Below are 72089 nucleotides of genomic sequence, written 5' to 3' on the forward strand. Positions count from 1 at the left end.
CATACTATGACAATCAAGCAGCGATTGTAAGGACACAAAATATGATATATAACGATAAGTCTAGACACATTCGTCATAAACATAATATCGTAAGGCAGTTGCTCTCGAATGGAAAATTTCTTTAAAGAAATCAAAGGAAAATATTTCGTATCCACTGACAAAAAGTTTGTCAAGAGAACATGTAAACTGTGTATCTAGGGGAATGGAGTTAAAGGCCTTAACTCAATAAAGAGGTTCCAATATGGAAAGCTAACCTAGCGATTGGAGATCCCATGGACTAGGTTCAATAGGACAACACAAAATTCGAAAACTCTAGTGTGAGCACTGTCTCCTATTCTATGATGCAACAATGCTTGCTACATCATTTTAAGGGTACACTATGTGTTTAATGATTCATATAGTTTGGAATACAATATCCTAGTAAGGTATGGTAGGATACCTTTGATAGGAATGCACTTATATGCGTGGAGCTGGGGAAAAGTGCCAAAAAAGTCATAAACCTTTTGCATTAGTGCCAATTTAGTCCTAAACCTTTTTTTGGTGCCAATTCAGTCCTAAACCCTTTGCATTAGTGCCAATTTAGTCCTAAACCTTTTTTTGGTGCCAATTAAGTCCTAAACCTTTTAAATTGGTGCCAATTCAGTCCTAAACCTTTTGTTTTTGTGCCAATTTAGTCCTTCCGGTCAATTTTGAACGGAATTTGCTGACGTGGACGCCTGCCGGCCGGTGGCCGGTCATCGGCGCCGACGTGGACAAATTAAATAATATTTTAATATTTTTTTGAATTTTTAATTTTTTCCTTTTTTTTCTTTTTTTTTCCACTTTTTTTTTTTGGTTTCTTCTTCATCTGGCCGGTAGCCGGTCCGGCGACCGGCCAGAGGCCAGTGGCCGGCGAGCTCGACCTCGCCGGCCACTGGGGAGGACGGCCTCGCCAGATCCGGCGAGGTCGGGCCTGGCTCGACCATGGCGAGGCTCGCCCTCGCCGCGGCCTCCGGCGAGGGCTCGAGCCTCGCCATGGTCGGGCGAGGCGACCTCGCCGGATCCGGCGAGGTCGGCCTCGCCGGCGGCTGGGCGAGGCTCGCCCTCACCGCGGCCTCCGGCGAGGGCTCGAGCCTCGCCATGGTCGGGCGAGGCCCGACCTCGCCGGATCCGGCGAGGTCGGGCCTCGCCGGCGGCGGGCGAGGCTCGACCTCGCCCAGATTCGGCGAGGTCGGGCCTCGCCCGACCATGGCGAGGCTCGCCCTCGCCGGAGGCTGCGGCGAGGCGAGCCTCGCCATGGTCGGGCGAGGCCCGACCTCGCCGGATCCGCGAGGTCGAGCCTCGCCCGACGGAGGCGAGGCCGCCCTCCCCAGTGGCTGGCGAGGTCGAGCTCGCCGGCCACTGGCCTCTGGCCGGTCGCCGGACCGGCGACCGGCCAGATGAAGAAGAAACCAAAAAAAAAAAGTGGAAAAAAAAGGAAAAAAATAAAAATTCAAAAAAATATTAAAATATTATTTAATTTGTCCACGTTAGCGCCACGTCGGCGCCGGTGACCGGCCGCCGGCCGGCAGGCGTCCACGTCAACAAATTCAGGTCAAAATTGACCGGAAGGACTAAATTGGCACAAAAACAAAAGGTTTAGGACTGAATTGGCACCAATTTAAAAGGTTTAGGACTTAATTGGCACCAAAAAAAGGTTTAGGACTAAATTGGCACCAATGCAAAAGGTTTAGGACTGAATTGGCATCAAAAAAAGGTTTAGGACTTTTTTGGCACTTTTCCCCGTGGAGCTGGTTGACTCTATGAAAATCTTTAAAGGCTAGATTTTCTAAAGCATGTATGAATCCTGAGAGGTTTATGGCTGAAAGACTGAACACAACCGAGAACCAATCTTGAATTGGAGATGCTCTGTGTGAGGTCAACTTGCGATTCAAGGCTTAGCCATCGATTGGTTAAGTAAGTCCGATAGGCTTTCACTAAAAAAGGTTCAAAGTGAAAGCTACCTATCTCGATGTTGTGTATTTCCACAAGCACGTTTTGAATTCTTCAAGTCAAAATGTTTGTTGATCCATCAATGAGGGTTGAGGGATTGTTGTAATTATGGATTATTAATGGTTCCACAAAAGTGACCAAAACGAGACATGTCTCTTTAGTTCGCATGTCCCTTTAATTCAAGTATCTCTTTAGTTCATGGATCTCCTCAATACATGACTTCTTAAACTCTATAAATTAATTTGAACTATTCTTCATTTCATAGAGGAAGAAAAAATAACGCATCTCTTCACTTCAATCTAAATGTGCCTAATTCAAGAAGTTCGACCGCGTCATATTTGCATAGTGCTAATATAAACGGGTTTGATGTGTTGTATCTTGAGAGGTATAGTTTGTAAATCTGCATGGCACCGTTGGCAGGAACTAATCGCTTTAAGAAGATTTGGTAATCCGTACCTCACCTCTTGTTTAATTCTATTACAATTGTATAGCAATTGTGTAGGTTCAAATTTGGTTTGTAATTATGTCCTCTTTATTTTTTAAGAATAGATATTCAATATATTTACTCCTTGACTTGGTCATTATTAAAGTTGTTATCGCTTTCTCAAAGTTATTATTTTTGGTTATTTTTATAAGTTACAACAAACAATATCGTGTTACGTTCTTTCCTACATTATAAACAAGAAATCTTTGAATAAATTTATGCACCAACAATCACAAACAAGATAGAACCATAAATTCAAATTCCCCGTAAAGAGTGAAGCCACGACAATAGCAACCATCATAAACATCTAAAGAATGAATCTTTGCAGAAGAACAACTCCGCCATGAAATATCGAAGGGGTGCCTTTTGAAAAGAATGAGACACGCACCAAAGTTTAAAAAGAGATAGAAATACTATAGGCACAAGTGACCCTTTAGCATTTATCGGAAGTTCCACCAATTTATTCTGGAATAGGACCATTTTTATTAACGCCTATGTTTCTATCAACTTAAAAACCATCTGTTGTCTAACACGAATCATGCAACTTGGCAGAACTAAAACTAACGCACCAATCGTCAGAAAGATGAGCCACATTAAACAAGGGTAATTGATGTCGATCTTGCCTTAGTTTGGGTTGCTGAAGTTACCGATTAGGCGAGCGTTGAAAGCTAGAGCACCGTCTTGAAAAAGATAGGCGTGCGGGACACCAAAGAAAGAGAGAGATCGCTGGGGCGGTGCTCTCCGTGGAGAGGCACTTCGTGTGGTTGGGAGCGTTGGGCAGCGAAGCGCGGTGAGCGGCAACCACGATGCGACGGGGTAGAGGGCAAGAGTTTGTGGTAGCAACGATCTTGGAAGGAGCCTCGTCGCTATGCGTAGTATCTCCGAGCGCGTCTTTTTTGTGCCCAGAACTTTGGTCAACCGAGCTTCTCCTTTTCTTTTCTCTGAACCCCCCTAGGTGTGTGAAGGTGTTCGTTATTTGCGGAAGCGTGTGTGCAAGTGTGTGTGTGAAATATGGCAAGGGATTCACGAAGGAACAATGAACAAAGACCAGATGAAAGTGGCGAAAAGGTGCAAAAGGGAACAAGCAAGAAAGGCAATTATTATCAGTTGGTGTTACAAGGTAAGGAGTGATTTTTTTGTCAGTCTACTACAAAATGGACGGCCACTCACCTCTATTTATAGGCGCACCTCACCGACTACTCCACCGCTACTTCTTGACCGACTTAGACTGCTGGACAACAGCTGGACAATCGATAACTTTTCTTTACCGAAGACTTCTACAGCTGGCTCTTCTTGCTTCCCACGTGTAGGACTAGAGACTTCTACACAAAATTAGTGACTTACTTTTGCCGCCAAGTATCAGATTTTATTGTAGAATTTTTCCAGACCTCTAGAAATTGGATCAGCATTTTAACACTCCTCCTTGATCCAATTTCGTGATACTCCAAGCATGCTTCGTAACATCTCGAACTTGACTTGTGGCAGTGCTTTAGTGAATATGTCCGCGACTTGATCTTCGGTCTTGCAATATTTGAGCTCGATCTCTCCATTATTTTGCACTTCACGGATGAAGTGATATTTGATGTCTATATGTTTGGTTCTTCCATGGAAGACAGGATTTTTTGATATGGCGATCGCAGACTTCTTGTCGCAAAATATCGGAGTCAATTTCGTCTGTGCTTCTCCAATGTCTTCTAGAATTCTTCGAAGCCATATTGCTTGACTGGTGGTTGTAGCAGCCGCGACGTATTCAGCTTCCGCAGTAGATTGTGCCACTGAGTCTTGTTTTCTAGATGCCCAAGAGAATATTCCAGAATCCAGTGTGAAAGCATAGCCAGTGGTGCTTCTCTTGTTGTCAGCTGATCCTGCCGAGTCATTGTTGGTGTAGCCAATAAGCTTAGTCGTTGCACTTGGCCAATACCAAATGCCATAATCTGTTGTTCCTCGTAAGTATCTTAAAATTCTCTTGGCAGCTCCAAGGTGAATTTGACTCGGACTCTGCATGTATCATGATAGTAGACTTGTCACGTATATGATGTCTGGTCGTGTAGCAATGAGATATATTAAACTACAAATCAGACTTCTGTAAAGGGAGGCGTCAACTTTTTCTGCTCCATCTTCCTTTAATAGTTTCTCGTTTGTCACAAGCGGTGTCGCAACTGTTTTGCAATTATTCATCTTGAATTTTTGAAGGAGGTTCTTGGCATATTTCTTCTGTGAGATAAAAACTCCTTCATTTTGGTTGATCTCGATGCCAAGGAAGTAGTGCATCAAGCCCAAGTCTGTCATCTCGAATGTCTTCATCATTTCTTCTTTGAATTCTTGAATCATCTTTTCATTGTTCGCAGTATATATAAGATCATCCACATACAAAGAGACGATGAGAGTGTTAGACTTATCTTGGGTCTTGCTATAGAGCATTGGCTTGCTCATGCTCCTCCTGAATCCTTGCTTGGAGAAGTATTCATCAATTCTACTATACCACGCTTGTGGTGCTTGCTTTAACCCATAGAGGGCCTTCTTATGCTTGAGGACTTTTTCTTCTTGGCCTTTGATGGTAAAGCCTTGTGGTTGTTCCACATATATTTCTTCTTGAAGATATCCATTAAGGAATGCGGACTTTACATCTAGTTGATGAATCTTCCATTCTTTTTGTGTTGCTAGGGTTATGAGTGCCCGAATAGTATTAAGACGAGCAATAGGAGCAAAAGTTTCAGTATAGTCAATACCTAGTTGTTGTAGATATCCTTTCGCTACTAGTCTTGTCTTATGCTTTTGAATAGATCCATCTGCATTGAGCTTCGTCTTGTAGACCCACTTAACGCCAATGATTTCTTTGTCGTCGGGGCAGTCAACGAGCTCCCATGTTTCATTCTTTTCTATCATCTTGATTTCTTCCTTCATGGCTTCAATCCAAACTTCTTCTTTGGTAGCCTCTTCATAGTTCTCTAGTTCTAAAGCTGCAAAGTTGCATGTTTCATAAACTTTTCTAAGAGATTTTACCCTTCGAATAAGAGATTCTGGAGTAGATTCTTCCCGCGTCACTCTTGGAGAGGATGGTGGTGTTACATCATGAATGGTGGGATCTGGCACTTCACCTTCTTCTTGTGATGTTGACTCCTTACATGTTGGTGGTATGTCTGGTAAGGTGACATACATCTTCTCAATCTTTTCTTCCTCCCAGTTCCAAGCAACATTTTTGTCAAACTCGACGTCTCGACTAATCATCACCTTCTTAGTTTTTATGTTGTAAACTCGATAGCCTTTTGATTGGTTGCTGTAGCCGAGGAAGATTCATTTTTCCGTCTTCTCATCGAGCTTGCTCCTTTTTTGAGCGGGAATGTGGACGTAGCATATACAGCCAAAGACATTGAGATGCTTTGCCGAAGGCATCCGTCCGCTCCATGCTTCGACTGGAGTTTTATTTTGAACTGCTCTAGTTGGACACCTATTTAAGAGGTACACAGTTGTGTAGACTGCTTCTGCCCAGAACGAATTGGGAATGCCTTTCTCCTTTAGCATAGACCTTGCCATCTCCATGATGGTTATATTATTCCTCTTTGCTACTCCAATTTGCTCCAGGTCGTTGCCAACAATTAGTTGATGATGGACTCCTCCATCTTCACAGAATTTATTGAACTCTCTTGAATTGTATTCCGTGGCTCTGTCGCTCCTTAGGACTTTGATTTTGTGGCCACTTTGATTTTCAACAAGGTTCTTGAATTTTCTGAAAATAGAGAAGACCTCCGATCTTACTCGAAGAAAGTAGACCCACGTCATTCTTGTGTAGTCGTCAATGAATAGGATGAAATGTTTATTCTGACTGAGTGTGGGGGTCCTCATTGGACCACACACATCCGTATGCACTAGTTCCATTGGCTTCTTAACTCTCTATGCACCAGATGGGATGGACTGTCTTTGTTGTTTTCCAAGCAGACAGCCTTCACAAACATCTGACATTTCTGAAATAGTTGGAAAATCTCTCATCATATTTTTTCTAATGGAGAACTTTTAACCCAGCGAAGTTGAAGTGGCCAAATCTTCGATGCCATAGCCATGAATCATCAAGTTAAGCTTTCATGGCTATATTTCTGACATATTTCCATCGAATAGTAAAATTCCTATTCTCCATCTTAACAGAGGCAATGATATTTTTTATATTTATCATAAATAATGCAGGCATCTTCTAAAAAATATAGAGAATATCCATTTTGTATCATTTGGCCAACGCTGAGTAGATTTTGTGCAAGACTGGGGACAAGGTACACATTATGTATATTTTGGGCCTTTATTTGTTTCAACGGTGATAGTGCCTTTTCCTTTCACTTCGACCAAGACACCGTTGCCCAATTTTACTTGGGATTTCACCGACGTATCAATATCGGTGAATATAGATTCATCCCCCGTCATATGATTGCTACACCCACTATCAATGTACCACGTATCATATTACTTATCATTTGCCACTTGGTTTGCGTAGAATTTGTTGTATTCACTTTCTTTTTCTTCAACATAATTGGCTCGATTATTTGTTTTCGAGTGACAATACTTTTCTACGTGGTCATATCTTTTACAAAAGCGGCATTGTGGTTTATTTTTAAACCAGCAATCTTTCTCCAAATGGTTAGTGTTCTTGCAAATTCGACAAGGTGGCTATTTTTCCTTTTGGGTTGTTTCTCCTCCTCTTCTATTTTTCCATGAGCCCCTTCCACCATTTTTAGATTGATGAGACTGTATGTTATTTTTAGACTGAAACGCACTTTCAACTGAATCTTCATCTTGTGCCATCATTCTTTTCTCATGTGCTTCTAGAGAGCCAATTAATTCACTTACTGACAGAGTCATTAAATCTTTAGTTCCTTCTATAGTTGTCACAATAGGATTGTACTTTCTAGTAAGTGACACTAGTATTTTTTCTACAACCCTTTGATCAGTGATTTTATCTCCATAGGCGCTCATTTGATTAACTAGTTCTTTTAGTTTTCTACAATATTCTTAAACGGTCTCATTTACTTTCATTTTAGAATTCTCAAATTCTCTTCTCAGAGTTTGAAGCTGAACAGTACATACCTTTTCTGATCCTTGGAATTCTTCTTGTAATATTTCCCAAGCCTTCTTCGCCGTCTTTGCTCCAATTATCCTCGGAAATACCGTTTCCGAGAGTGCTTGCTGAATAGCACATAATGCCCTTGCATCCCTTTGTAGTTGATCTTTCAGAACACTTGTACCTTCGTGCGAAGCTTCGTATCCTTTTTCCACGATGTCATGCAAATCTTGGGCCATCAAGAAAGTAGTCATTTTAATGCTCCAGTAATCGTAGTTATTCCCATGGAAAATAGGAATGGGAAATGAGGATGACGTGGAGTTAGCCATAGTTTAATTGTTGGGTAGTTGGATGGGTAGTTTTAGGAACTGGTGGTTCGGACAAACACCCAACACCAATCAAAGATGTGGCTCTGATATCACTGTTGGTTATTTGCGGAAGCGTGTGTGCAAGTGTGTGTGTGAAATATGGCAAGGGATTCACGAAGGAACAATGAACAAAGACTAGATGAAAGTGGCGAAAAGGTGCAAAAGGGAACAAGCAAGAAAGGCTATTATTATCAGTTGGTGTTACAAGGGAAGGAGAGATTTTTTTGTCAGTCTACTACAAAATAGACGGCCACTCACCTCTATATATAGGCGCACCTCACCGACTACTCCACCGCTACTTCTTGACCGACTTAGACAGCTGGACAACAACTAGACAATCAGTAACTTTTCTTTAGCTAAGACTTCTACAGCTGGCTTTTCTTGCTTCCCACGTGCAGGACTGGACACTTCTACACAAAATTTTGATCAGACTTTTGCCGCCAAGTATCAGATTTTATTGTAGAATTTTTCTAGACCTCTAGAAATTGGATCAGCATTTTAACAGAAGGCATTTGGAAAATTCTCAATGGACGTGCCCCCCGTTATTTTCCTCTCTTTTACTATCCACACCCCTTTTATTCTCTTGACTGAACATTGCTTTTCTCATGAAAGGCTCAACCCACAGAATGCTCAGAATATTTTCTTGACCGTTAATCTATCTCCGCTTTGAGCATAGCCAAGGCCTCTTTACTTTATTTCTTTCATCACACGCCCCCACCACCCTTTCTTGTCGAGAACCGAAGATATCGATCCTGTGTTGTTTTCCTTTGTTGTAGCATCACATGATTGTTTAGATGCTTTCGTTTTTAGGAGAATATGGCAGTGAAAAGTCTATTTATGGAAGCAAACAATTTGCTAAATACAAGTTCTCTCTCGCGTCCATTCAAACGTTGTAAGAGTACTCTAAATATTATTCTTTGGGTGACTAATTATTACAACTTATATAAGAGATTCACTCGAGAAACATGCAGTATGAATTCTTCCGAAGAGCAAATCATGGAAGCCTGCGACTTGCACGCACTACATCTGTAAATTGTTTCATGGACTCTGTGACATTCTGAATTTTGATCCACTTTTGGGATAAATGAAATGTGTATATTCTTCAATGCACTTGTAGTTAAATCTCGCTTGGAACTGATCATTCTCGGGATACTAACCTTTAGGGAATGGCTACCTAGGGAAATGTACGCGGACTTAAGAACTCGACCATGAGTTGACCTTCGGTGACGATCGAGGTCGCCATGACTTGAGTAATCATAGGTCGATACGCGTAAACCCTAAAAAGCCGCCCGTTAGTCAGAGCTACACTAAAGTCGCATTTGAGTGAAATTGACCGTCATTTGAATCCAAATTTGGATGGCGAATTTCTCGAAGTGTCACGACTAATTTATTTGGACGACGTCACATAAGCGTGGCCAACCTCGAGCTAGCCCGAATTTGTCGGAAAGTGAAATTTGGACCGGGTGCGGATTTAGATCAGTATACCTCCCTCTTGGTTTATTTTATTTAGTGTTTATTTAGTCTTTCTTTGATTTTGAAATTCGGAATTTTCGTGGCCCTTGGATCTAGCTTGCCCAACAAGACCAATTGTGAGCCCTTGGATTGCACTTGATTGGTATGTTGGCTTTGGTCTCTCTCTCCCCTCCTTCTTTTCCGCTGCCCCACATTGCCCCCACGTTGCTTCTGACTTCTGCCTTGCTGCTGCTGACTTCCTCTGCTCCCCCACGTTCCTGCTTCTGTTCTACTGCTGCTTCTGTTCTGCTGCTGACTTCTGCTTTCCGCTGACCTCCACCATGCTGCTTTGCTGACCGCTGGTTTCCTCTGCTCCCCACGTTTCTGCCCTGCTGTTGACTGCTGACCATATTGTTCTGCTGACTTCTGCTGCTGACTTCTTCACGTGCTGCAGCTTCTGCTTTGCCCCATGCTGCCTCACGTGCTGCTTCTTCTTCTTCATTTCTGCTTCTATTTCTGCTGCAACTTCTCCATTCCAGCACCACGCCAGCCCATTTTCCGCTAGAACCAGCCACCATCCCGTCCCCGTTCAGCCCCCATCTCCGCCCAACTCCGCCGTGAGCCGCCGCCTGTCCGCTGAGGCTGCTGCTGCTGCTTTGCTGCTTCTTGCTTCTTGGCTTCTTCTTGCTGCACGCCCGACCAGCAGCTTCTTCCGCCTCCACCAGCCAACCACCTCAGCCGTCCGGCAACCGCTCGCCGTCGTCCAGGTCGCCGGAAATCACCGAGCCACCCGTCCGACCGCCGGAGCAGCTGCTGCTTGCTTGGCTTGGCTTTGTTCGGTTTCTTGCTTAGACATTTTTAGTAAGTGACTTCCTAACCCTTGACTAGGCTAAGGGGTGACTAATGGACATGTTAGGGATGGTTTAAGGGCTGTGGATAGTTAGTTTAGTGGCTGGTTGTGCTTGGTTTGCTTGGTGGTGCATGTTGGTTGATTTTCCGGTAAGGTTGCTGCTGCATCGCTGGATTTTTCTATTTTTAATGTGACTTGTGTGGGCCGAATTTGAGGAAGTGTTTTTCATGAAAGTTGTTCATAACATCTTGAAGTTTGATATAATTTAATTTGGGAATTTTTGGAAGTCATTTGAGGCCACTCGGAAGTCTATCTTTGGACCGAAATAAGTCTGCTGGAAATACTGTTCCTCCGACCTTCGGGTCTGTTCGAATTTTTATAAATTTTTCCAGACCTATTTTCAAAATACTTTATTCACAAAACTTGTTGGGGACATTTGTGGGTATAACATATAAAAATTTCAAATCTTTCTAAGGAGATTTGGTTACTGCTTGAAATGCATTTTTAAAGCCGGATGGCTAGTCCGAATGAAATATTTTATATCCGACTTTGGATGACAAAAAGAGGTGGTTCTAGACAGAACTGGATTTTGTGTTCTCATGAAAAATATTCATCAAGATGTTTTGTTCAACATATTCAAATTTCATAATTTTTGGAATTGGTTTGCTATTTATTTCAAATGGATTTCTGTCACTGCGCAACTGCCCAGTTTGGACCCGATTTTGTATATTTTCGATTTTTCTCTCTCTCGAGAATTATTCGGTATTATCGTGGCATTTTGATGGCTTTAGTTGACATTGGGCTAATTTACAAAGATAAGAATTGGTAATGATTGCTGAGGTGTGTGCATGGTCACGACACGTTCCGTCTAAGCGGGGGTTCTAGACGATGCCCGACGGGGGTTCGGATGCCGTCTAGGCGAGGGTTCTAGACGTTGCCGATCGCGGTGAAGGCCGGATCGATGCTCCTTTGTGGAATGCCGTCTGGACGGGGGTTTCGGACGTTGCCGTCGCCGGAGTAGTGGGACGATGCCTGGTTACGCCAGAAGACAGGCGGGAGTTCGGTGGCCCGAGGGGTCGTTAATAATCTGGACTTAATGAGTGCGATTTGCATTGGGGAATGCTTTGCCTGAGTTAATTGATGAGCACGTCTGAATTATTAACCATGTTATGCTTGATCATGCCATGAATTGCTTTGCGCGTGCTTGATGGGCAATTGGCCATGTTATGACGATATTCTAACGTGTAGGGCTTGTGTATGCGCCAAGGCGAGGTAAGAACGCATGTGATTGTTTATGGCACGTCGATTCAATTGTTCGGAAGTACGCTTTGGCCTAAGCGAGGCTTAGATAGTTGCTTATTGAGAAGTGTTCTCATGGTTGTATAACCAAACCATTTCATACCCGCGACCGTGATTGATCCGGAGACGCTGCCAGGATACTATGGGGATTGATGATAGGTCAAGTTACCCCGTCTTTTGAGTGCCCATTTTGTAGAGGAGTTAAGCTTACCAGCCATTCGATCCTTTTTGTTGTGCGTGGTTCGTAGATAGTGGCCTCGTAGAAGGCTTGCAAATGTATGTGTTGTAATCGATGTTATGTTTATAAAAGTATCTTGTTAATGTGTATTTGTCTCTCCACTATCCTGTTGTTTATATGTTGTATGGAGAGTTCGAGGTTGCTTCCTCATGCGTTGCTCGTTAGTGTTTCGATTGGGTCGGTGACACTTGACGACCCCAGAGGGATGTTGCGTACTTGTTCGGGTTCGGGGCGTGATAGACTCCATTGGATAATATAGAACCACTACTAGCTATTCTAGAAGAAGATGAACGCAGGGAGATATCTGATGCAAATCTCCTTCCTGGTCATAATCGATTTTCCCCTTACAATTACATCCTTCTCGCGTGAAATTTGTACTTGATTTTTCTGTCCTTTATATGTACATTTATCTTACTTGATGTATAATCGAAGAAGAGTATAGCATGAAATAGCATGAAAAGAAATTCAAGAAATCCATTGGGTTTTATATTCAATACGACATAGCAATATTTTATTTCAAACAAGATCGTTAAAAAGTGTCACGGGACTATGGATTGAACTGAAAGATGGGATCCGCTTTCTTTAACATTTATGGTAAGGTTCAAAAAGTGAGCAATCTGCGTTTTCATCAGGCTAAATTATAAGAGAATCTACCAAATCGCGGAACTTCAAACTTCAAAGGAAAGTCATGTCCGAACAAATACCTTCTGTTTTTTGGGAGATGGTGGAGATGCGGAGGCCACATGATTTTGACGGTCTTAACTTGTTAGTTTCCCACAATAGATGCATTTTTGTGTAAGGTCGCGAGTGGCGTCTTCAACCTCACCAATATCTTTATTAGAAGCCACTCGCAGCAGCAGAGTAGAGCGGTGGATGCGATCAATCTGCTAAGTTTCTTGTTATTACATACGAGTCCAAGTAGAGCCTTCCTGAGACCCATTATCATGCCAGTAGAGATAAGTCTGCAAGAGAGTTCTCTCTGGAGACTCAGGCTGCAGAGATTGGAAGCGATGTTGACGCAAGACTCCGTCTCATGCGATCAGACAACGACCCAGGAACTATTCACTGCTGTAAAACAAGGCGATGTGGACGAATTCATCAGAGTCGTAGAACGTTACTGTTCCGAAGGCAACCAACGTCTGTGTCTGTGGGTCATTCTAAGACCCTCCCAAAATTCGTTGCTCCATGTCGCCGTGGGCCTCGAGGGAGACCAGATCATGAGAATCATCGTCAACCACTTCACTGACCAGCGCATGGCTTAGAAAAATTGCAGGGGAGACACCGCGCTTCACTTGGCCGCCAGGGCAGGAAGGGCCCCCTCGGCCCGAGTACGCATTGGCCGAGCATTGGTCATCCGGGAGGGTGACATGCGGCGGGCTCTTGTGCAGGCGAGGAATGGCAGGGGAAACACCCCACTGCATGAGGCCGTTATGAACGGCCACCCGGAAGTGGTTCGGATCTTGATAGGTGCGGACTTGCAACCCATGTATTGGGAGAACAAGGAACGTAAATGTCCTGTGTCTCTGGCCGTCGAGTGGCAACTTGGAGGTTATTAGGCTTTTGTTGGCAGAACCTCTTGACCTATCAAGGATTCGAGGCGTGTCGCCAATTCATGCTGCTGTCTTACACGGCAAACTAGGTAACTTTTACTCTTTTCACAATTCTCAACATCATTCGTTTGCATAACACGAGACAACAAGTAATTAATTATGATTTGACATAAATTTATTCTTGTCAACCCGCTCATGACATGATAAAAATCGTGTCTTACACAGTTGACTTACTTACCTGTTCATACACAAACATACATGTTTTGTCACGCCTCGACTGATACATAAATAGGGGTAATGAGATCCTCCTACCCAAAGAATGTAGCTTCAAACATAATCAATACTAACATGTTATAAAAAAATCAAGAAAAATCATCAATAAAACAGACGTAATATTTATAACTAGAAAGAAAGGCTATGAGGGACAGATCCCAAACATCAAAATAAACCAACTGAAGAGGGGAAGTAGCCCTAGTTTGGTTGGAGGGTTGGGATGGTGATGGCGATGGCTTTTACTAATAGCATATGCAGTACATATGGAAGAGGGAGAACGGGAAAAAAATGATTTTTTTGTGGAATTCAAAAGACAAGCTACAATATCCTAGAAGGCATGTCCCAAATGGTGATGTCAGGTCATATAAGTAGATGGAGAAGTTGCCGAGCTAGACGGCACAATATAGTAGAGGCCATAATCAAGGTTGCCTCGAAGAAGGATCTGGCCGATATGTAAGCATACCGTGAGAAATTAAGTAGGGTAAAATAAGAAAACACGGTTATTATTGAAGGAAAATTGAGAAACAGATAAGAAATTCTAGGTGATAATAGGAATGACTAAAGAATTCTTAAAGATAAAGGAATGAGACGTTGAAGACACAAAAGTACCCGCGTAAGTGTTGGGAAGAGAAATGCCATCACCCACGGTGAGTTTTTGCGAGCCTATATAATGAGTGACATTGGTAAGGCCGACTATACTATTAGTGACATGATGGGTAGCAATGGAGTCAGTGACCCAGCTGGGAGTAGCATGGGCACAGGGACGTTGAGGCAGAGGAACTGAGAGGTATTGGACTATAGGTGGTGGTAAGGAGCTATAACATGCCCGTGGAGATGGAGAAAGGGCACAATATTGGGGTGGGTAAGTAGGAGTTTGATAATGGTTAGGTGAAGCATGTGTATCATAATGAACTTGAGGAGGAGGTGTGGCTACAAATTGAGAATTATATCGTTCACTGTAAGTTGTATTATTGTGACCCCGACGACGACAAATTTGACAAAAGTGAGCTCCCCGGCGATAACCCTGTCACCCGGCTACTGATATGTCACTAGCAATGGCGGGGTGGGTAGAAGACTAGCAGATGACGAGCCATAGGTGGTTGCTGATTGGCACAGTTGTGAACCCAAAAGTTACTGCTTTTGCCTCGAAGGTACAAAAGTTGGTGATGTACTATGGACAGCAAATGCAATTGGTGGTGGCTGACCAACATCCGAGATTGAAAGCTCTAAATGGCCCTTGTGAGCCAGTAATAAACTGTGTAGCTCATTTATGGAGAGAGTGAAGGACTGGATATGAACCGAAATGGCCGAGAGGGTAGTGGAAAAAGTGGAGTATTCCGAACCTAGACCATAGAAGAGATGAGTCTGGTATACTCTAGCAAAAATAGTTTCCTTAATAGCTAGCAATTCATAGGCAATCTGGGTGGCATCATGCATATATTCAATCACACTCATATTTCCTTTTCTCATGGATTGGAGTTGCATCCAGAGGGAAGAGGAGCGAGCACTGGAGTGAGAAGAGTATGCGTCGGCTAGGTAGGATCAAATTGATGCAAAAGTTTTGTAGCTATTGAGTTGTGTTACAATAGGAGTTTTGTGTTGTATTTAGGATCTGGCCAAGGGTTGATTGATCTCGAATGCACCAGATTTTGTAAGCGGGGTTGGGAGAAAGTATGGTTTGGCAAGATTTTGTGGGTCTGATGGAGAAATATGAATAGGTGTTGCTTGTTCGGTGCCATCTGCTACATAACTTAGTTCAGAGGCTAGAAAATATGATAGGATCCGTGTGTGCCAAATCACATGATTTGTTCCGGGCGTTCTCCGAAGGATGGAAAAGAGAGAAGACCAGAAATAGTAGTTGCAGGAGTTGTGGGTATGGTGGTGTTTATAGTGGGAGGCTGGTGTTGTTTTTGTTCGACAGAGGAGGAATTTGAGTCACTCAAATTGGATTGTTGGGTTTTTGCCTTTTTTTGCTTTGATACCAAGATAGAAATGGGATTATTGTCAGTGAGAGAAGAGATTGGAGAAAAGAGGAGGGTAGTGACAGTGAATAATATGCAGAAAATAGAGAGAACATATAAGAATTGTATGTTTTGATTTACGAATTATACATTTTACAATTAGTGATGACTTCATATATATATATATATACTTTAGAAAGAATTTCAAGTAAAGAACATTGACAACAAATTTGGTAATCACCAATGGAGATATTGAATCAATCTCGAATTGCTTATCATGCAGATATTCTAATTCTGGTGTGAGCTGGAGATAACGTTTAATTTTGGTGCGAGATGGAATAGCTAGCAAGAGACTAGGTCAACAAACACTTACCTGTTATCATATATATATATATATATATATATATATATATATATATATATATAATATCTCTGTCAAACGGTAATCTGATTACATGAATATAGTTCTAAAATGCATAGAATATATACTTTCTCAATCTAAAAAACTTACTCTCAAGGAATACCATTTCATAGATATATCCAACTATCTAAGGTCATACCCAAGATTCAATTACCAAAATTCTCCTTTGATATTGCTCATCCTACTTGTCTCCATATGAGGAACCTGAAAAACATTTAGGAAGAATAGTATGAGCAACCACACCTAGTGAGTAGTAACTCTCTTTTAAGCAAATCAAACATTTACTATGCATCTTTATAAAACAATAACATACAATCCCAAATCTAGTATATGATATATGTAAAATATCAAAAGAAATGGGTTATATCTTTTCACAACAGAATTTTATACATATGAGATCAATCGTAATAAATCAATCATCAATGGTTTATTCCATTTATTAATCTCTATCAAGCCAAACGACAATGGTTCATTCCATCGACTAATCTAATGCTCAGTATCTAACTATGCTCACGATTAATGCCAATGACAAAGGCGACCAAGTTTCCTTCTCTTGGCTAAGTCTCCACTTATATTAGCCGGTGGTTCAGCCTAGAAGGACCTCCAGATACCGATATGCATATTTACCTCTCTATGGGTTCTAATCATAGCGACATGAGCATAATCCACTAAGGCCCCGTTTGGTTCAGCATTCCCAATGCTCATTTGGCCTCTAAAGTCCCTTGGCCAAATGCAAATGGCGTTTGGCAATTTTTTTTACTCACTTTGGGGAAATGCAATTGCATTTGGAATGCTGGCCAAGGGACCTTTGGCCAATGCACCTCTGAAGGTGCTTTGGGAAGTTGCATTTTCGGAATGCAACTTGCACTATTCATCAACACTGTTCATCTTTTCCAAACCGACGTCCGACGGCCGGCGGCCGCCGCCTGAGGCCTAGCCCGACTCCGGCGACCACCGCCCGGGGGTCGCGCGACCCCGGCGACCGCCGCCTGGGGTCGCCGGACCTCGGGCGGTCGCACTGGGTCGCGCGACCCAGCAACGCCGCTGGGTCGCGAGACCCGGTGCGACGCCCGAGGTCCCGGCGACCCCAGGCGGAGGTCGCCGGGTCGCGCGACCCCTGTGTGGTGGTCACCGGAGGGTCGCGCGACCCCGGCGACCGCCGCCTGGGGTCGCCGGACCTCGGGCGTCGCCCTGGGTCTCGCGACCAGTAACGCTCGCCTGGGTCGCGCGACCGTGCGACCGCCCGAGGTCCAACGACCCTGGGGGCGGTGGTCGCTGGGTCGCGCGACCCCAAGCGGCGGTCGCCGGGTCGCGCGACCCTGTGCGGTGGTCGCCGGTGGACTGACCCAGATCTGGCCGTCGGCGGTTGGCCGGCGACCAGATCTGGCCGGAGGTGGTGGCCGGCCGTGTAGCTCCACCGGAGGTTTTTTTAAAAAAAAAAAAAAATAGCAAAAGTCCTTTAGCCCAGGTTGATTTTATAAAACACTTACCAAACGCTACTTGCATTTCGGAAAATCCCTTTAGCCCAAAGGTATTTGCATTCCCCCAAATGCATTCCCCCAAAGCCGAACCAAACGGCCCTAACATCATTTTCTAAAAACCCACAAATCCACAATCCACAATCCAATCTCAAAAGTCAGGTTTACAACTCAAATCAAATAACTTTCCATAGTTCAGTTTATCAAGTAGTATACATTTCATAAAGCATTTCTCATATCAGTTTGAATAATCTTTCACAATTTCTCTCATAAACACATCTTAAACCATTTTTAATAACAAATAATGTAGCAAATGCCCGATACGAAGTTATGTATTAAATATACTAAAAAACATCAATTTTCCTTTTGAAAGAAATATCAAATATGTGATGCCTTTTTAACTCATAATATATCTTTCCATAATTTCAAGACACGGAATTTATAAAACCAAATAAGAGATAAATAACACTGGATTGGGAAAGCTGAAAACCAATTTATTAAGGTTACTTGAACTCAAGAACTCGTATTCCTATCAAATAATCAAAGAACGATATCAAAATCAAAGGGAACTCTACTTCAACTAATAACTCGATTAGATTGCGTTTATTTGTCGATAAAATGACTTCTACGCGTTAACACACAAACTCGTTTATAGCAAACATTCATCTTTGTTGGTTATGCGTATTGTCCGTTGTGCAAGCGAGTAATTCGCCCTTTAAAAATTCCGTTTTTATCAAACCATAATTTAGAATCGATTTTCGTCAAATTTTACGGCTCCACAATGGCCTAAACTATTATGTCCACATAATTTACAGCTTTACAACTCTTATATCAATCCCCGTAGTTTAAAATTCACATAACTTCGAACATATGGTCTAATGACGAAAATACTCCAATTAGATGAATAAAGGTTTCATGTACTTACCAAGTGCTGCAATTTGGAGTTAATTTAGCCTGTTGGGGCGTCCGAATACGTGCGAAAATTTCTCTCTTCTCCGCGATTTTTTTTTCCTATTCGCGGATGAGCTCACCTTCTCTTGTATTGTGGGTCGGTCCGCCCCTTTTTCTTTTGTATAATTTTTTCTTTAATTCTCAGGTGGATGAGGTAAAGCAAAGTTAGGTGTGCTTTGGGCTCAGGTCCATATTACACGTTTAAACTAATGTGCTATTTGTGTCGGTTTTTTTTTTAACACGACTAAGTTTCAGCACTTTATACTCATATCTAATGACTATTTTTTTAAGTTAATAAAAATAAAACCCATAATAAAAAGATAAAAGGAAATGATAAAAACACATTAGGGAGACAAAAGTGATAATTCAATAAATAATAAATTATAGGTTAATATGAAGTGAAATTATTAATATTGTCTGGAAACAAGTTAAACATGCTAACTTGGGTTATTGTGCATAAACATGTTTTATGTGTTTATCATTTACACAGTAGCACACATATTAATGTAAAACTATTACTATGTTAACATGTCGTATCGCGTCAACTATGATCTAGTGACACGTTTGGTAATTATGTTAGTTGTATCGTGTTGCATCATGTAACTTACTTTATTAGGTTTATCATATTCATATTGAGGTAGTTTGACATGGTTATTTAACCTGTCGTGTTTTGGTTAATTATCTTCTTGATATACCATTATTTTGACCTCACATGGTTAACACAACACAACTTGATTGTTGACCCTACTTTTTTACCCTTTTATTTTATTTTGAATTTTTTAATTTGTGCCACATCGAAATAAAATTTCCTCCAACAATCTTTCTAATTGACTAGTTATAAATACACACATTACCCACACATGGTACGAATGTGGAGATCTGGTTACCTAAATGTCCATGAAATGCCTTACAATTCCCATAAACCGGTGAAGTCCAAACTTTTGATCTCTGTAGGTGGTCTTGACATTGAAAAATTTTGCGGAATTTGAACGTGTGACCTCTAGTTTCTGGCTGAATATTCCCCAATGTCCCAACCTATTACACCAATCTTGAGGTTTTCCATATATCAATTTAATCAACAAATAAAACGATAAAGGAATATCTTTTACCAGCCACCCCTCTCTCTCTGTCTCCTTTGTTTGATTGTGTGTCCTGAGCTCTGTTAGTGCATGTTGCATCCACTAGCCGTGTTCACGGTGACTCCTCTCTCTCTCTCTCTCTACATCTGATCGCGCAACCCAAACTTAAACGGACTCAATTTAAGGTCGTTTAGAGAGAGAGAGAGAGAGAGAGAGAGAGAGAGAGAGAGAGAGAGAGAGAGAGAGAGAGAGAGAGAGAGAGAGAGAGAGAGAGAGAGAGAGAGAGAGAGAGATGGGGTGGGGCGGGGGGAGCGGTGTCGGGCATGCTAGAGAATGAGAATGCCCAATGACCAAAGTAGAGTGACAATGAAAATGATGGAGGGACATCAACAATGACGGCAACAAGTGGCGACCGAGCAGAAACAATGGCACCAGCGTAGTGGGTGGAGGGCTCTTGCTAAGTGAGATCAAGAGAGGGAGATATGGAAGAGGAGGAAGAAGAGGAAGAGGAAAAGGAGAGAGATAGGTCTTCTAGTACAAACCTTTTAGTTTTCACAAGAATGAAATCTGAAATTTTATGAGACAATTGTCGATTGTTATAAAAGTTTAAACTATGGGATAATGGTCAAATTGAATATTTAAGTGGTTTAATACTCCCCTTCACACGTAGGTTAGAGTTTGGTAAATAATAATCTTGAAAAGATTTTAACTCAAGACATCATAATCTCATCATGTTAGAATTTTCAACACAAAAATATAAGCTATACAAGGAGGAAGATTATATGAATATAAGACCCATTGAAACCCAATCAATCAATATGGGATACTTTTGACACTCTCACATCCTAACTGGACCGAGAACAACACGTGAAATTGACGACCAATAAGTCTCACATGCAAATTGAGGCAAAGCATGACTTTAAATTCCTTGTCCAATTTTGTGATACCACTTCCGATTGTTATGTAAACTTAAGTTATTAGATGAATGTGTAGTATAATATTAAATGGCTTAACACTTCTCTTCATGCGTAGACTGGACTTTGTCCTAAGATTAAAGTGTAGAATTTTGTGGGACCACTGCCGATTGCTTTATAAACTTTAGCTATTAGACGAAAGTGTAGCATAATATTTAGATGGTTTAACACTTTCCCTCATTTGTAAATTGGACTTTGACCTATGATTAAAGTGCGGAAATATATACATGGAGGCAACTAAGGGGTTTTAAAAGATTTGAATTCGAGATCTCTTACTTTGATATCATGTGAAATTTTATGGGCTCACTATTGTTTGTTTTGAAAGTTATAACTATTAGATGTATGCGTAGTTTGATATTTAAATGGTTTTATTTGGCACTTATTTAGACATGCTGAGGGAAATTTCAAAGAGAAATCCAGAATTGTTCAGACTCAAAGACGAAAGAGGTGGCACTCCGCTCCATTTGGCAGCATACATCAACTATTATGACGGTATCAAATTCGTGCTCAAAAAATTTTCCTCGAGCGCAGTCGAATATGATAGAGATGGGCATTTTCCAATTCACGTGGCTTGCAAACAGGGTCATGTTCAAGCAATTAAGGAGCTAATTTGGCAGTGGCCAGATCCAATGGAGTTGATCAATCAACATGGACAAAACATCCTTCACGTCTGCACCAAGCATGGAAGAATCCTGGCAATGAAGTACATACTCAGAGATCCCAATCTCGAGAAGCTCATAAACGAGAAAGACAACGACGGGAACACCCCTTTGCATTTGGCCACATTGCCGTGGCAACCGGTGGCTCTGCTTCATCTCTTGAAGGACAAAAGAGTTGATCTCAAGCTTGTCAACAACGAATGCTTGACGGCCCTTGACTTTGCGGTACAGCAAGCCAGTAGAACGGATTCTCCGCTTCAAAAGGTATGCACTCACTAGTAACTCCAAAATTAAGCAATCTTTTCTATCTTCGTGCAGTATGTACGACAACTTCCGATAACGGTGACCCTGTATTTTCTTGTTTGGCCCATGTCTAGAGATTACCATCAATTATTTTGAAATCTGCCCGGGCACCTACAAGTAAAGATTTGGCTATGTGCAAGCCAAGGGACAAAGAAATTTTGGCAGAAATGGCGATCCATGCTCTCCAAAAGGAAGGTATATTGAAGAATCTGGTGAAAATTCGTTTGGTCGTGGCCACTCTTGTGGCCACCGTGGCCTTTGCGGCTGGTTTTTCGGTTCCTGGTGGTCACAGCAACGGTCCTGGGGCAGACGCAGGAATGGCTCTAATGCTGAACAGAAGCATGTTTCATGCCTTTGTCATTTGCAACACCGTCGCAATGTACAGTGCCACTGGTGCGGTTCTTGTCTGGCCATGGACACAATTTGCTGACTCTTATGTTGCTCTAAGCGCCCATTTAGTTGCAACGTTGGCGCTGCTGGTATCTCTTGGAACAATGTCCGTAGCATTTATGGCCAGTTGCTATGTGCTCGTAAGCAAGCTTACTTGGCTTGCCTCTCTTGTCCTGCTGCTGGGAGCTGGCGCCCTAGTCTGCATCTGCCTTATTTGCATGGCATTGTACGTTCCTGTCTTGATGATTTGGCACTATCTCCTCTCGAGAGCCTTCTATATCATCTGCCTAGGAATCGCAATGGCGAAAAGTATACTTCGCTGCCCTGAAGTCATGGAAGATGAAGACTTTCGACCTGCAGGCATGAAGTGAACAAGGACGGCGGAGACATCGAAGTTGTATTGCCCGGGCACTTTGCCTCCGTTCAGTCGCTGTTAGCCTTGCCGATCGGTTCGAGGCAAAGTTTCATTAAATGTCGCCTATTTAGTACTTGGAGATATTGAGCTTCGTCAAGATTAATTGGCAAACAGGGTTACGTCATGTGATTAAGTTTCAAGAATCCAGTTGCAATTTATGGGTATTATCCGAATAATTGAACCTTGTTGACGTAACAGATCAACAAAAAAAAAACCTTGCTAACGTATAATGTGTAAGAGATATTTAAGAAATTTTCTACATATATTTAGAATATTTTTTGTGATGATGCATATATTTAGGAAATTCCATCAAGTCATATTATCCTATGTTACTTTTTCTTTTCTTATATTTATGAGGAAATCCCATCAAGTCATATTTTCCAATTTTAATTTTGTTAAGAATTAAACAAGTTAAGAAGTTTCTTTAAAAACGATTGAGGTGGAGAACTAATCATTTGGTTTTGGAATCTGACAGCACTGTCACCTCCTCTTTTTCCGCCTTGAAGTTGACGAAAGCTGGTCCCAGAAGAACAAAGAAAAAGAGAAGAAAGACGAAATCATGCTTTGCATGTTAACTCATGGCTCCGTTTGTATGGCAAAAAATGTGATATTTTTAAAAAATATTTTACGAAAAATTATTTTTAAGAAAAATGATAATATTTTTCGATATTTGACTAAAATTTAAAAGTGAATTGAAAAATATTTTTCGTTTTTTAATATAAAAAATCTCATTTTAATATAAAAAATCTCATTTAATATAAATTTAGGGGACGGGATCAAAGCCTAATAATTTTCTATGCACTAATTGACTCAATAGGTCGTCAAAATTTATGTGTCAACAAGAATAACTTAATTTGTCATTGCGGCAAGGTTAGGGTTTATCAATAGTATTCGATTTCTTTCGAGAAAATAAGAGGTTGTAAATCCTAGTGTGATGGGGAGTGCATAAGGGATCTCAAGTGCGAGTCCATTAACATATCCAATTGGACCCACTTTTACTCAAAACCTTAAGTCATTGAGTTCTGTGTCAACTAAGATATCTCAATTACTTCACACTACACCAATTATATATTATCACAACTCACATGTGTATTTCAGCAATCTCTCCCTCACTTTTGATCTCAGTGTTATGTTTTCTTCCCCTTAAATTAGGTATTCTTCTGCCTAAATATTTCTCAACTTGAGTCTCCATTAATGCTCACTTGCTAGACCAAACCCTGGAGGCTGCCCCAGAAACCGAGTTGGCTACGAGATTCATTTTTTGAGATATTCACCAAACACTAAAACGGATCAAAAGTGGAGCACCAATCAACTATCAACTCTCTTACCTAGGGAAATTACCAAGAGGGAGTCCAAATCTGAATCTGTCAATATATCTGATTGAACTTATCTTTACTCAAAAGTTAAAGTCAATGAGTCATGAGCCAATGGGAATATATTAATTATTCTACACCATACCAATTAAATACAACACACAATTGTATCTCAACATAGTGCTCTCTCCGCGTACACGAATATGTGCTTCTATTACTTAGCCAAAAGATTATGCTTGACTTTAACATAAGCAATGCCTTTCACAAGTCGATTTCATATCATAGTGGGTCATGTGATAATGTCAACTCATCTACTTGTTATTTAACCGTGTTATAAGAGTCATGTCGTGTCAAACTGATAATATTCTAGTCATATCGTGTTAACCCGTTAATTGTGTGAACTCTTGGATGTAAACTGGTTCTTTTCAGAATGATTTACGTAAGTAAACTCTTCTCGCGATCCAAATAAAATCGTAGCCCTTTCATCTTATGGGTATTTGTACCCTGTCTTGGCTTTTCAGACAGCAAAAGTATCGCGCCCCTTTTGACAGTCGACAAACATGGTCAAGCATCAACGCTTCTGTCTTTGCGAAAGGCCACGACATTGTAATATGAATTCTTCCAAAGAGCACATCATGAAAGCCTGTGACTTGCACGTACTCCATCTGTAAATTGTTCTATGGATTCCATAGGATAATATATAACCACTACTACCTATTCTAGAAGTAGATGAAGGCAGAGACGTATCTGATGCAAATCTCCATCCTGGTCATAATCGATTTACCTCTTAGAATTACAATCTTCTCACATGAAACTTGTTCATGATTTTTCTGTCATTTATATGTACATTTATCTTATATGATATATAATTGAAGAAGAGTATAGCATGAAATAGAATGAAAAGAAATTCAAGAAATCCATTGGGTTTATATTCAGTTGGACATAGCACTATTTTATTTCAAACAAGATCCTTCAAAAGCGTCACAGGACTGTAGATTGAACTGAAAGATGGGATCCGTTTTCTTTTTCATTTATGGTAAGGTCAAAAGGTGGCCAACCTGCGTTTTCATCAGGCTAAATTATTAAAGAATCTACCAAATCCAGGAGCTTCAAACTTCAAAGAAAAGTCATGTCCGAACAAATACCTTCTGTTTTTTGGGAGATGGAGGGGATGCGGAGCCCACACGATTTTGACTTAACTTGTTGGGGCCCCACAGCAGATGCATTTTTGTGTAAGGTCGCGAGTGGCGTCTGTAGGGACGTGCATGGTCCGGGTGGGCAGTTCTCACCCCAGAACCGTGGACCGCCCGTTATAGGACCGGTTCCAAAAATTGGAACCGAGAACCGCCCGTTGGTTCTGTGGACCCGCCCGAGAACCGGACCGCCGGTCCGGTCCGGTTCTTGGACGGGTCCATGGAACCGGTCTCAACAAGTTTTCCTAGACAAATAAAAAAAAAATTCTATGGACCAACATCGGATCAACAAAACAAAAGGAAAAAAACATAACTTTTCATACAATTCTTACACTATGATCGATTATATTAACTACATCATCCATAAATCAAATGGGTACCCATTAGTTATTGGGAAAAATGACCAAGGTATCCCAACTACACAAGAGCTTCAGACATGATAACAAATTTTTTTCTTTTTTTTTAAAATTTTTTTGGTCAGATTTTTTAATTAAAAAATAAAAAAAATAAAATATATTATTATTATATTACCGGTCCGGTCCGGGTGGGCAGGTGGTCGGTTCTACACCGGGAATCGGGAACTGGGAACCGGACCGGTTCCCTTGGGAACCACTGGTTCTGGTCCAGTTCCGGGCGGTTCTGGGTGGTCTGGGCGGGTCCCGGTTCTTTTGCACACCCCTAGGCGTCTGCAACCTCACCAATATCTTATTAGAAGCTACTCGCAGCGGCAGAGAAGAGCGGTCGATGCGATCAATCTGCTAAGTTTCTTGTTATTACATACGAGTCCAAGTAGAGCATTTCTTAGACCAATTATCATGGCAGTGGAGATAAGTATGCAAGACAGTGCTCTCTGGAGACCGATGCTGCAGAGATTGGAAGCTATGTTGACGCAAGACCCCGTCTCATGCGATGAGACGACGACCCAGGAGCTATTCACTGTTGTAAAACAAGGCGACGTGGACGGATTTATCAGAATCGTAGATCGTTACTGTTCCGGGTGCAATTTACGTCTGTGTCTGTGGGTCATTCCGAGCCCCTCACGAAATTCGTTGCTCCATGTCGCGGCAGGCCTTGAGAGAGACGAGATCCTGGGAGCCATCGTCAACCACTTCCCTGACCATCTCGTGGCCCAGGAAAATTGCAGGGGAGACACCGCGCTTCACTTGGCCGCAAGGGCCGGAAGGGCTCCCGCGGCACGAGTCCTCATCGGCCGAGCATCGGACGTTAGCGGGGGCGAGATGCGGCGTGCTCTCGTTCAAGTGAAGAATGACAGGGGAAACACCCCGCTACATGAGGCCGTTGTGAAAGGCCACCTTGAAGTGGTTCAGATCTTGATAGGTGAGGACTCGCAACTCATGTATTGGGTGAACAAGGAAGGTAAATGTCCTGTGTCTCTGGCCGTAGAGAGTGGCAACTTGGAGGTTATCAGGCTTTTGTTGGCAGAGCCAATTGATCTATCAAGGATGCAAGGCGTGTCGCCCGCTCATGTGGCTGTCTTACATGGCAAAACTAGGTAACTTTGACTCTTTTCACAATTCTCAACATCATCCGTTTGCAAGAAATGAGACGGCACGTAATTAATTATAGTTTGGCATAAATTTGTTCTTGTCAACCCGTTCGTGACATGATAAAAATCGTGTCTTATGCGGTTGGCTTACTTAACCCGTTCATACACGAACGGACACGTTTTGTCACGCCTCAACTCCTACATAAATAGGGATAACGAGATCCTCCTACCCGAAGGAAGCGGTCTTAAACATAACCAACATTAACATGTTATCAAAAAATCGAGAAAATTCATCAATAAAACAAATATAGTATTTATAACCAAAAAGAGAGGTCATAGGGGACAGATCTCAAACATCAACATGAACCAGTTGAAGAGGGGAAGTAGCCCTAGATTGGCTAGGAGAGTGGGGATAGCGATGACTTTTACTAACAGCGCATGCCGTACATATGGAAGAGGGAGAATCGAAAAGCTAGTTTTTTTTGGAATTCAAAGAATAACTATAATAGTGGAGGAGGTATGTCCCAGACGGTGGCATCAGGTAGTGAGTGAACTAATGAGGAAGACAAAAGCAGATGGAAAAGTTGCCTAGCTGGAGATATAGTAGAGGCCAAAATTAAGGCTGCCTCGAAGAAGGATTTGACGAGTATGTAAGCACACCGCGAAAAAATATGTAGGGTAAAATAAGAAAACACAATTTTTAGTGAAGAAATATTGAGAAACAGATGATAAATTCTTGGCGATATCATGAACAACTAAAACATTTTTAAGGATAAAGGAAGGAGCCGTTAAATACACAAAGTACCCGTGTGAGTGGTGGGAATAGAAATGCCATCACCAATAATGAGTTGTTGTGAGCTCGTATAATGAGTGACATTGGTAAGGCCAATGGTACTATCAGTGACAGGATGGGTAACATTGTAGTCAGGGAACTAGCTGGAAGTAGCATGGGCATAGGGAGGTTGAAGCAGATGAACTAAGGGGTATTGGGCTATAGGTGGTGGTAAGAGAAGGAGGTGTGGCCACAAATTGAGAATCATATCGTTCACTTCAAGTTGTAGCATAAGACCCGGCGACAGCAAATTTGACAAAAGAGAGCCCCCCAACGACAACCTCTGTTGCTCGGCGACCGATACATAACCGACGATCGCGAGGTGGGTCGAAGACTAGCAGATGGCAAGCCATAGGTGGGTGCTGGTTGGCGTGGCAGTGAGCTCGAAAATTATTGCTTTTGCGTCGAAGGTGCAAAAGTTGGTGATGTACTATGGATAGCAAATGCAACTGGTGGTGGCTGACCAACATCTAAGGCCGAAAGCTCTAAACGGCCCTCGTGAGACAATAATAAATTGTGTAGCTCATTTCTAGAGAGAGTAGAGGATTAAATATGAGCTGAAATGGCCGAGAGGACAATGGCCAAGTGGAGTATTCCGAACCTAGAACACAAAAGAGGTGGGTTCGGTATTCTCTGATAGAAATAGTTTCCCAAATAGTTAAAGATTAATTGGCAATTTGGGTAGCATCCTGTATATATTCAGGTTACACTCCTATTTCCTTTTCTCATGGATTGGAGTTGCATCTAGAGGGAAGAGGAGCAAGCACCGGACTGAGAAGCGTATGCGTTGGTTAGGTAGAGCCAAACTAATGCAAAAGTTTTGTGGCCGGTGAGTTGTGTTAAAATGGGAGTTGTCACTGTATTTAGAATCTAGTCAAGAGTTGTTTGATCTCGAATGTGCTAGGCTTCGTAGGCGGGATTGGCAGTGAGTATGGTTTGACCAAAATTTTGTGGGTCTGATTGGGAAAGGTGAATAGGTTGTGCCGGTTTGTTGCCATCTACTACAGAAATTAGTTCAGAGGGTAGAAAATATGGTAGGATTCGTGTGGACTAAATCACATAATTTCAAAGGATGGGTAAGAGAAAAGACCGGAAAGATCAGCTGCAGGAGTTATGGGTGTGGTGGTGTTTATAGTGGGAGGCTAGTGTTGTTTATTGGTAATTTGTTCGTAAGAGGAGGAATTTGAGTCACTCAAATTGGATCGATGGGCTTTTGCCTTTTTTTGGCTCTGATACCAAGATAGAAATGGGGATTATCATGAGAGAAGAGATGTGAAAAAAGAGAAGGAGGGCAGAGACGGTGAATAATATGTAGAAAACAAAGAGAACATATAAGAATTGTATATTTTGATTTTTGTATTTTACAATTAGTGATGACTTTATTATATATATATATATATATATATATATATATATATATAGATATATAACAAACAATAATCCGATTACATGAATAGAGTTCTAAAATCCATCGTAAGAATATATAATCTCTCAATCTAACAAACTAAATCTCAAGGAATATCATTTCGTAGATATATCAACTATCTAAGCACATATTTGAAATTCAACTATCAAAATTCTCGGTCCATGTAGCTCGCCCTGCTTGTCTCTGTATGAGGAACCTGAAAAACATTAAGGACGAATAGTATGCACAGCCCAATGAGTAGTACATCTCTTTTAAATAGATCAAACATTCAATATGCATGTTATAAAACAATAGCGTACAATCCCAAATCTAATATATGATATATGTAAAATATCAAAAGAAATGGGATATATCTGTTCACAACAAAACATTCTACATATGAGATTAATCATAACAAATCAATCATCAATGGTATATTATATTAATTAATCTATATCAAGTCAAACGTTTATAGTCTATTCCATTAATCAATCTAATCCTGTTTTTGGCTAAGTCTCCACTTATATTAGTTGATAGTTTGGCCTAGAAGGACGTCATGATAACAGTATGCATATTTATCCCTCCATGGTTCTAATCATAGCGACATGAGTGTAATCCACTAACATCATTTTCTAAAAACCCACAAATCCAAATTCATAATCCAACCTCATAAGCCAAGTTTACAATCCAAATCAAATAACCTTCCATAGTTTAGTTCATCAAGTAGAATATATTTTATAAAGCATTTCTCAAATCAATTTGAATAATCTTTCCCAATTTCATTTCATAGACACTTCTTAAACCATTTCAAATAACAAATAAGGTAACAAACGTGATATCCGAAGTTATGTATTAAATATACTATAAAAAATCAATTTTCCTTTTCAAAGACATATCAAACATGTGATGCCTCTATAATTCATAATATATCTTTCTATCATTCCAAGACACGGGATTTATAAAACCAAATAAAAGATAAATACCACTCAATTGGGAAAGCTGAAAACCAACTTACTAAATTACTTGAACCGACGAACTCGTAATCATATCAATTAATTGAACAATGATATCAAAATCAAGTAAAACTTTGCTTCAACTAACGACTCCATTAGACTGTACTTATTTGTCGATAAAATGATTTCTGTGCGTTAACAAAAAAAACTTGTTTATAGTCAACATTCATCTTTGTCCGTTACGTGTATTATTCATTATGCGAGGGAGTAGTTCGCCATTTAAAAATTCCGTTTCAATCAAATCATAATTTGGAATCGATTTTGTCAAACCCCACGCCTCCACAACGCTCTAAGTTATCATTTCTACTTAATTCACATATTAACAACTCCTATATTAATCCCCGCAGTTCAAAATTCACATAACTTTGAATTTATGGCCTAATTTCGAAAATTACTCCAATTAAACGAATAAGGGTGTTGTATACTTACCGGGCACTACAATTCGAAGTTGTTTCAATTTGTCAGGATGTCCGAATATGCGCAAAAATTTCTCGCTTCTCTGCGTTTTTGCTTTCCTATTCACGGAGGAGCTCACTTTCTCATATATTGTCGGTTGCTCCGTCCCTTTTTCTTTTGTGTTACTTTTTCTTTTTTCTTTTATTCTCAGGCGGTTGAGGTAAAGCAAAGTTAGATGGGCTTTGGGATTAGGCCCATATTATACTCATATCTAATGCCTAATTTTTTTTAAAGTTAATAAAAATAAAACCCATCATAAAAAGATAAAAGGGAATGATAAAAACACATTAGGGAGACAAAAGTGATAACTCAATAAATAATAGATTATAGATGTAATATGAAGTGAAATTATTGATATTGTCTAGAAACTTGTTAAAAATGTTAAATTGGGTTATCGTGCATAAACATGTTTTGTGTTTATCATTTACACAGTAGCACATAGATTAATGTATATCTATTACTGTGTTAACATATTGTATCGCGTCAACTATGACTTTATGACACGTTTGGTAATTATGTTAGTCGTATCGTATTGCGTCATGTAACTTACTTTATTAGGTTTATTGTATTCATATTGAAGCAGCTCGACACATTTATTTAACGTGTCGTGTGCTCGTTAGTTATATTCTTGATATACCCTTATTCTGACTTGATATGGTTAACACGACACAACATGAATTGTCGACCCTACTTTTTTCCCCTTTTGTTTTCTTTTGAATTTTTTAATTTGTGCCACATGAAATGAAATTTCCTCCAACAATCTTTCTAATCAACTAGTTATAAATAGGCACATTACCCACACAAGGTACGGACGTGGAGATTTGGTTACCTCAAGGTCCATGAAATGCCTTACAAGCCCCATAAACCCGTCAAAGTCCAAAATTTTGACCTTTGTAGGTGGTCTTGACATTGAAAATTTTGCACATAATTAGTGGAACTTGAATATGTGACCTATAGTTTCTTGGCTGAATATTCCCCGATGTCCCAACCTATTACACCAACCATGAGGTTTTCGATATATCAATTTAATGAACAAATAAAACGAGAAAGGAATACTTCTATTACCAGCCACCTCTCTCTCTCTCTCTCTCTCTCTCTCTCTCTCTCTCTCTCTCTCTCTCTCTCTCTCTCTCTCTCTCTCTCTCTCTCTCTCTCCTTTGCGTGATTGTGTGCCCTAAGCTCTGTTGTTCACTGTGGTTCCTCTTTCTCTATATCTGATTGGGCAACCCAACCTCAAACCGAGTCAAATTAAGGTCGTTGTCGGGCATACTAGAGAATGAGAATGACCAATGACCAAAGTAGAGTGACGATGAAAATGATGGAGGGACATCAACAATGACGGCAGCAAGTGGCGACCGAGCATAAACGACGGCACCGGCATAGTGGGTGGAGGGCTCTTGCTAAGTGAGATCAAGAGGGGGAGAAATGGAAGAGGAGGAAGAAGAGGAAGAGGAGAAGGAGAGAGATAGGTCTTCTAGTACAAAACTCTTAGTTTTCACATGAATAAAATTTGAAATTTTGTAAGACCAGTGTCAACTATTATAAAAGTTTAAACTATTGGATAATGGTATAATTTAATATTTAAATGGTTTAACACTCCCCTTCACATGTAGGTTAGAATTTGGTAAATAATAGGCTTCAAAAGATTTTCACTCAAGACATCGTAATCTCATCATGTTAGAATTTTCAGCATAAAAGTTTAAGCTGTATGAGGAGGAAGATTATATGAATATAAGACCCATTGAAACCCAATCAATTGATATGGAAGACTTTTGACACTCTCACCCAAACTGGACTGAGAACAACATGTGAAATTGGCGAACAATAAGTCTCACATGCAAATTGAGGCAAAGCGTGACTTTAAATTCCACGTGCAATTTTATGATACCATTTCCAATTGTTATGTAAGCTTAAGACATTAGATCAAGATGTAGTTTAATATTTAAATGGCTTGATACTTCCCTTCATGCGTAGACTGGACTTTGGCCTAAGATTAAAGGGGGTAAGTACAGCGCAAGTGCCATAATTTTTGTACGGAGGACACTTAAGTGCTATAACTTTTTTTTGGCTCACTTGAGTGCCATAACTTCCAAAAAAAAAGATCACTTAAGTGCCACTTACAAGCTGATCGTGAGGGCCCAAAACCGCGGCATTTCCGGCCGAACGGTGACCTTCCCGGCGAAGCGAGCATCACCAGCTTGAAGAGAGGGTGTCGGTAAATCATTCCATGGCCTCCGTTCATCTCGAAATTTCCGTTTTAGCCTCCGTCGACGAAGGTAAAAATGCTTCGTAGTCACACAATTTATCGAACCGATTTGTGTGACTATGAAACATTTTTACCTTCGTCGACGGAGGCTAAAACGGAAATTTCGAGACGAACGGAGGCCATGGAATGATTCACCGACACCCTCTCTTCAAGCTGGTGGTGCTCGCCTCGCGAGAAGGTCACCGTTCGACCGGAAAAGCCGCGGTTTCAGGCCCTCACAACTAGCTTGTTAGAGGGGTTGGTCGTGAGAGCCAGAAACCGCGGCTTTTCCAGCCAAACGGTGACCTTCCCGGCGAGGCGAGCACCACCAGCTTGAAGAGGGGGTGTCGGTGAATCATTCCATGGCCTCCGTTTGTCTCGAAATTTCCGTTTTAGCCTCCGTTGACGAAGGTAAAAATGCTTCGTAGTCACACAAATCGGCTCGATAAATGTGTGACTACGAAGCATTTTTACCTTCGTCAATGGAGGCTAAAATGGAAATTTCGAGACGAACAGAGGCCATGGAATGATTCACCGACACCCCCTCTTCAAGCTGGTGGTGCTCGCCTCACCGGGAAGGTCATTGTTCGGCCGGAAAAGCCGCGGTTTCGGGCCCTCACGACCAGCTCGTAAGTGGCACTTAAGTGATCTTTTTTTTTAAAGTTATGGCACTCAAGTGAGCCAAAAAAAAGTTATGGCACTTAAGTGTCCTCCGTACAAAAGTTATGGCACTTGCACTGTACTTACCCCAAGATTAAAGTGTAAAACTTTGTGGGACTACTGTCAATTGTTTCATAAACTTTAGCTATTAGATGGAGTCGTAACATAATATTTAGATGGTTTAACATTTTTCCTCATGTGTAAACTGGACTTTGGTCTAAGATTAAAGTATCAAAATATATATAGGGAGGCAACTAAGGGGTTTCGAAAGATTTCAGCTTAAGATCTCTTACTTTGATATCATGTAAAATTTTATGGGACCACTATATATTGTTTTAAAAGTTATAGCTATTAGATGCATGCGTGATTTGATATTCAAATGGTTTTACTTGGCACTTATCTAGACATGTTGAAGGAAATTTCAAAGAGAAATCCAGAATTGTTTTGACTAAAAGATGACAGAGGTGGCACTCCGCTCCATTTGGCGGCATATATCAACTACTATGACGGCATTAGATTCCTGAGAGAAAAATTTTCGTCGAGCGCAATTGAATATGATAGAGACGGCCATTTTCCGATTCACGTGGCTTGCAAACAGGGTCATGTTCAAGCAATCAAGGAGCTGGTTCGGCAGTGACTAGATCCGATGGAGTTGATCAATCAACATTGACAAAACATCCTTCACGTTTGCACCAAGCATGGAAGAATCCTGGCAATGAAGTACATACTCAGGAATCCCGACCTCAAGAAGCTCATAAACGAGAAAGACAACGACGGGAATACGTCTCTACATTTGGTCACATTGCTGCGGCAACCCGTGGCTCTGCTTCATCTCTTGATGGACAAAAGAGTTGATCTCTAGCTTGTCAACAACGAATGCTTGACGGCCCTTGACTTTGCGGTAGAACAAGCCAAAAGAATGGATTCTCCGCTTCAAAAGGTATGCACTCACTAGTAACTCCAAAATTAAGCATCAACAACCACAAAATTAAGCAATCTTTTCTATCTTCATGCAGTATGTTCGACAACTTCCGATAATGATGACCCTGTATTTTCTTGTTTGGCCCATGTCTAGAGATTACCATCGATTATTTTGAAATCTGCCGGGGCACCTACAAGTAAAGATTTGGCTATGTGCAAGCCAAGGGACAAAGAAATTTTGGCAGAGATGGTGATCCATGCTCCCGGAAAGGAAGGTATATTGACGAATCTGGTGAATATTCGTTTGTTCATGGCCATTCTTGTGGCGACTGTAACCTTTGCGGCTGGTGTTTCGATTCCTGGAGGCCACAACGACAGTACTGGGGCAGACGCAGGAATGGCTATAATGCTGAACAGAAGCATGTTCCATGCCTTTGTCATTTGCAACACCGTCGCGATGTACAGTGCCATCGCTGCGGTTCTCATCTGGCCATGGACACAATTTGATGACTCTTATGTTGATCTTAGCGCCCATGTAGTTGCAACGTTGGCGCTGCTGGTATCTCTTGGAACAATGTCCGCAGCATTTATGGCCGGTAGCTATGTGCTCGTAAGCAAGCTTACTTGGCTAGCCTCTCTTGGCCTGCTGCTGGGAGCTGGCGCCCTAGTCTGCATCTGCCTTGTGTGCATGGCATTGTACGTTCCTGTCCTGATGAATCGGCGCTATCTCCGCCCCATAGCCTTCTATATCATCTGCCTAGGAATCGCGATATCTACAAGTGTACTTGACTGCCCTGAAGTCATGGAAGATGAAGACTCTCGACCTGCAGGCATGAAGGGAACAAAGACGACGGTGACGTCCAAGTTGTATCGCCCAGGCACTTTGCCTCCGGTCAGTCGCAATTAGCCTTGCCGATCGGTTCAAGGCAAACTTTCATTAAATGTCGCCTACTTAGTACTTAAGAGATATTGAGCTTCGTCAAGATTAACTGGCAAACGGGGCAACGTCATGGGATCAAGTTGCAAGAATCCAGTTGCAACTTGTGGAGATGCCGTCTTTTTCTAACAATTGAACCTTGCTGACACATAATGTGTAAGAGATATTTAAAATATTTTCTTTAGATATTTAAGATATTTTTCTTGATTTGCCACATATCCCATGATGGTGCATATATTTAGGAGATTCCATCAAGTCATATTATCCTATGTTACTTTTTCTTTTCTCATATTAAGGAATCTCACCGGTTTGTTTAGTCATATTTTGAAAAATGTTGTCCAACTTTTTCAAAGAGAACAACATTTTCCTGAATTTAAGTATATATTTTCCGTTGACCAGGAACATATTTTTCATTAACTCATTTTCCTAAGCGAACCAAAAGGTGGAAAATGTTTTCCCGCAAAAAAATGTGACATTTATGGGAAGCCATTTTTCAGGAAAATGACAATATTTTCCGGTATTTTGTTAAAACTTGAAAATGAACTGGAAAATATTTTCCGTCGATTGATATAAAAAATCTCATTTGATTTTCCGAGGGAAAACTACCTAAAAATTCAAATTTTTAATTATTTTTTTCTTTAATTATTTTTTTTCTTTTTCTTTTTCCTTGGCCGCTGGCCAGCCATGGTGACGGTTGACAACTAGCCATAGGCAAGGGATGACCTCACCGGTCTCAGGCGAGGCTTCACCTCACCAGATCCGGTGAGGCCAAGCTTGCATGAGGCCGATGAGGTTAAGCTCACCTAAGGCTGGGCCTCAACAGAGATCGGTCACTCACGACGAGCTTGAGGCCTTGTGAGTCTCGGTGAGGTCGAGCTCACTGCAACTTGCCGACCTTTGGTGAGGCCTCGAGCTTGTTGGCCTTGGGCAAGCTCACCTCGTCAGATCTGGCTCAGCTCAGCTTGTCGGAATCTTGTGAGTTTGGCTCGTCGGAATCTAGTGAGTTCAAGCCTCGCCGACCTTGGGCTAGTTCATCCCTCACCTATTGTCGATCATTGGCCGTCGCCGTGGTTGGCCACTGGCCGAGGAAAAAGGAAAAAGAAAAGGAAAGAAAAGAAAAAAAATTAAAAATTCTATTTTAAAAAATATATATCTTTGTAAGAATGAATGTTTCATTAACTAAAGACCCGAGCTTGAGCGTCGAGGCTTGGCCTTTGTGAACCCTTGCCTGAGTGCCGAGGATCAAAGCTCGAGCATTGGGGACCCAAGCACGACATTTATGGACCCAAGCTCGGGTGTCGAGACACCGGCCACAAGCATCAAGGCTTCAGCCCTAGCCTCGATGGACCTCAACGTGGGCGCTGGGGCCCCAGGCTCGGCCTTGATGGACCCAGGCCTGGGTGCCGGAGACCTGTCTGGAACGTTGGGGACCCAAGAACCATCGTTGGGGTTTTCATGCCCAAGCGTAGAGTTTCGGGTCCAAGCGTTGATAACTAGCCATATTAAACAAATAAATGTTCATAAGCAACACACATGAGAATTGATAATCCAAAATTAATTGGTAACTTAATTAGAGAATAATTGGTAAGTGACTCAAATAAAGTTTGGTAATTGATTATAATAGTGGATAAGCTTAACCCATTTGCAAAGAAACTAATAAAATTTTGTAAAAGATAAGAGAAACTTTTTTGGATAGAGATAAGGAAAGTTGTTAATTTAAAAAAATCAAATAAAAGTCGGTAGCTAACTCAAATAAGAGTTGGTAACACAAAATTAGTTCGTAACTAAACTTAATTGAAGATAAGTTGATATTCACTTTGATTAAGGTTGATAATTTCTAGAAAATTTTTATATATGTAACGGCTGGATAGCGAGGCAAACAAAAGTTGGCAACAACGTTTGTAGGCAATTTGAATGAAACATAGTAAACCACAACTAATTAGTAATTTAGCGAGAAAAAAGTTGGTGAGTGACACGAGTGAAGATTGATAAATTTATTTAAGAGTTGAAAATTTTAAGCATTTTGTGAGGAAGACAAGCAAAAGTTGGTGAATGATAGCAAATATTGATAAATTAAAATAAAAACAAACAAATGTTGAGAGCTAATAACCCAAAAAGAGTTGGTAATTAAATTGAAAAAAAAAAGTAGGTAATTTATTCACATAAAGATTGGTAAATTCATATAAGAGTTGGTAAATTTAAAGTGTTGAAATAAAAGACAAACCAAAGTTGGTAAAAGTTTTGAAGAATGAGTAATTTTTGGTAAGCAAGGACGAAGTTACCAAACGGTATTTTTTGGATTGAAATTATTAAAAAAATCCAAAAAAGGTACTCTCACAGTCTCAGATTGGTACCCCAGAACATATTTGCCACAAACCAATTCTTATCTCACAAAAGAACCCAAAAGCACTATCTCGATTCAAATCTATCATCCGCCAACATTCCGTTCAATATCATGTTAAAATGCTTACATATTAACACACGTGGTAGATGTCTGCAAAAAGGAATCTAACGTAGAGAGTGACAAATCCGTTATGAAATATCTATGTGTTAACACTAACATGTATGCAATTGAATTGGATAGTATATTTAGGTCAGGATACTAGTTTATGATTTTTTGTGAGACAAAAGTTAGTTTTTAGTAAATGTATCATAGGGTATCAGCTTAGGATTTTTTGTGAAACAAAAATTAGTTTGGAATAAATGTGTCATGGAATATAGGTTTGGGCTTTCCTGTGAGATCAAACTTAGTTACAACAAATGTGTCACTGGACTATCAGTTTGAGTACAAACTTTTTTTTAATCATTAGAATTTTTGACATTTACCAACTTATTACATAAATTTATCGGTACGAAAAAAGTTTCATTTTTTAAAATGGAATAGTAGAATCATCCTAATTCCAATGCATATACTTTGCAAAGTGATGGATAAAATATGATGTCTCAAAAATATAATATGCTAGAAATAGTTAACAAGTAACAACATAGATTCACAAAGTGGCTTCACATACCAAAGTTTTGATTGGTAAATATTTTGCAAACCCATTTCATAAATATTTTTTTTCTACTTTTAAATTAATACCAGGTTGATATTTTTATATATTTCCACTTGGCTATTTGAGATCAGCTTAAGAGCATGATGTGTTTGGATGGCAATAGAGAGAGGAAAAGGATACTATAAGTATCATAAGTTTCGTAAGGCACCCATTTTAGTGTCAAAACTTTTTGTCAAATCACTTCAGTATCACTTAAAAAAAGATAACTTAAGTGCCTATTCCGATTTGAGATGCCGAAAATCCAATGCGATAATATTTTGACATTATTTCCGACTGACGTAGCCAAATCCAATTAAAAAAACCCTAAAGCGACGTCGCTACCATAAAAAGCCCCAAATTTAGCAGAATTGTGGACAAACCGGCTCAATTTTGCCCTCTTCTTCGAACCCTAAATCATACCAACGGTTTTGGGGCAAAATTAAGAGCCAAATTTTACAATGGAGAGGAGAAAAAAGCAGAAGCGGATCAAGTTTGTGTCAATAAAGCTAATGAAAATGAGCCACTTAGAAAGTTCAGCAGCCAAAGATGGAGGTCGGAGTGAAAAAATGGAGGGGATGAGCTTGGTTGATGGAGGAAGAATCCGGGAATAATTTAGATAGATGAAGATGAAGATGAAGATGAAGATGAGGATGAAGGAGCTGAGATTCTGAAGATGGTTCGATGGTGAAGATGTCCGGAAGATGAGTTCAGGAAATGGAAAGGAAATCTCTAAAAACAGATGTTTGCTCCCTTCATGGTCGAATGAAGAACCTGCATCAAGAAGACGAAAATCCAAATCCTTCCCCAAATTGCAGATGGCTCCATTCTCTGATTTTGTACGAATCGTTGAGAAGGAGGAGGAAGGGTGAGAAAGCTAAATGTGAAGGGTGCGGCGTGAGCCACCTCACCGTCCACGTTGGATTTATTTTTCTGATAAAAAAATCACACACGGATTAACCTTTTATTAAAAAATCCATGTAGCTCTTTTTGTCAGAATTTATCACCAAAAGTATTTAAGTGATCGTTTTTTTCTCAGATATGACAGTAAAATAATTCGACGAAAAATTTTGACAGTAAAGTGAACGCCATATAAAAGTTATGACATTTTTAATATAATTTTACCTAATTAATAAAAGGTACAGAATCTTCCGTCTATATGACAAGTCTTTCTCATGTGACATGCATGACCGACCATAAACCGCAATGTGGAGTGAAAGCAAAACAAAAGACGGTGCTGATAAGGAAATAGACTTTGGAACAGATATCAAGGAGATCGAAATATCCAAAGGGACAAGCAATTAAAGCATGAACTAGGTTGCTGAACTCAACAAACCATTACCTTCCTCAGTTGAATCCAAATTGCATACCAAACCGCTAATTATGACATCATAAACCACACAAAAGATACGACATGACGCGTAATCGACGGCCCATGTAATTATAGAAAAGAGCGAATAATGATCCCAACATTCCTGATTAGCCATTTCATCAACAGCTCTCCATCTAAATTTCAGCCGAATTGTCAACGTAAGATCCGCTACGGCGTGCGTTTGTTCGGTGCGATTGAGTTTTGATCGTGGTTTTAGAGTTTGTTTTTTGCAGCAACCTTTGATTTTACAGGTCGAGACATTTAGCCACCCAAACAAGTCATTGTAAGTTGATTTCGTTGATTGCTCAAATCTTAATTAAATGTCGCAATTAGCAAAGAACCCTTTAATTCCATATTAATCATGTGCGGTACTGGCGAGTGTGCCCAAAAAAAAAACACATGCGCGCGCACACATTCTACATAACCTAAGTTTGATGTAGCTAGCAAGGATCATCTAGAGGGGAGTGAATAGGTGCTCTTAAACAATTTTTATCAATTTACGCGGAAATGAATGATCACAGTTGAGTCTGAATAAAATTCAGATTCAAAACAGTTTATATAGACAGTGCTCTTGACGTGCAGTGAGTAAAGCAAGAGATGAGGGATAGAACAACTGCACACAAGTTTATAGTGGTTCGGCTTATAGCAAGCCTATGTCCACTCTCCCACGCTGACAGCCTACCGGCTGGATTTCATTATGTAATCAAGAGGAATTACAACTTCTGAGTGTTAGCACTCTTGTGTATGATAGGACTCTCTATCTCACACAATCACTCTTACAAAGTGTTCCTCAAGATCTTAATGTTTGGCTAAGAAAGACAAGAGAAATGATCGGAGTATGCTCAGACTTTGGACTTGATGATTCTTGATTCTGTACTTCCTTTTGCTGCTCGTTAATCTCCTTAAATACTGCTCTACTTCTAAACTAGCCGTTGGACAACTTTCAGAGGATCATCTTCCAATCTTCACCTTGGACAGATTTGTATAAAAAGGATTGAGTAGCCGTTGGATGACAGATTCTGAATCCCGCTGATTCTGGTCGCCCATACAATCAGAATTTTGGTTTCCATAAGTAGAGCTTTATCCGTTGTAATGCATACTTGTCGTAATCTTTGATTGTCAATTAATTTGATTGAGATCAAAGCTTTCCTTCTGTGAAATCCATAACAGATCACTAGTTGTTTTGTTTCATTCTGAATTCTGCGTCTGAAGAAATTCTGCGTCTGCATCTGAAGAACTTCTGCGTCTGCGTCTGAAGAACTTCTGCGTCTGCTTCTGAATAATTTCTTCGTCTGAATCTTCAGAACTAAGATTATGTGGGTCTTCAATAAGGTATTTGCCAGCTTGTAAAGTCTGAATAACTTTCTTCTGAACTTCCAGAATATACATACCTGGAATAAATTAGTTAAGAATAAGTATCAGATTTACAATAACATGGAAGGTTTTGTCAACTTCAAAATCAATAAGAGTTTTCTTCAACAATCTCCCCCTTTTTGATGGTGACAAAACTTTCCAGCAGATTGAATTATTTTGGAATTGATTTGAAAGTAAATAAACATATTAAGCTTATGAAACACAGATTGAAAAAGCAAACTCTGTTGATATCTGTGTCTTTCTTCCTTCATATATAACCTGCAAATCTGCATATAATTTCTCCCCCTTTTTGTCATCAGCAAAAATAATGATAGATAGAATAGATCATTGATAGTAAGCAATCAAACAGTCTAATAAGAATTGTTAGAAATATTACAGACCAATGGAAAAAGAGATGGTTTTGAGAGAAATGTTAAAAAACAGGCTATTTCTTGGAAGGGGTACGAATGAGTTGAAAATTATCCAATATAGAGATAGCCTCTTCAATCTTCAAACTGCATTTTCCTATAGCCTTATCCATGTTGGATGAGCACATAGCAATGGTTTCCTCAAGTTCTGCTTTATCTGCTGCTGCCTGAAGTCGTTGAGTCTTGTTGTTTTCCTCAACAATTCTCTGTAGATTCTTCATATCTTGTTCTAGAGCAGCTTGCTTTTCTTTAATCTCGAGCAGAATAGAGAGGATGTTCTGATTTTCAGATGGCTGACCTTGGACATTAGCTTCCTCAGACTGATTGTACCCTGTGGCTGATTCTGGTGGAATCTCCCCCTGAACAGGTGCTTGATCTTCAGAAGCATGTTCTTCAGGAACTGGTTCTGAAACCTTTGAAGTTGGTTCAGAAACATGTTCTGGGCCTCCTGTTTCAAAGTGCTCTGCTTCTGCTTCATCATTTTCATCATGTAGAAGAATTCTTCGTTTCTTGCTGTACACTTTGATGGGGGTAGGAGAATCAGGCTGCTTGCTGGCTGAACTGGTTCTTTTCCTTTGCTCCTTTTCTTTCTCAATTTTCTTTCCAACAGATTTTGCCTCCGACTGTTGAGCCTCTTTTCCTCGTACTCTTTCTTTTACATCATCAAACTGCTTCATTTTGGAAAGCATTCTTTCTCCAACAAACATACAAGGTATAATGGTTTCGCGCAACTCATCAGGAATAGATATCCTTAAAAACATGAAGATTCTAGTGATAAGTGCACCATATGGAAGTTGACCCTTGTCCTTCTGTAATGCTCTGTACATATGGAATATGATGATATGAGGGAGAGAGAAGGATTGACCTTTTAAGATAGCCCAAATGAGCTTGATTTCTGATTTTGATAGGTCAGTTTTTGAGGCAGCTTTGGACTTCAAACAGTTGATTATGATCTTATGCAAGATCACAGATCGTCTGGACAAGTCTGAGTAGGAAAGATGTCGCTTTGATCCGTGAGCAAAGTTTGGATTTTCAGAAGCCACCTGTGAAGCTTTTTCAAGATTCACTGCCAATGGAGTAAAATTGGAGTGTGTGGCTCCAATTATCCTTGCCAACTCATGCGCTTTTAAGTCAATCTTCTTGTCACCAACAGTGAACTGAATCCAATTGGGTGACAGAATTGAAAGATCGGAATAGAAGTAGGCAGTTAATTCAGCATAAACATTGGCAGATTGAAGACAAAATTGATAAATCCCTAATTTCTCAAACATGTGCTTTACTGAAATGCCAGCTTTTTTTAGGTAGTCAAAATCCACAGTCCTATTGTTCATGACCCCTCGAGCAAGTAACAACTTATAACAGACATTATGCTCAGTACTTCTGAATAATCCTCCTGTACCTGGCACACCAGATGCTATTCCCACCTTCATTTCAAAAATATCAAAAAATCGAGCGTCATCATCAGGAACAACAAATTTTGAGGCACTTGTGGACTTAGGGCTTATAGGAACAGATTTCTTTTCAGAAGGAGTGGATGATACTCCGACTTTCTCCTTGCCCTTTCTGGAAGAATGCTCTTTTGGGGTAGAGCTGGCTGGAACTTGGTCAGATTTAGTGCAAAAAAGAGAATAATTTTGCACAAGATGTGCTTCAGAGCGAAAACCATTGTCTTTCAGACATTCATGAAGGATCGACGCAGAAGCATTATTCCTTTTCAACCTTTGATAAACTTCCCACACAAGTTTGATGCTTCGGAAGCGAAAATCAGTTTTACCGGACGATTTGGGTGGCGACGATTGCTGAGGTGGTGTCGCTTCAGAAGGGTCTTCATGATGGTCGGATTCTGAGTCTGAAATATCCATATACTCTGCCGGTGATGAAGACTTGGAATCTTGGTTGAGAATACGTGAAGATCTTCGACGGGCCACCATCTTGAACGGCATTTTGATCACTTTTGGAGTGAAAAGATTAGATTTTTGGAGAAAGAAGAGAAGAAGACGATTCTGAGTATCGAGAGGTTTTGGAGAGAAAGAGTTCGTACGATAGGGTTTTGAAAAGAAAAGGACGGGTTTATAAAGGAGGAGGACAGGTTTTGGAAGGAAAAACTTATTTTTAGAAAATATAAAAAGTAAACCTGAATATGTAGGAAGGAAATATACTTTTTGAAGCACAAACACGCATGATAATATACTAAGCACAATTAATCAGATAAATTAGAATACGTACCTGATTTGCTTCCTAAAGTAACGATTATGAAAATATCCTGCCAAAAATATCAAAAATATAAGGACGTACCTTTCTTTGTGAGTCTGAAAAGATTATTCAGACGAAGAACATTTGAGTCTGAAAAATTCCTGTCTAATAGATACTTCAAGAGAATGGATAAGTAATGCCCAGTTGATTTCTAATATACTCAAATGAAGACTTATCAAGAGGCTTTGTGAATATATCAGTTAATTGATTCTTAGAATCAATGAATTGAATATTCACATCACCATTTTGAACATGATCTCTAATGAAGTGATGTTTGATTTCAATATGCTTAGCACGTGAATGAAGAATAGGGTTCTTGGTTAAATTGATAGCGCTTGTGTTGTCACATTTGATTGCAACACTTGAATCTTCAATAGCATAGCCTCGCAATTGTTGCTTCATCCACAGAATGCTGTACTGACAACTTCCCAAAGCTACATTTTCTGCTTCTGCTGTAGAAAGTGCAACTGTATTTTGCTTTTTTGAGTACCAGGATATCAATATATTCCCAAGCAGTTGACATATACCTGTAGTACTTTTCCTGTCCACTTTACATCCAGCTAGATCAGCATCAGAATAACCAGTAAGAGTAAAATCTGAATCTTTGGAATACCAAAGACCTAACATTGGATAAGTTCCAATGTATTTGATTATCCTCTTTTACTGCAGAAAAATGTGATTCCTTTGGGTCTGATTGAAATCTTGCACACATACAGACACTAAATAGTATGTCAGGTCTAGATGCAGTAAGATACAATAATGAACCTATTATGCTTCTATATACCTTATGATCAACCTTTTTACCATTTTGATCTTTGTCCAGTTTGGATGATTGAGACATGGGAATGTCTGTCTTCTTGCAATTTTGCAAACCAAACTTCTTGACAATCTCCTTTGCATACTTCTCTTGGCAAATGAATGTACCTCCTTTGGTTTGTTTCACTTGTAGGCCAAGAAAGAATGTTAATTCTCCCATCATGCTCATCTCGAACTCATTCTGCATATTCTTAGAAAATTCTTTGCAAAGCAGTTCGTTAGAAGATCCAAAGATGATATCATCAACAGAAATTTGAACCAGTAAAAAATCCTTACCTTTTCTCTTAATAAATAAAGTTGTATCAACCTTACCTTTGGTGAAATCATTTTGCAGAAGGAAGTTACTTAACCTCTCATACCAAGCACGAGGCGCTTGTTTCAGATCATAAAGAGCCTTTTTGAGTTTATAGACATGATCAGTCTTCCTTGGTTCTTCAAAGCCAGATGGTTGTTCCACATATACTTCTTCTTTGATATATCCATTCAGGAAGGCACTTTTCACGTCCATCTGAAACAATTTAAAGTTATGGAAACAAGCATAAGCTAATAGTAGCCTAATGGCTTCTAACCTTGCAACTGGTGCATATGTTTCATCATAATCTATGCCTTCTTCTTGAGAATAGCCTTTTGCTACCAGTGTTGCTTTGTTTCTTGTGACTTTCCTTTTGTCATCCAGTTTATTTCTGAATACCCATTTTGTTCCAATTACTGGATGATTTTTGGGTCTTGGCACAAGCTCTCATACTTTATTGATTCTAAACTGCTAAAGTTCCTCCTGCATAGCTTCGATCCAGCTTTTATTTGATAATGCTTCACCAATTTCTTTTGGTTCTATTTCTGATATCAACGCCAAGTTGCTGATGTTCTCTTTGTGTTTAGATCTTGTCTTGATGCCATCTTCTATTTCTCCAATGATGAGGTTCTTCGGATGACTGGATTTATGTTTCCAGTTTTTGTTAAATCTTTCACTCTGAAAATCTGCAGACTCTGAAGGTTCTGGTTGAGTTTGTATTGTATCTTCTTTTCCTTCTTTTACAGATTCTACGATCTTTGGAGATTCTTGTTGAGCTTCTGATAACTCTTGAATGTTGGGAGATGGTTCAGATTCATCTTTGTGAGTCTGAATATTTTCATCAAACCTTACATTTATTGTTTCTTCCACAGTCTGAGAATTCTTGTTGAAGACTCTGTATGCCTTACTTGTAGTAGAATATCCAAGGAAAAATCCTTCATCTGCTTTCTCATCAAACTTACCAGTGCGATCATTTGGATTTTTGAGAATAAAAAATTTACAACCAAACACATGAAAGTATGAAATATTGGGCTTTCTAACTTTGTAAAGCTCATAGGGGGTTTTTTCAAGAATGGGTCTGAGAAAAGCTCTGTTAATGATATAACATGTTGTAAAAACTGCATCTACCCAGAAATGAAAAGGAATCTTGCTTTCAATCAACAAAGTTCTTGCCATTTCTTGCAAAGAACGATTTTTCCTTTCCACAACACCATTTTGTTCTGGTGTATAAGGAGTAGAAAAATTGTGTTGAAAACCATTTTCCTCACAGAATTCTGAAAAACTTTGATTTTCAAATTCTCCCCCATGATCAGTTTTAATGCAGGAAATGGCATAGCCCTTTTCATTCTGAATTCTTTTTGCAAATTTTGAAAAATATGAAAATGCTTCATTTTTATGAGCAAGGAAGAACACCCAAGTAAATCTTGTGAAGATATCAACAATAACTAAACAATATTTCTTACCACCGATACTTTGTGTTCTGGTTGGTCCAAATAGATCCATATGAAGAAGCTGCAAAGCACGATTAGTGGAAACATGATGTATAGACTTAAAAGAGCTTCTTACTTGTTTTCCTAGAGTGCAGGCATTGCATAATTCTGTTTTCTTGTATTTCAAATCTGGCAGACCTCGAACCAGTTTCTTGTTTGAGATTTTTGAGATTTGTTTCATACTGATATACCCCAATCTTCTGTGCCATAGATCTTCATCCTCTTTGATTGAGATCAAGCAATGAGTGGAGTTTGGATTGACATCTAGAAGATAAATATTGCCATGTCTTCTTCTTGTGAATGTTTGAGAAGAATATTTTCTTGTTCCTGAGCATGTATCTTCTTGAAAGTTGATTCTGAAACCTGTATCACATAGTTGACTTATGCTGATCAGGTTGTAGTTGAGTCCTTTTACCAATGAAACATCATTAATTGTGAGTCCTCCAATTTCAACCGTTCCTTTTTCAACTATTTTTCCTTTGTTATTTCCTCCAAAGGAAACTTTTCCACCATTCAGGTTTTGTAGTTCAACAAATATGCTCGGATCTCCTGTCATATGTCTAGAACATCCACTGTCTAGTTACCACTTTCTTTTTCTCTTCGTGGTAACCTGCAAAAATTACAACATTTCAAGTTTTCTTTGGTACCCAAATTTGTTTGGGTCCTTGAGGATTAGTATAGGCTGTCTTAACAAAGTCTCTTCGAACTGATCTCCAGACCTTAGGACATTCATTCTCAAAATGTTGTGGATCTCCACATTTTGAGCACTTAAGAGCACTTCGGCCAACAGGTTTAACAAAATTACTTTTGAAATGATTTTTATAAACTTGTCGAGGAGGTCTTTGTCTTAATCTCTCGTTGACCTTTGGAAAATCAATCAAGCTATCACTTTCCTTCACAAATCCGAGACCAGATTTGTTATAGTAAGGAATTTGGATAGAAAGGATATGCTTCAAGGTTTCTGAACTTTTTGAAAACTTGGAAGTAATTTCTGAAACTTCCTTTTTCAAAACAGCATTTTCTTTGGAAAGAAAATCTCGACTTTCCTTGATTTGATGAAACTCTTTTTGAAGGAAATCGATTTTTTCTTTTTGAGAAACATCTTGTTGCCTCGGTGATGAATTTTCCTTTTTCAAAGAAGAGATTCTTTTAAGAGCAGTCTTAAATTCAAAGCACAATTCATCAATATAATTTGATACTTCAATAGGCATACCAGAATGCTTTACCTCAATTTCCACTTTAGGATCAGAATCAGAATCTGAATCTGAGTCTGAGTCTGACTTAGCTATTAGACAGAAATTAGAGATATCTTCATCACTGTCTTCGCACTCTGTGTCACTCCAGGTTTCTGCTTTTAAGGCCTTCTTTACTTTCTCAAATTTGATCTTCTTTTTCAGAAGTGGACAATTTGGCTTGATATGTCCACGTTTCTTACAGTGAAAGCATATTATATCTTTTGATCTTTCTGATTCATCGAAGGACTTCTGCTTCTCAAAAGGCTTCTTACCTTTGAGGTTTCTTCCTCTAATCTTCATCTTCTTATACTTCTTTATGAAGAGAGCTAGTTCTTCATCGTCAACATCTTCATCTTCAGAATCTGCATCAGAATCAATGTTAGTTTTTAATGCAATTGACTTATTACCTCTGGATTCATTCACCTCATTCCGATGCTCAATCTCATATGATTGAAGAGTTCCAATCAACTCATTTACTGATAGAGGCCTGATCCTTTGTGTCTCTCGAAGAGATGTTTTGATATTATCCCACTTCATTGTCAGTCCTCTCAGTAGTTTGTTGACTTTCATTGCATCTGGGACTGGTTGTCCTTGATATGCAAGACCGTTTACTATGTCAGTAAACCTGTCATACATATCAGCAATTGATTCTTCAGGCTTCATTTTGAAGGATTCATATTGACCAAGCAAAAGATTGATTTGAGTTTCCTTGGCTCGATCTGTTCCTTCATAAGTAATGTGGAGCGTATCCCAGATTTCCTTAGCTGATTCACAAGCAGCAATTTTTTTATATTCAATAGGAGATAAGGCACAATATAAAGAATAAATTGCTTTGGAATCTAAAGTTTCTCTTTTGGATATCTCAGTCTGAGATAATGGAGGATCTGCTGCTTTGCTTGCATCCGCCTTTTCTTTTGAATCAGAAGATTTTGGATTGACTCCTCTGATGATGACATCCCATTGCATGTGATCAACTGACTTTATAAATGCCTTCATCTTATTCTTCCAGACACTATATTCCTTGCCATCGAAATATGGTGGTCTGTTGTTGCTCTGTCCTTCAATGAGCCTTGGAGCACCAAAGCTAGCCATGTAGATCGTTAGCTCAGAAGTAAAACACTTCAATGAATGAACAACCTGCTCTGATACCAATTGATGTAGCTAGCAAGGATCACTTAGAGGGGGGTGAATAGGTGATCTTAAACAATTTTTATCAATTTACGCGGAAATGAATGATCACAGTTGAGTCTGAATAAAATTCAGATTCAAAACAGTTTATATAGACAGTGCTCTTGACGTGCAGTGAGTAAAGTAATAGATGAGGGATAGAAAAACTGCACACAAGTTTATACTGGTTCGGCTTATAGCAAGCCTACGTCCACTCACCCACGCTGACAGCCTACCGGCTGGATTTCACTATGTAATCAAGAGGAATTACAACTTCTGAGTGTTAGCACTCTTGTGTATGATAGGACTCTCTATCTCACACAATCACTCTTACAAAGTGTTCCTCAAGATCTTAATGTTTGGCTAAGAAAGACAAGAGAAATGATCGGAGTATGCTCAGACTTTGGACTTGATGATTCTTGATTCTGTACTTCCTTTTGCTGCTCGTTAATCTCCTTAAATACTCATCTACTTCCAAACTAGCCGTTGGACAGCTTTCAGAGGATCATATTCCAATCTTCACCTTGGACAGATTTATATAAAAAGAATTGAGTAGCCGTTGGATGACAGATTCTGAATCCCGCTGATTCTGGTCGCCCATACAATCAGAATTTTGGTTTCCATAAGTAGAGCTTTATCCGTTGTAATGCATACTTGTCGTAATCTTTGATTGTCAATTAATTTGATTGAGATCAAAGCTTTCCTTCTGTGAAATCCATAACGGATCACTAGTTGTTTTGTTTCGTTACGAATTACGCATCGAAGAAATGCCGTCGCATCGAAGAACTTACGCCTCTGCGTCGAAGAACTTGCGTCCTTCGAATAATTTCTTCGTCCGAATCTTCGAACTAAGATTATGTGGGTCTTCAATAAGGTATTTGCCAGACTTGTAAAGTCGAATAACTTCCTTCTGAGCTTCCAGAATATACATACCTGGAATAAATTAGTTCAGAATAAGTATCAGATTTATAATAACATTGAAGGTTTTGTCAACTTCAAAATCAATAGGAGTTTTCCTCAACAAAGTTAACGATTTAAAAAATTTATGAAAAAGTTATATGTGAATATCATGAAAACATTTATATTCGTGAAAGCTTCGCACGTTTCGGATTTAAATAAAAGTTAAAGTGCCCATGCTGCCACATTTTAATTAAACAAAGAGAAAAAAAAGTAAAAGTTCATCCCAATAAAGCCTTTATAAAAAACAGAGATCACTAAGGAATCCAATATCTAAAAATTCGAGTGGTCGGCTATTTGTTTTGAAAGCGATATATCATCATATTTGAATCACTGCTTTTATCACTTGCACCGCCACGCGGATGCGGAGTCTGACATAATTCACGCGGATAGAGCGGTTCGCTTGCATTAGAGTCGAAAATTCGAACACTCCGAGCCATGCAAAAAAAAAAACACGTAAATATTTTAACACTCCCCTTCCACGGTAAATCGAGATTTTGACCTAAAAAACGAAGAGAGAATGAAAATTGACTAAGAGGAGTCCAACGTGTGGTTTGAAAATTAGGTGCTGGGTAAAAGGCACGAGCGCTGACGGTTCATCTAAAATCGCAAAAATATTTAAGAAATTGGATTTTAGACGTTACACATTTTTTTTTATTTTTCTAAACTTATCAACCACTAATTAAATTTAAGATGTCGCCCACATTTTTCTGCATTGGTGTGCACGCCACGTCAACTTTTGAGAAGTCATGACGTGGGGGTCGCCAAATCCTCGAGCCGTCAGCGGTTTTGCTTGTTCGGGAGTCTTTTCTCTTCTCCTCTCTGTGGGTGAAGGCCCTCGACAACGATTGTTAATCTTTTTTCTATCTTTACTTTAATTTTCATAAAAAAAAATTAATATAAACGAGGCCAGAAAAAAAAGGGTTGAATAGGATGTTGGTTAATGTGTGAAAAAGGGAAAAATAAGTTTAACGATGTGAAATATTTTAAAAAGAAAAGGCGAAAATTATGAAAATGATCATTAAACTTTGACTTAACATGCAATGCAGTCCATGAGCTTTAGTACAATGTGCAATATTATTCCTGAACTTTTAATATGTTCAATGTAGTCCTTAAACTTTTTGTACATGTTTCAACTAATCCCCAGACTATATGGAAATGTTCAATGTTGTTCTTGATTTTAAATTAATGGAAGAATAATATTGGATATTTTCAGACAGTTCATGGACTAGTTTGAATATTTACTAAAAGTTCAGGGACCACATTAAACAAATTAAAAGTTTAGGGACGATATTGTATATTGAGCTAAGTTCAGAGACAATATTGAACAAATTAAAAGTTCATAAACTACATTGCACATTAAGTCAACGTTCATGGACCATTTGTGTCATTATCCCAAAGAAAAACGAAGTAGTTGCGAGATGATAAAGATTTAAATTTAATTGTAAAAAGTGAGATATTTATAAGATTATCTGATAATTATTAGATTTCATCCTACTTTATAATCGTGCGATTGTAGTATATCTTGACAAATGAGTCAACTTTTCTTAGAGATTTTGGATAAAAACTTGAGGACAGACATGTAGGCGAATTCACTTTATATATTGTCGGAAAGACATGGAAGGTTCGGATTAAAGATATGGCATATATATGTATTGTTGCAGCATCGCGTGAATATTTGGATGCTTTCGCTTTTACGAGAATGACAGTGAGTAGTCTATTCATGGAAGAAAACAATTTACTGAATACGAGTTCTCTCTCGCGTCCATTCGAACTTGGTGCTCAGCTTGATCACGGAAGTCCAACTACACTATAGCATGATGAAATAGCGGAGATCGATGGAAATTGTGCAAGAGAGTCGTAATCTTTCCTTTCTCGCGCCGAATTGTTGCGATATCAATGGTCGACATCGAGAAAGATGCAAGAAAAACGTCTAACACATGCTCTTACAAAAGGGAACATATGTGAGGTGTACAGTATAAATTGGTAATTCCTATCTTCTTGGTTCTACAAATTAGAGGTATGCAAAAAAATCAGGAACTGCCAGGGACCGTCCAGAACTGGACTTGAACCGGTGGTTCCTAATGGAACCGGTCTGGTTCCCGATTTCAATTTTTGGGAACCGGTGAGTACCGGTCCGGTTCCCAATTCTAGGTGTGGAACCACCCGCCTGCTTACTCGGACCAGACCGGTAATATAATATAAAATATAATATATTTATTTACTTTTTAATTTTTTTAAAAAAGAAAAATCATAAATTCTTAAACTAAATCTAAGTCACTTGACGCTTACAGCCTCACATTAAGCCGAGAAATACCTTCTTTCGCTTTCGTTTCAATCTCAATCTCACTCTTCTCGATCGATGCTCACTTTACCATTTCCGACTCTCCATCTCCGTCTCCGTCTCTGTTTTCGTTTTTTCGTCTCCGTCCTTGGCTAGTGTGAGCGGTTTCATGGATCTACCCGGGAATCGGATCGGACCGGCGGTCCGGTTCCTAGGTGAATCCATAGAACCAACGGACGGTTCTTAATTTCAATTTTTCGAAACCGGTCCTTAGTGGGCGGTTCCCGATTCTAGGGTGGGAATCGCCCACCCGGACTATGTTTACCCTTACTACAAATTATTGAGTTAAATAAATGAATGCTAAATATTTATGGATTTTCATTTGGTTGCATCATTGTACCTCATAGTATATGTTATCCCCTGCAATTTCCAAACAAATGGAAATGAAGAATGTGCATTATTGGGGCTAGCATTGTGAAAGTTATATTTAATATATATAGTATCAGTTCCTATCCCCTTCATTGAATAGTAATTGTGCCTGAAAAAAATAAATTATCTTGGAGTCACCTATACGAGTCACAGCTGTGGGCACTGCTGCACAAGCATGGCCTGCCCAATTCTTTCCCTAGAAAAGAAGAAAAAAACACTTTAACAGCATTGCTCACTTCGATGATTTATCTATTGTATCTTGCTTCTTAGTCGGAGGATGGAAGGGTCATGTTTTAATAGATAATTTGCCAACAAGTCACCTTGTTGAACACTTCAATTAAAAAAAAATTATCATTTCTAATCGACTGACTTTCTCATATCATGTGTAATAAGTGTATTGAAAACGAAAACATTTTCCCTTCGAATATGGTTAACCAGGACATTCGTTAACGAGACCATCTTCTTCATTCCCATGGGCTTGCAGTTTAGTGACTCGAGGGACACGTAAATAGTACGTGAGGTGTGGACGCACGTTAACTTCCCTTCAGATCAAGTGTAGTTATTCATTTGTAAAAAGCGCTCGCTTCGGATATACTTGTGTTTGACCCGGTTTTATGAGGTTAGTGATGTTCGAGTGGTTCATTTCTCGAGTTTACTTAACAAAAGCGATGATTCTTATTATAAGAAAGTCCATACATATGCATAACGTGGGATATATATTTCTTTGGAATTAATCTCTGTGGTCCATATTCTACCAAAGTTTGCTTGCACGAACACATATATAATCCTTTTCTTCTATTCTCATTCAAGTGTTGAGCAGCCTGCTTCCCATGCCAAGAAAATCAACAATTTTAGCACATGGTTCAGCTCAATATACTAGCATTATGGTCTTCATGATTCACTGCAAATTAGCACCATAGTCAACCAATTTTTCCTTCTCGCGCTTGACCGGCGGCAGTCAATACAGATTCAAAGCCAGGCTCATGCCAACAGATTGCCCTTCCCTGATATAGTCTCTCAGTACCCTGTTTTGGCAAATTCTATGTGTAGATAAGAACAAATTAATTCATTTAATTCAAAGCTAAGAGGGTTGAGTTTCCCCCAAAAGTTTGAATTTGTTGACAGTTGACCAGTCGATCGAACGAGAGCTTTCCTTGAAATGGTACACAGAATGTCGAAATCAATTTGCAGTAGCACTAAGTCGTACTTTAGCAAACCCAAATTAATTAATTAATAAATCGGACGATGGTTGCGAGGTAGGTATAAAGGGAATGTTACTTTTTTGTCAAGAAAAATGATGAGAAACGGAGAATTACGGAAGATACGGACGTATGCAAATATATATTTTTTTAATAATTTAAAGGCGCGAGCACAAAGATCATTTGTAATATAAAAAAAATTAAGATAGTGGGCATTTCGTGGAATTATATTGAAAAAGTTCGACATGAAATGTTAATGCCTTTTATTGATAGAACATAATTGATAGAATCGTGATTTTCATTAATATAGACAGATCTCTCGAATGATCTCATTAAAAATTCCAATGTTAGAATTTCGCAGTAGATTTGCATATCTTTAGCCAATAAAATTTAAAAGGAAAAACTCTAGATAATGAACCGACCATGAAAAAAATATCTTCCTTCTGTCAATGAAGTGGGAGATATTCCCCCATCAACATAACAATGACCTCCTTAATCAAACTTTATAAATAAATAAAAAACCATTTTGTACACGTCAAACATTATTCTATTTCAGCTCCTTTCCGGCCTTAATCCGTGTGCGTGACGATCGTGAATATTTTCACATTTATATCACCTGCGCTGTGACGCCATGCCTTAGCCTTAGCCCATATATCACCTCCATCCTCGCCTCCTTCTTCAGCGACTCTCTCTTTCTCTCCTCTCTTTCGCACCCATTAGAGCTCGACCCTTTACGAATTGGTCATACCTGTTCGCGCCTGTTCGACAAAGCTCCGATTTTGCTGCACGATTCCGAAGCTGATTCGCGGCCGCGACCAACCCAGAGAGGCCCAGGGACCGGCTTTTCGCCAATCGGTGAGTTCTCAGTTGTCTTCTCTCGGTCAAGTCTTTGACCGGTTTCGCTTCAGCAGTTCTGTCTTCGTGTTCGTCTCGGCTTTGTATACTCTTCAACAGTACCGTTTCGTGTGTGAGGGCGTTTGTTGTTCGTCCCTGTTTTCTTGATCTCCGGTGATGGTTCTTGCGTCCGCTTGGTGGGGTTTTTGTGGCTTAGAGATTGCGGAGTCGGATTGTGAATTTTTTTGTTTCGAGGACAATGGTTTCGTCTGTGTCTTGCTTCTTGTTATATGGGTGGCCAATGGTTTTCATTTATTTTAATTGTTCGTCTGTTTTGGAGCTGGATTTTATGTTAACTTGTTCTGATTTAGGCGAAGTGAGGTATATGGAATCTATATTTCCTTGTGTTTCAAAGGTTGCTAACAGCGATGAATTCAAATACTTTTTCGGGGAAAGAATTACCTTCAGAATTTGGATTGCAGCTTGAATTTCGAATTCTACATCATGTATCTTCCCACTTCTTTGAATCAGCAAAACATGAGCATATGGCTTATGTCATCTGATTTTCTATAAAGAATCCGTGGAAAAGTTTAATTTCTGTTTCCCAACGAAAACGTCTTTTCTGTCCTTCAATGAAAGGATATATATGGGAGTTTCATGTCTAGGCTGCTGAAATCCACTCCTTAATGGGATTGATCATGGATGTTATAAGGTATTTGTGACCAAGTGGGAAAGCAATTGAAGATTTATGTTTCTTACCATAATGGGAGGATCTCGAGTCTTATGGTCACGGTTGTTGATGAATTTATTGATTCGGTTGGGTGTTCCACTTCTAGTATCATCCACAGAATGGCGAACCGTGACCGGTGGATGGATGCCTTTATGTTCTTAAAGAGTTCTTCTAGAGAGATAGATAGATAGATAGATAGGCATTCGGCAATTATTAGGCTCATTTGTGGATGGATGTACCATTGAGATATTCCTCATAGTTGAATAATCTTATATTAATATGTTCCTCTTAGAATAAGATTATGGTCAGAATCACAGATTTAAGCGTTCAGAAGCTCTTGATTGAACGAACTTGGATATGGAACTCAGCATCTCTGATACTTTCCGTTTGCCTGTTTTCTATGGTTTATTAGAGATTCGGTCATCAGCAAAGTACCTTGATTCAAGATCTCATTCTGAATTTCTGAGGTCTGTTCTGAAGCAGATGCTAGAGCCTAGTTACTCGTGTTAGTGTGAGCTGATTTTGATTAATTATCCCGAACTAGGGTGGAGATTTATGCAATTGTACTGAAGATTAAATTACACTGGAATTGTGTGTTTCACAGTTCCAGACAACCACTTAATAATATTGGGGGGCAAGTAGATGATAGCATCATATGTTACCAGCAGATCTGTTTACTATTTCTTTGTATCTGCTATTGAACCACTTGTAATCTGAGCTTGTCTTCTTGGGCATGATGCAGGAAAGGGAAAAGAATTCCTTTTAGCGTGGGCAAGATGTCGATGGATCCCCATACTCATGAAGATGTCGCTCATGTCTCTAGTGATGTAATCAAATTTCCCTCAGGTAGCCAGAAATCAACATTTGCTGGTGCAGCTGACTTGGAAGGAGCCCGATCCAGTGGTTTTGAGTGCAATATTTGCCTAGACTCTGTGCAAGATCCTGTGGTCACACTCTGCGGCCATCTGTACTGCTGGCCTTGCATCTACAAGTGGCTTAAAGTTCAGGATACTTCTGCTAAAGAGCTAGAAGAGCCGCAACAGCATCAATGTCCTGTGTGCAAAGCCGAGGTTTCGTACACAACTCTAATTCCACTCTACGGCCGTGGCCAAACTAGCCGACTTTCCAAAAGTGAGGATCGAGATCTGGGCAATGTTGTACCCCGTAGGCCACTTGGTCTGGTTGGCGGGCCCAGCACGCCAAGACGGATTAATGCTACCTCTAGTCCTCTCCTAACACAACCACCTTATGGTGGACATTTCCATCTTCAATCACAACCATACTATTCTCAAGCTCAATTATTGCATCACTCGGTTTCTCCCATGCTCAGTCTAAGTGGCACAACCACGAACATCATCTACCCAATAATTGGTATATTCGGTGAAATGGTATATGCAAGGCTTTTCGGGAACTCGGTAACAAACTTATACACTTACCCAAACTCGTACAGTATGGCCGGAAACAACCCTAGGATGAGGAGGCATGTATTGGAGGCAGATAAGTCGCTCAGCAGAATCTGTTTCTTCCTCCTATGTTGTATTCTGCTGTGTCTGCTTCTGTTCTGAGCTAGATTTTGCTTTTCTTCATTCCATTTTTTGTGTCAATGAGATCGTGAAACAAATACGGGCACGGCCAGGTACACCAGACATCTAGGCAGTCGCATTTCCTGAGCTGCAATACATGTACAGTTCTAGTTTGGCTTCATGAAAGCTATAAAAACATTATGCCTACGCTGCTTGTAACTTCGGACCTAGGATGATATGGAAAGAATTTTTCTCATCTTATGTTTGTGTTGCTCTTTTGTCATCGTAAATGGAGACGCACATCGTGAATCACTAGGTTTCTCTGTCTCGCTCCTGTAGTTCCTGATTCACCGCCATTCGAGGACCATTACGATATGTGCACAGCCAAAGGTACTATCGAATCATGGACTAGTGCTGGGTTAAAGTTTCCTCCTCCGAGATAGCCAAAGAAACACGTGTGAGAAGTGATAAGGCATTGATGATTCAAGACAAGAAGGGTCCCATTCTTAATGACCATTAAGTACACTTACTGAACTTTGGGATGGATGGCTGTACAAGTTGATGAAATGTTGTGGCTCACGTCACATGGGGATTCACATCAAGGCAATAACTTCCAATCGGGGCAGATTTCGCTCTGTCCTCTTTCGATTCTCGTCCTTCAAGAAAGGAGAATTGTTTACATTATTTACAGGCAATGCAGAAATCAAATCTGCTTCGCTCATCTTTTCCAACTCCCTTCACACGTTTCTGATGCCACAGACCTGAGACGTTATGGAAACTTCCAAAACAGGGTCATTGCCTTTGCTCATAAATGGCCTACTAAACTCTCCACAACAGACCAAATGCCACGTTTCTTGATGGAAGACAGCAAAAATGATCTTCATGGTGACGAGGGAGCTGTTGAATCTGGAAGAAGCAGGAGACGACACGACACGACCTTCGTAGGGAAGGAGCAGGTGGACAGAGAGTGTTCGGTAGCCTCTCGTTTTCTGTCTTCGTTTCTGGCTATGGATTTCTGTGAAGTACGGAGGAAACAGTCATTCATTTATGTTTTAACCAAGAAACCAAGTGGATGCACACGAGGGATCTATACTTGGTCCCTGTCATGTTGCATATCAACTTGATGAAGATATGATCTCTCATAAAGCAAATGTTTGTAGCTTTGGTGGTGCGTTTATAAATTATTATTTTTGGTCTCTCGAATCTGAGCATGCTTCAATTTTCTCTGTTCAGTCCTTGAGAAAATTATGGCCCATTTGATAACCTAATTAAGTACTGAAAAACTAAGAATTCATAACTTGATGAGACTAAACTTGTTCGATAACTTTAAGTAAAATTGACTTAAGATATTCAATTAATTCCAAACATCCACGTAATATGGTAAGTATGATTGGGGTTACTTAATTTGTTCAATAGATAAATGATTGATGGTAATTAAAAATCTTGCTAAATATATCGATAAAATCTACTTACAAAGACGGTTTTTTTAATGTTTTTACTAAAGATAGTAAAACTCATATACTAAATAAGTTTACTATAAAGTATGTGGCAAAATTGTAAATACTTTCTCAAGTTAGTGGTCCATTCAAACACCCAACATGATTCGGAGAAATGCGATGTGCATTATAAACATCTATAGCAAGATTCATCTTAATTACTAATCTTTTTGGTTTAGCTTCCGGGCCAACTTACGTATAACCGTTGCGGGCGATCTTAAGGCGCACTCCCCCCTCATCGGCCTGGTGAATTCAAATGTTATTATATGCACGATTCCAGGATTGTCGGATTTTTTTGCCCCTCGGCACTGCCTATGCTAATCTTGCCAGCATGTTTTTACGATTAACCTTGGAAAACAATCACATATCACAAACAAATCGAACAAATAAAGGTGTAAAAAAATAATCATCAATCACTGTAAAATTGTCAATCAAACTCAAAAAGAATGGAATGAATGAAGAAAATATTGCCAATCACCACCTTATACCCAGTATAATACTGTATACGTACAGCCTCTCCTTACGTACACAACTGTTAACTGCTAATAACTTGCGTACTATATGCAATCTATATCTGTGCGCGTATCTGTAATTAGAACCAAATGACTTCCTTTCTTGTTGCATGAGAACGATGCAATGCCTCCTTCATCACCCCCCACCATCATCAGTTGATGATGGGGCTTGGTCCGGAAGGCGGCACCGGCGTACCCTTCGGCAGCTTAATCAGCAAGGGCTGCATCCTCCGTGCGAGCTCACGCTTCGGCTCCCGATCCCCACCTCCTGAAACCCGGTCACGGATCATCACAGGCCGCGCCTGAGCCACCACCGCGACGAGGCAAGCGACCAGGGTGACAACCATCAGCGCGCAGAAGACCCTCTTGCAGCTCTGAGGACGAGATCGAACATCCATGTTTCAGGTTCTTTTGCTCAGAACTTGCACGACGGAAGGGTGCTTTATATGGCGTCTGGCCGAAAGAATCCATGGTGAAATATTGGCCGGCTTGCTTAGACTGAGATACGAAGGTTTAATTAATTCGCGACGACACGCGTATAAGCCGTTCACACCTAGAAAAACAGATGAAGTTTACGAGTTGATGAGATTGCCGGCTCACATTATTGCAAATACGGGAGCAATTGAAAAGGAATTCGAGTCGTTCACTCAAAAATTAATGAAGGGCCGGCAAGAAAGAGAGAGAGTTTCACCTAGTCGTGGGTGCGTATATACAGATTACAGGTAAGAAGTTGGTGGAAAATGATGCATAATTGCATATGAAACATTTCTACAAGACCACACGTCAGCACGAGCTGGCGCAACTATTCCTATGGATGAAATTGAAAAAATCGTTCGAATAATGCCGATTCAGCCAGACATATTTTGGATTTGATCATTTGGGATTTGCGTACGATGTCGTATTAGTCCGTGCAAAGCATGATCTGATTTTCTAATAGGAGACTATTATTTATACAAAGTTATTTAATGATTAGGAGATTAAGAAAGAGAATGGCAAATCGAGCTGCTTTCACATTTGCACTCTTGTCTTGACCTAAGACTTATGATGACGAATGGTTCTCACGCTGCTTTCCATTTAGAGGATTCTGTTTTGCACGCCATCGATATAAGCCTGATTTTTTTTCATAAACGGTCTTATCTTCTGCATGTGAACATCGTAAAGAAACGGTTCGTATCGAGTTCCAATGAGAAATTAATCGGAATCGTGCTCGTGCATCACATTTTGAACACGGCTCGTGACAATCAAGATCACGCCGGTTAATTAAACTCCTAACTCAAATGATAAATTTGGCGAAAGCAGTGGCAATCAATTGATGCATTTGCTTGGTTGGATTGAGATTAGAACTAAAATTACTATGTAATTACAGGCATCATTAGATTAGGACTAGGGGTGTGCAACGGGAACCACCCGAATCGGGAACCGCTGGACCAGATCAAACTGGTTGATTTTGGGCAATTCCCAAGGGCGCCGGTCTAGTTCCTGGTTCCATAAAACTAAAATCAGTGACGGGCGGTCCGATTTCGTGTTATAGGGTGGGAAGCGGACCGCCCGGATTAGACCGATTAAACATACTAATTATTGAGCAAAACCTACTCGAAGTTATTACTAGGCTCAGTACAAATTATGTGCTATTTCCCCATCAAACTATCATCAATCCATGTGATGATATGCTTTTCACGGACATGAGTTTTTTTTTTTTGGTCAAACACGGACATGAGTTGACTCCTTACTGCATCAAAGGATAATTTTCTCTTTTCTGTTTCCTTCGGGGAAGGATCGAGCCGTCCGTTGCCCCCTGATCGAGGATCGTTGTCAAATCCAGTGGATCAAAACTCAAAAAAGCCGAGGACCTTCTACTTTGAAAGGCTCTTCGAATGCCGTTTGCTTCTTCACTAGTTCCGTTGGACCGCTCAGGAACCGATCATCCCTAATTAGGACCTTTGAACTTAAAGTTTTTTGCCTTCTGTGTGGGCCAAATCTCATGGATCGGGCCGGATTATCCTATCGGGCTCGGATTGCTCCGGACCCGACAAGCTATTTAAGCCCGGTAATCTCGGACCGGGTCGGAACATAAGACGAACTCGGCCCGTGATCACCGTTTCGACTCAATTACACCTCTTTCTCCTTTCGTCTCCCTCCGCCTCGCTTCCTCTCTGCGTTGTTGTTCGGCCGCCGACAAGAAGGGAAGCGGCGCGCTTGTTCCTGCCTCTCGGCGACGTATTTTGTCAGAGACATAGCTCGAGACTCGGGTTCCTGCTCGTTTCGAGAACGCGGAACCGTTCGTCGATCTGGGTACATCTTCTTGCTTGCCGTTTGGTTCTGTATATCGTGATAATGTTCTGTCTGTTCACACTTTGTCTGTCTCTTCGTATAAAGGTGTGTGTAGTTCGGTATGCACGATGTGGAGGAAGAAGCGGAGGTTTCGGGGTCTTGGGTCGTCTGTTTCTTGCTCTTCTGCGTTAAGAAATCCGGTCACTGATTGCGAAATTCATTCGATTCATCGTGTTCTGTGCTTGTGAACTTTGGGTAATCTTGCGCGTGCTTCGTTCTGGAAGTTTTGAGCTTTCGAATTTCAATCTGTATGTGCTCGAACGGTCCGAGTTGTGGTTGTTTTGGTTTGGTTTTTGCTCAGTCATAGGATTTGTACGTTCTCGTTGTTTCGATGTTTGTTGTTTAAGAGATTCGTTTGCTACTTGATTATATTGTTTTGGTCGCTCAATTTTCATACTTATGTCAGGAAAAGTGATTTATGAAAAGCGGGAGGAAGTGTGCCCCCTAATATAAAATAAGCAAAGGAAGAGTTGCGCAAGCTTGAGCTCGAGCTCAATTATGAGTTTGGCAAAGATTGAGTCAGGTCAATTCAAGCTTGCTAAAAATATTTTCAGGTCAAGTTCAAGCACGGAAAATGATATTTAGTATTGAGTTTGAGTCGAGTCGAGTTTGAGCTTCCGACTTGTGTACTCAGCTTGATTGCATGCCTATTTTCTTCTATGCTCTCTTGCCTCTTCGTTTGTGTGTGTATGCTTGTTCGATTCGAGTATTTGAATTGAGTCTAGTTTGAATATCTGATTTTGTCCACTCAACTCAGCTTGATGTCAACCTTATTTCAACCTTATTTCAAGGACTCCGTTGTGATTTACTAATAGAAGGGCATATCTGCCCTTGCAGGTTTCTTGACCTCCAACAACAAGGTGAGGTGATAAGAGGTTAATACTGAAGAACCTCAATAACTAAATTTCCAAAGCCGAACAAGCAACTGAATAATCGGGTTGGAGAACAAATTATTAGTCAGAGATGCAGCACGATGAGGTTATCTGGCAAGTCATTCGGCACAACCATTGTAGTTATATGGCCAAGTGAGTCGATTAACCCAAAATGATCTCACCTTATCATGTTACTTCTCCTTGCCAATATGAGCAAGAAGTACCTTTATTTGCTTCTAATCTTTTCTTGCAGGATTACCACTGGAATATTTTGTCGAAATGAATACAATGTAACAGGGATTTGTAATAGGAGCTCCTGCCCTCTAGCTAACAGCCGCTATGCTACTATCCGTGACCATGACGGTACTATGTTTTAACTGTCATCATGACTGGGACTTTTTTTAAGTTATCTCATGTCTTTCAAAATCCTTAATAGTATATGGTATTAACAAACTGGTTTGACATGAGATTTTTAGTTCCAATGTTATTTTGATCGCTTCAGCAGTAGATTGCATACCGTTTTGACTTTAAACTAATCTCCAAGCATATGTTTTTTTGTCTACTATGCAGGTGTCTTTTACTTGTATATGAAATCAATAGAAAGGGCTCACATGCCTGACAAATTGTGGGAAAGAGTGAAGCTGCCGAGAAATTACGAGAAGGCCCTTGAGATTATTGATAAGCATTTGGTATTGGCAATTTAGCTTTGCAGTGTGACAGATTGTTTTGCTTTGTTCTGGCATTTCACTAACTGCATCGACTCCTCTGTTGGCAGATGTATTGGCCGAAGTTTCTTGTTCATAAGACCAAGCAAAGGTTGACCAAAATGACTCAAATGCGCATTCGAATGAGGAAGCTTGCTCTGAAAACTAGGTTCAAACCCCTTCTCGCATTTGGCTGCTCTATCGTAGGATGTGTTTTTATGATAAACTAAATCTCTTAATCTTCTGCGTGGCTATTTGATCGCACTTTTCAATTTAATTGGTAATATGGTGATTATATTTGTGTGTCATCTAGAATTTGGCGTTGCTCTTGACTTTTAACTCTTCATATTGTTGGCTAAGATGTGAACAAAAACGAATTATTTGTTCAAGTGAATGTTTTCATGTTAGATTTGGCGATATGACGAATCTCTTTGTCAACAATATTATCTTTAGCATTAAATATTTCTAGGTTTCTCTACAGTTCTCTTTACTAAGATTTCTCTACGGCTCTCTTATGTCGATTTCAGTTTTCCTCAAAATTTCTGTAATCTTATGTGTTGCCTTATCCTTATATCATGATTGTAAAATCACAAGTCACAAGGTTTGTGCATTTGCATTTGTGAAACCCACATGTTCAAGAACATGCAGTGGACAATGCTCTTACTGATGTTTGGACTGGTCCCGTGGGGCATCTCCTCTGTTTCAGCTTTATACTTCAACGTGCCTTTCTTTCCTAACAGGGAAAAGATTATGACAACACCGAGGAAAGAAAAGAAGAGAGAGGCTAGAAGGGAGGAAAAAGCAGAAAAGGCGGCAGTTTTGGAAAAGGTTGGTTGGGTTCACCTTTATAACCTTGGAAGTGTTTCATCCATTATGTCACCCAAGACTTTTAATTATTGTTGGCTTTGTGGCAGAGTATTGAGAAAGAGCTATTAGAACGCCTCAGGAAAGGAGTGTATGGTGATATCTACAATTACCCTGTCAAAGAGTACGAAAAAGTCCTTGAGATGGATTCATTGCAGGCTGCCGATGAAGATGAAGAGGAGGTATACTATTTTTTCATGAACACATATTACTTTTGTTGTTTGAGAAGGTACTTATGGCTCCGTTAAAACAGTATTTCTATATGAAATGTGCAGAAGTTTGCTTCTTGCTAAATTTTATCATTTGATGATTATGCAATCGATATTTCTGGAATGAGCAGGAACCTGAGATAGAGTATGTGGAAGGTTATGATGAACTTGAGGAAGAACTAGAAGATGATATTGAAGATTTTGGCGGTCTTGCAATGAATAGAGTTCGTGCAATTGCTGACAATGGCGAAGGTTCTTTCTATACCTAAATAAAACGTGTTCATTTAGTGTTTGAATATTCACGTGATCATTTTTTTCAAGAGCTGTTATGTTTTTTTCCCGTTCTTTATGGTTTCTTGCTGCATTTACGTTTTGCCTTGCTTTGTTCCCTTAAAAATCACGTGAGATGAGAAGTTCCTAGAGGACTTATCCTGGATCCAAGTAGTGGAGCTAATTTTATTTTTGGTTCAGATGAAGACGGTGACGAAGATGAAGATGATAAGGCAGAAGCTGATCGGAAGAGGGGAAGTAAAGAATCCTCCTTGGCTTTAAGAAACGTTGAGAAAGGTGATGCTGGTTCTAAGCCCAAGAAAAGAGCTAAGGTTCTCGTTGAGGTGAGTGCATCATTTTAAATGTTTAGATCTGCTGTCAATATAAACCTTTGTAAATTATAAGCATGTTTTTTCGTATTAGTACTGACAAATTTAAGTTCAGTTGCCAGGAAATGAGAATTTTCTGTTAGTAGTGACAAATGTATAGTCGGCTTTGTTTTATACATGGAAATCACTTTGTGCAGAAGCGTTAGCTAGTCTCCAATGCGTTCGAGTGGCATCATGCCATGACCAACCTACATCCTCTTCCAATATTTTCTCATCAAAGTCTTATACATCATGATTGTGGTTGAGTGTTCATTCTTTTCTTGGGGGTTATTTCCTTCTTTAGCAGAAATGAAAGCTTTTTAGGTTAAGATTCGAATTATTCTGATGACATCCTCTTTCCTGAGGAGAAAAGTAGCAAAGGTAATTCAGCCCACTCCTTGGAGGCTGTCTTGATAGGATGATGCCATATGCTTGTGATTGAATAAACAACTTTTTCTTTATGCTGATGTCTAGTGAAGGGTGCAAGGGATGGTGCTTACTACTGTTCTGTGCAAAAGTTGCTTTGGTAGTTTATGGTGCAGTAGCAGATTTACTGTTCATGGTAACTTTGATTAGGCTGTAGTGACTTTACTTAGGCTATCAACAGATGCATGGTTCTACGTTTTATGCTGGGTCTCCTTCGATCTCTGTCTCCTTCGATCTCACCTAGTGTTGGCACAATTCATACATCTTATGATGTTTTCCTGTTCAGCGGACCGTGAGATGCGGTTCTCCATTTGGAGTTATGATCCGGAAGGGGAAAAAAGAGCGGGGAAAGAGGGTCTTCATTAGCTCTGACGATGGGTTTAGTTACAGGATTAGTCAGACGTTGAGTATGTGCCATGTAGTCAGGATAGTAAAATAAATATAGTCTATGTTATTGGGTTGAGGGCAAATTCTATTTATGTTTTTTCTTTGGCCATCTGTATATGGTCAATTTACTTGGATGAGAAATTGTTTTTTTCAGTTCGTCATGGAAATTGGGTTGTTCCTTTCGTAGGTTGGTATTGAATCACTGCTGTGTTAGTCCAGGATCATTAACACCATCGTAAGCAGTAAATGCCCATGTAGATTTCAATTAGTTTTTCCTACTCTTCTTTGAGATTTCTGTCTGACATGCCCAAATGGCTATTTTCACGAATTATACTAATAGTAATTATAATAACGAGAATTGTGAAAGCTGATTATTGTGCCTGTGATTGTGCTTTTTATTATGTGGTGTACAATTTATAAAAGGATCTCATGCCAACATCAGTGTCTGAAACCACTTCTTTTGATTGGCAGGTTGAGCATGAAAATGCTGATGACAGACAAACTGCAGTTCACTGAGGGCTTGCTCCGAACCGGTCTTGTTATCGTCTGGCCTGGTAACCCAGATGTGGGCAGCTGTCTCGGCTTCGAAAGCGTACAGCATGCTTTTCAGAGTAGCACAAAAAGATATCACCACAAAGTTTTGACAGAAATTAATGGCAGTTCTGAGTAATGTATTGTATCTATGTTCTGCTTCTCCCCGACACTCATTATCTTTTTAAGAAAGGAGGCATCATCAGTCACAAAAAAGATTGACACTCATGAGCAGAGAACCAACATCTAATGGATGCATGTTGCACCAATAGTTCCCTACTGACCTATGTTTTTACCCTTGGCTTTAATAGATAGGTTGAGAACTATGTTGTCCCAGACCTTCTCCTCCATTTTTTTACCTCCAGTGGAATTTTGTCACATTGAATTAATGCATCCTAGCTGAGGCACTCTATAGGTATTGAATATGGAATCATGGATTTGTTTTCGTGTTTTGTTTTGAAAAGAGTTGAAGCGTATTTGTATATCTCCATTTTTAAATCTGAGAGGAAAAGGTACAATATAAGTAAAGTAGGAATAACTAAGACGCACAGCAAAAGGAGCATTTGCCTTGGCCAAATCTGAGCCTTTGAGATTGCACTCTTTGGCGGCGTTGAACGAGCACGAGATGCTATAAATTCCATGTTCAGCATGCTAGTCTCGGCGTTGACGTGATAGATTGCTCCGAGTCGTCTTGATACTGGCTTTGTCATCTATAGAATGAGAAGGTGGGTAGCTCAGCCTACGGTTAGTTCAGATAAAAGGGGAAGACAAAAGGTGCGACGGTGCGTTCCCTGATAATAATTTCTCCATTCTAAAGAGAAGACATCGTTTTCGCGAGCTCCTTTCCATACGCACGCTCACGGTGTTTTAATCTTTTAATCTACGTGCTCGCTCTCTCTCTCTCTCTCTTCACTCCTCTTTGATACATTCTGTACCTCTTCATTGCAAATTTTCAAGCTGTTTCATCTTTTATTCCAAATGATTCCTAACCCTAGCTTCAATTACGTAACGCCGCTCAATTTTTCGTGCATCTTTTGGACTAGATCATCACTTTGGTTATATGATATTTCTCTTGGTTATGTGACTCATACTTTTGGAGGATAGCATAGGAGGTATCTGCGAAAATGCCTTTAGAATTTCTTATCTTCAATTCCACGATGGGTCCCTTCCTTTTGTCTTCCAATTTGGATGCTCATTGCGGTATCACGGTTTGATTTCTTTCTTGGAATTGAGAACCATTCTCACGTGAAGTTTGTAAGCACCGAGAGATTTAAGTATGTTAATTATATACATATTCAATTTTTGAAAGTAAGATCTAAAAAGCATCCCGTCTCACTTTCAAGTACACAATCCAAGAACAGAAAACCGGCTTTTTTTCCTTGAAAATAAGTCACTTAAAATATTTTCGTCTATCAAGAGGTCTTCTGTAAAACAAACACACCCTTTGACCACCGATACTCAACGTATTCCTATGTTGGCGAGCCCTTGGGCTGGCGGTGGTTAGTTGAGTTCTTGCAGGCCTAGTTGCGTTCTGTAATTTTGTCACCGGAGATATCCGTGCGATATTTTAACGAGATAATTCTTCGTCATACTTGAGCTCTAGATGCTGCTGTTTTATCCGAACTCTATTTATTTACATCTGGACTTGGAACGTCGTTGTACTTCCAAAAAAGAATTAGCCTCAAGGATGTGACTCTCCCAGGCGGCCAAGCAGTGCCAGTTTCATTTTAGCTCGGTTTGGATCGATCCGCTGCAGTCGTCCCTTTGATTATCCTTTAGGGACAAATTTCGATCCCTCCAGTGAATAATCCTATTACAAGGTACCAATAGTTGGTACCGACCACGTACATAATTAAGTTAAAAAAAGAGTCACGACGAAGAAATGTGCAGGCAGAATCTTCCCTCCCCCATGTCCAGTCAGAAACCACGGCCGACTAGTTACCTCATGGTGTCTTGCGGTGCTTATTCAACGAAACCAACCTTTAATCAGTTTACGGCATGTTTGGTAAAATTTCTATTGCTCTAGTTTTCTGTTCTTTTATTTTCCAGGAGCAGAAAAGGACCAAGAATCTTTTTGTGTAAGTCAGTTAAATTTTTGGAACACAAACAAAAAGTACAAAAAAAAAAAAATCTACTTTTCTGTTCCAGAAATAAAAAGAGAAATAAGGTCATTTTAGAGAAACAATCTCAGCATGACCTAAACCTTATACCCTAAACCCCATACCCTAAATCCCTATTTATTGAAATGCCCAAAGTGTGAGTAATAAACCAGTGGAACTCTCTGCCGCTATTTCCAGGCATCCATCTTTGACTAACTATCATGTTAGATTTTCTGCGGCTATCTTCGAATATCTTGATCATTTAAGTCCTTACAAAAATCCAGTTTTATCTAAACATGAATTGTTAAGTCTCCACTGATATTTTTATAATTAAATGAAAAAATTGAGAATATAAATTTTAGGATCGTACCAAAAACATTTTTTTCTTTTTCTATTTCGAGAATAGAAATTTTGTATAGTTACCAAAACATTCTTATACTCAGAAACTCGTTCGGAGAATAGAAATAGAAAAAATTATTTTTAAATAGAAATTGTTCCCGGGAATAAAAATGTTATCATACGCCGTTCCTGGACATCATACTTTGTCCTTTAGCAGTTGAATTGATGCCGTGAATCAAGTAAGGAATTTACGAGTGAGAACAATTGCCATTTGCATCTCAAAGAAAACAGAAAAGGCCCCGTTTGGATCTATTTAAGAAGTAACAAGGAAGAGCTACGGGAACAACAGTTTAGACATCAATGACCATGGCAGGGGTCTTTCTCTCTCTCTCCGTTGTGGGCTTCACTTGCTTGTTCTTGTACCTCTACAATCTCTTCTGGTGGAGGCCGCTGCAGCTCAGAAAGAAGCTTCAGGATCAAGGAATCAATGGCCCTGCGCCGTCCTTTTTCTTTGGCAACACACCAGAAATTAAGAAGATTCAACTGGAAGCGCAAGCCACAAAGAATCAACAAAGCATCGGCAATCGTGTCTCGCATGATTACATGTCCCGCCTATTTCCCCACATAGAGAAGTGGAGAGCCGAGTTTGGTAAACATATTGTCTTCTACTTCAATCATTGTTCACGTCTTGTGTTTAGGAGTTTTCACTAGATATGCCTGTAACATGTGCCAGCTATTTCTGTTGTGTATTAATCATATGTAGCTTAAGACAATCATCCTTGCCAGCTGAGAACGCTGTCGTTGTTGCAGGTCCAGTGTTTTCGTTCACAATGGGAAACATGGTGATCGTATGCATTTGCGACTTTGACATGGTAAGGGAGTTCAGTCAGTGCAAGTCTACAGAATTCGGAAGGCCCGAGTACCTGAGAGGCAGGGGAACTCTGTTGGGTTATGACAGCATCGTCACTGCGAAAGGGAACTCTTGGGAGACCCAGAGGAAGGTCATAGCGCCAGAATTCTTCAACGACAAAATAAAGGTGTGAATTTAGTTAGGCAGGTTCAATCAAATTCACAGCGGCACAGTTCTTGGTTGAGCTGTCTTTGTTCTTGCACTTTGAAGCAGTTAATTTTTAACAGAAAATCTATCCATATGATACTTGTTTTGTTTTGCAAAGGGAATGGTGGACATGATGGTTGAATCCGCTGTCTCCGTGCTGGAAAAATGGGAATCTCAGATGGAGGAAGCAGGGGGAGTTGCTTCAGTACGGGTCGACGAGGATTTAAAAAGCATCTCTGCTGAAATGCTTTCAAAAGCATGTTTTGGAAGCAATTATGTTATTGGCAATGAAATTTTTTCCAAGATGTTAGTGCTCCAGGATTTGCTTAGCAGGCAGCGTGCTTTTGTTGGTCTTCCTGGGGTAAGGTGAGGGCGCCTCCTTCTTCAGCGTTAAAAGACTCTAGCCGTGGCTTGGTTTTGTTAAAGCTCGCTTTCTACAGCAAGTTGCGACTGATAAATTCATGCGTTCATACAGACAATACCCTTGAGGCAGACGTAATTCCACATGTTTACCTTTTGTCAGCTACTGTTTCATATGCCGTGTCACGTATGTGGCAAAATTTCCTCTGATAAACTCTCGAAAATCCTTAAACCCACTTAGGTCATGCTTCCCCGACAAAAGTATTTCAAATTACTCTTGCCGCTTTTTGACGTCTTCAAAATTTTTGGATATAGGCATATTCCTACAAAGACTGCTCGTGGCATTTTGAGGATCGGAAAAGAAATTGACCAATCTGTTCTGAAGCTGATGGACGATGATCACAATGCCGACAAGGGGGGCTTCTTACAGGCCTTAGTCGACCATTTCAACCATGAATCGAGCGTCATCATAGACAATTGCAAGGGTGTGTTCCTCAGCGGACATGAAACTACCGCCACCGCCGCTACCTTCGCTTTAGTACTTTTAGCACACTATCCTGAGTGGCAGGAGCGTGTGCGGGCAGAGGTGGTAGAGATCCTTGGAAATCAAGCCCCGAGTATGGATAACCTGCACAAAATGAAACTGGTACTTCTAAATTTATTTTTTCCTATTATGCACACGTTTCACAGACCTAAAGTATACACGCAGTGTGCAATTGCAAACATGGGGCACACGATTCACAGACCTAAAGTATACACGCAGTGTGCAATTGCAAACATGGGATAGTCAGGGCAGGACCTGATCCCTAGACCCAATTTTGTAGTTCACCATAGTATTCTCTAGCTTAATCAATCAATCGATCAATCAATTACCTGCGTATGCGGACCATTCCAAGGAGATATTATTTTATGTATATTGTTTCATGAACTGAAACCAAGGATCATTATAGAGTGAGCGTTCTTAGTAGTTTTTTAGTTTATGGATTGACATGTAAGTTTCAAGTGGATATATATAGTCGCATGTATATCCTTAGGAGGAGATCTAAGTATAGGACTGTTTGCCTGTCGGCTGTTTTCTCTCAATGTGCAGTTAAGTATGGTGATTTATGAAACATTGCGCCTATATCCCCCTGTACCATTCTTTCCGAGGGAAACGATGGAGGAACTGAAGTTTGGGGACTTTTTGATTCCGAAAGGCATCAACATCTGGCTCCCAATCACCCTGTTGCATCAGGATCCGGCCAACTGGGGCGACGATGCCCACGAGTTCCATCCAGAAAGGTTTGAGAATGGCATTCCTTCGGCATGCAAGCATCCGAATCTGTTCATGCCTTTTGGGACGGGGATACGAAACTGTGTTGGCCAGAATTTCGGGATGACAGAACTAAAGATAGTTCTGTCAATTGTGCTGTCTAAGTTCACTTTCTCTTTATCCCCCGAGTACAAACACACAGTGACGTATGGTCTGTTTTTTAAGCCTCAACATGGGGTACAACTGAAGATGGAGAAGATCTGAGATTGTCCATCTCGTGTACGAATGTTTCGTCTGTTGCACTGGAAGCTGTACCGCAAAAAAGTGTAGTTGACGAAATTGCAGCATTATGTCCTCTTGTGGGTGGTCAGTAGGGCTCACTTCTTTGTAAAAGCTAAGCTTAGTAACGTAAGAACTCCTGGCTTGCAGGGGGTATCGATATATTTGACGTGTGGCTGCTCTTAGAATGCCTTCGGCAATTCTCATAGAGAGAATTCATAAAGAAGGAAGTTCTTGTTAAATACAATATAATTAGTACTGCGTATCTTTTTTTGACTCATGTTGGACATTTCTTGACTAGGAACGTTAGGCATCCTATTACCTTGAACTTTGCAAGTCCTACTTCAGTTCATTATAGATGTGATGGACAAAGCCACGTACAAAATCGCTGAGATCACCTGATAAGTGATAAGTTTTTATGTGCAGATCCGGGTTATACAGGAATTACAAACCTGATTGTTCATTAAGCTTTTGGAGTCTCTTGATGTTGCAGTTGCCTCTCAGGGGAAGAAATATAATGAAATAGATGTGCAGATCTCCAATCTCTGCCTCCACAATCTTCTGCTCCCACAGATAAAGAAACTTCTAGCTTGCATGCAGTATAATAGTCATTAAAAGGCAGGTCATGCGACAAAATTCAGTAAGATTCGCACGAAATTACTTTTTTACTATCAGTGTTAGTGTTAGTTTAAAGTATTAAATTGCTTCTTGGCATGGAAAAATATTTTCATAAAATTCAGGCCAAAATCTCCACTTTTAGCCTCAAAGGCACGGATGTTGCACACTAGTAGACTCCTTGTTCCCCTATGGTTTGTAAAATAACAAACCAAATGGAGACAAAAAGACAAAGTGGTGCAATGATCAACGTGGGATTGATCATTGAAGGAAAGTGACCATTCTCGGGCCAAAAGGAAAAACAAACATGAGATTGAAGCAGCAATCAGAGGAGACGAGACAGAGAGCATGAGGGCCGGCCCACGACTCAAGCAGCAATGACGAGAGAAGGTGTGACGGCAGAGGCAAGGCGGCAGATCTGGCGACGCTGGTGCATTAGCGGCAAAGGTGAAGGGTGGGGGGGAGGAAGTGTATTTGGTATTTGGTACAAGTTTCTCTGAGATACAGAATTATTTTGCTCCATGGTAACGTTTACCCCCTACAAGGACAGGATCCCAATCCTTTTATTTACATGCTATTCTACAAGGTATTTCCCATCCTCATGGAATTTAGGATATCACCAAAATAAGCTTCTAGATCATGTTTAAACCTTCCCTAATGAGCCACACTACGTGTCCACCACACCAAAACTCTTTAGAATAGCCCAAATTGGAGAGTGTTACCCTTACATCAGTCATTGCACACCCTCTTACTGTATCACATGCTTTGGGAATGACTAGAATCAAGACATATTTGGAACAAGCTGTCACAATTGAGCTACTATATGTGACAAAGTGCAAAACCAATAAAAAAAATACAAATAAACCAATGCAATATACACTTTTTTGGAGCAGTGTGTACTTTTTCCCAAAGTTTAGTTATAGTTAATCGTTTAGTGCGACGAGATATAAAGAGACCTTCGGCTGTTAGGGACAAGCCTAGAGTCAAAACCGACATGTATAACCATTGGCTAAGCAATAAGATTTTCTTAATACTTTCTTTGTTTTTTCTCTCTTTCGGTCCAGGGGTTAATTCGTCACGTT

The 72089-nt window shown here is 40.1% G+C and overlaps 3 protein-coding genes and 2 pseudogenes across 6 annotated transcripts; all 5 read left to right on the forward strand.

Moving 5' to 3' along the window:
- The first annotated feature begins 12439 nt into the window (after positions 1–12439).
- On the forward strand, positions 12440–22122 carry LOC115685534 (protein ACCELERATED CELL DEATH 6-like; annotated as a pseudogene).
- Positions 22123–25365: 3243 nt separating this feature from the next.
- LOC115685546 (protein ACCELERATED CELL DEATH 6-like) lies at positions 25366–34852 on the forward strand (annotated as a pseudogene).
- An 18690-nt stretch (positions 34853–53542) lies between these two features.
- Positions 53543–56297, forward strand: LOC115685543 (E3 ubiquitin-protein ligase RMA1H1-like). Of its 2 annotated transcripts, none has more exons than XM_030610619.2 (2): positions 53543–53804; positions 55256–56297. In XM_030610619.2, the coding sequence occupies exon 2, from the start codon at positions 55290–55292 to the stop codon at positions 56076–56078; it is 789 nt and encodes a 262-aa protein (XP_030466479.1). In that variant the 5' UTR covers positions 53543–53804; positions 55256–55289; the 3' UTR covers positions 56079–56297. The 2 variants fall into 2 exon arrangements, with proteins under 2 accessions (XP_030466479.1, XP_056171175.1); XM_056315200.1 differs by lacking the exon at positions 53543–53804 and adding an exon at positions 54781–54980.
- Positions 56298–60178: 3881 nt separating this feature from the next.
- LOC115685541 (uncharacterized) lies at positions 60179–65436 on the forward strand. 3 transcript variants are annotated; one of them, XM_030610616.2, is made up of 10 exons: positions 60179–60336; positions 61213–61400; positions 61501–61610; positions 61818–61936; positions 62023–62120; positions 62692–62779; positions 62866–62997; positions 63156–63276; positions 63496–63638; positions 64947–65436. In XM_030610616.2, the coding sequence occupies exons 2-10, from the start codon at positions 61339–61341 to the stop codon at positions 64989–64991; spliced, it is 918 nt and encodes a 305-aa protein (XP_030466476.1). In that variant the 5' UTR covers positions 60179–60336; positions 61213–61338; the 3' UTR covers positions 64992–65436. The 3 variants fall into 3 exon arrangements, with proteins under 3 accessions (XP_030466476.1, XP_056171176.1, XP_056171177.1); XM_056315201.1 differs by having other exon boundaries at positions 63502–63638; XM_056315202.1 differs by lacking the exons at positions 60179–60336; positions 61501–61610.
- A 2366-nt stretch (positions 65437–67802) lies between these two features.
- Positions 67803–70415, forward strand: LOC130139051 (cytochrome P450 714C2-like). Its single transcript, XM_056315199.1, has 5 exons — positions 67803–68093; positions 68255–68481; positions 68620–68867; positions 69177–69507; positions 69952–70415. The coding sequence occupies exons 1-5, from the start codon at positions 67805–67807 to the stop codon at positions 70375–70377; spliced, it is 1521 nt and encodes a 506-aa protein (XP_056171174.1). The 5' UTR covers positions 67803–67804; the 3' UTR covers positions 70378–70415.
- The last annotated feature ends 1674 nt before the right edge of the window (positions 70416–72089 follow it).

This window comes from Syzygium oleosum, unplaced genomic scaffold (assembly GCF_021117445.2).
Source record: "Syzygium oleosum isolate NSW1041296 unplaced genomic scaffold, Sole_v2.1 Sole_v2.10, whole genome shotgun sequence".
Lineage (NCBI taxonomy): Eukaryota > Viridiplantae > Streptophyta > Magnoliopsida > Myrtales > Myrtaceae > Syzygium > Syzygium oleosum.

Excerpts from the sequence above, each read along its gene's own strand:
- LOC115685543 (XM_056315200.1), top strand. The coding sequence starts at position 54,871 with ATGGAACTCAGCATCTCTGATACTTTCCGTTTGCCTGTTTTCTATGGT. Across the intron at positions 54,981-55,255 it reads TCTCATTCTGAATTTCTGAG|GAAAGGGAAAAGAATTCCTT; the intron begins GTCTGTTCTGAA and ends GGCATGATGCAG.
- LOC115685541 (XM_030610616.2), top strand. The coding sequence starts at position 61,339 with ATGCAGCACGATGAGGTTATCTGGCAAGTCATTCGGCACAACCATTGT. Across the intron at positions 61,401-61,500 it reads CATTGTAGTTATATGGCCAA|GATTACCACTGGAATATTTT; the intron begins GTGAGTCGATTA and ends CTTTTCTTGCAG. Across the intron at positions 63,277-63,495 it reads AATTGCTGACAATGGCGAAG|ATGAAGACGGTGACGAAGAT; the intron begins GTTCTTTCTATA and ends TTTTTGGTTCAG.
- LOC130139051 (XM_056315199.1), top strand. The coding sequence starts at position 67,805 with ATGACCATGGCAGGGGTCTTTCTCTCTCTCTCCGTTGTGGGCTTCACT. Across the intron at positions 68,482-68,619 it reads TCTTCAACGACAAAATAAAG|GGAATGGTGGACATGATGGT; the intron begins GTGTGAATTTAG and ends TGTTTTGCAAAG. Across the intron at positions 68,868-69,176 it reads GTTGGTCTTCCTGGGGTAAG|GCATATTCCTACAAAGACTG; the intron begins GTGAGGGCGCCT and ends TTTTGGATATAG.